We start from the raw sequence: 72,089 nt of genomic DNA on the forward strand, positions 1-72,089 counted from the left end.
TTACTTGATCATCTGCTGTTTTAATGGTGTTCAGAGACTTCCACTGTCTGCTGAGATAGGACTTGGCTGCTTGCTTGTTGGGAGGCTTCCTGTCCTGAACTGTGCTCCCCTTTTGTTCTAATGAGAAAAACCTTTTCTGCCAAGCTTCCAAGTTTCTTGGGCTAGATTATTGTTTCATCCCATCTTTTGTTGGTCCTGCCATACCAGAATTTGTTTTGGGGTGCTATTTTAGCATTGTTTGGAGGTGAATATGAAACAGAGGATTTCTTGCTTCTTCTGATATCTTGGCTTCCGGAAGTCCAGGTAAGATTTATGCCAGAAGTGCAGGGCTGGTTCAATATTAGGAAAACTATCAGTCTAATAGATCATATAAATAAAACCAACTGAAACATATGATTATTTCAACAGAGGCAGGAAAGGCTTTTGACAAAATACAACACTCATTCCTAGTTAAAAAAAACACTAAAGAGCATAGAAAGAATAGAGCTTACTTTAAAATGATGAATAATATTTATCTAAAATCATCAGGAATCATTATCAGTAATCTCTATTACAGAAGTTAGAAGCCTTCCCAATAACATAAGGGATGGATCAAGGATGCCAGAAATGCTAGCTATAGCAATAAGGGAAGAAAAAGAAATTAAAGGAATTAGAACAGGCAGGAAAGAAAACTATCACTCCTTGTAGGATATGTTGGAATACTCAGAGTCCTAAAGAATCAATTAAAAAACTACTTGAAATAATTAACAACTTTAACACAGTTATAAAATAAGCCTACATAAGTCATCAGCATTTTTATATATTACCAATAAAGCCCAGCAGCAAGACATAAAGAGAAATTCCATTCATAGTAACAGTAGACAATACTTGGGAGTCTACCTGCCAAGCCAATATAATAAAAATAACAGTTCTGTGTAAATTATTCTACTTATTCAGTGCCATACAAACTAAAAATTATTCTTTAGAGCTAGAAAAAATAATATTACTCTGGAAGAACTAAAGGGCAAGAATATCAAGGGAATCAATAATAATAATAAAAGATAAAGTAAGGTAGCCTTGACATACCAGATATCAAACTGTATTATAAAGCAGTAATTATCAAAACTATCTGGTACTGGTTAAAAAATAAAGTGCAGAATCAGTGGAATAGATTAGGCACACAATACATTACAGTAAAGAACCATGGTAATCTATTATTTGATAAATCCAAAGATCAAAGCTTTTGGAACAAAACCTATTTGTATGTGTGTGTGGTGTGTGTGTGTGTGTGTGTGTGTGTGTGTGTGTATACACACACATACATACAAACATACATCCATATACAGTAGCTCTTTTTTGTACTTTTTTTCCTTTCTTCCTTCCTTCTTTCCTTTCTTCCTAACCCTAACCCTAAATGCCCGACTCTAACCCTCCCTCCTTTGGTCTTCTGGGACAAAATTACTAACACAGAAATGTTTTACATGATTGCACATGTATAACCCACATCAGATTGCTTATGTCTCAGGAAGACAGGAGGGATAGATTTTGGAAGTCAAAACTTAAAAAAAAGAAAAAAGAAAGAAATGTTTATATATATATATATATATATATATATATATATATTTATATATCATGGAGTCAGAGTAAATATTACATACGGCTTAGCAGCTTCCACATTAAAGGATTTAAAGGTTTGGAATATGATATCCTGGAAAACAAAGGAGCAAAAATTTAAAATCAAGAATAATCTAATTGGGGAAGATGGGGAAGTAGATCTGAAACTTCCAAGCTCTCTAGATCTCCCCACAAACAAAACAAAATAGCACTTCAGGGCAAACAGAGAGCAGTAAAATATGATCAAGAGTTGGGACAGAACAGTGGTCCTCCTGGGACAACTGGAGATCCAAAAAAAGATGCCAGCATGGAGGTTTGGCTGGTGTGAAATGTAAACACTTCTAGGCTAGCTCTGCAGAAACAGCAAACAGAGAGCCTTGTGGCAGGCCTGGCCACTAGCCTTTTCACCTCCTAGGCAGAATGGGGAGTTGAGTGAGAGTCAAGGAGGACTCTCTGAAGGAATTTTTGCTGATAAGGAACACCAGGCCCAGCTGTGCTCTGAAATGTGGCCCTGAATGAAAAAGGACCAGCACATGCCCAGTGACTACAGAAGCAGTGGGATAGGGCTGTGGGCATTTACAAAAAGGCAGAGTTCTTAGTTTTCAGTTCCAGGCCAAAGATGAGAACTGAAGGAGGATCTAATGCCAGAGGTGCCATCCCCCTCACCCCAGGACTGTAAAGCTGCTATAAATAAATTTTAAAAAGAGCAGGCAAAGGAGAAGGAATCTAATTACTGAAAGTTACTATGGAAATAGAGAAGATGAGTGTTAATCTTCAAAGGAATTTACTGAAGTGACAAACTTCTACCACAAAGAATAATATCAAAAGGTCACCTGCCCAAAAAGAATTCATACAAAAACTCAAAAAAGACTTTAAAAATCAAATGAAAGAGATTTCAGGGGGAAAAAAAAAATAAGAACAATTCAAGAAAAACCAAGAAGATAATGAAAAGAAAGCCAATTAACTGGAAAAGGAGATCCAGAATCTTAAGAAAATGACTCCTAGAAAATCAGAACTGGGCAAGAGGAAGCCAGTGAAGTTATAAGAGACCAAGAAATAATAAAACAAAATACAAAGAATGAAAAAAATTGAAGAGAATATAAACTTCTCATAAGAGAAACAGCTGGTCTGGAGAACAGATCTAGAAGAGAAAATATAAGAATAATCAGACTACCTGAAAGCTACGATCAAACAAGAATCCTGATATAAGAAATAAAGAAAATTGCCCTGAAGTTTTAAAACAAGAGGGGAAAGTAGGAAAAAAAAAAACAAAAAACAAAAAAACCCAACTCTCACCATCTAAAAGAAGTCCTACAAGGAAAACCTACAGGAATATCATAGCCAAATTTCCAAACCTCCAGGTCAAGGAGAAAATATTATAATCAACAAGAAAAAAAAATCTTCAGCAAATGCAGCAAAGCCACAATTAGCATCACCTAAGCTCTACCAATGACTACATTAAAAGACCACAGGTCCTGGAACACTATGGAAGAACGAAAGAACTAGAGCTGCAGGTGAAAATATCATATCCAACAAAATTAAGCATAATCTTAAACAACAGAAAAACAGATATTCAACAAACTGCCAGACTTCCAGGATTTGATTGTAAAAAGACTTGAAATTAATAGAAAATTTGACATACAAGTTCCTAGAGAAATATAAGACTAATTATAAGGTACTCACTAAGGACAAACTTGTTTATACATGGAAATGCAAACTATATGTCTAAGACTGTCATTAGTAATTGGGTAGTTAGAAAAAAAGATTTGGGTAGGACTGAATATGGTGTGATTTTAAAAGGCAAAACTATGTAGGAAAAGGTAAAAAGTAATGGAACAAATGAGGCACAAGAAGAAGTAACACAGAAGACATCAATGGGAGAGTAGGCTTGAAAATTATGAAACCATACTCTCACCAGGAATGGGTTAAAGAGAGAACAATACACACACACACACACACACACACACACACACACACACATATAAAATATGGGTATGTCTTCTAATATATATATATGCGTGTGTGTGTGTGTATATCTAGAAGGGTATAAGTCTTCTAAATCCAGAAAGAAATAAGAGGATAAGGGGATAGGGAGGGGGAAAGGATAAGGGAGGGATTTTTAGAGGGAACCCTACTCACATCAGATCCAGATTAAAGGGAGAACAACACATACATTTGAAAGTCTTCTAAATTTATAAAGGAGAGTGAAGGAATAGGATAAGGCGGTATATAGAATGGTGTGTAGATTAATGAGAATGACATAAAGAGGGAAGACTTGGAAGGTTATGAAAATTTTCTAAATTCATGTAAATTCAAGAGGGCAAGGGGAAAGAGTATAGGGAGAGGATAAGGGAGGGATCCTTGTAGGGGGGGGGGGGTAGGTTAAATAATAGGAGAGCAAGGTAGAGGGTAGAACTAAAGTAGAGGAGTCAGGAGAGACAGGAAATAAAAGTTACATGCAAACAAAATAAAGATCACAACATTTTATATTAAAAAAGCAGGGATAGTAATCATGATCTCAGACAAAGTTAAAGCTAAAACAGATTTAATCAAAGGAGAAAAACAGAAAAACTACACTATATGCCAACCATATTAATCAATATGTTTTAGACTATTTAAAACATCTGCATAATATAGGGTTGGAATATTGCTGTGCTGTTGGAAATGAGTTGGTACTTAGAAAAATACACTGTCTCTCAGAACTAGATGAATATAACCACAAAATAAAGAAAAAAGAAGTTAAGGAGATGAATAGAATTTGAGAAAAAGGTAGATATGACAGAGAGGAATGGAAATAGGATGAAGAATAACTTTTTCTGAGATGTATATGGTACCGTCACAAAAATCGACCACAAATTAGGGCATAAAAAACTCACCACTAAATGCAGAAACATTAAATGCATCCTTTTTAGATTACAACACAATAAAATTATATTTTAGATGCACTGAAGCTTATTTTATTTTATTTTTTTTAAAGACAACAATAATTTATATCATTACACAAACCAGAAAGCTTATGAACTTCTTCCCAAACCCCAAAGCTGAGCTCAGGTATTAGCTGAAAAGATGGTCCATGGCTCCAAACCACTCTCCTCACCTGGTTTGGGGATTGTTACAGACCCCATCATTCAGTGAAGCTGCTTAGAAGCTTCTGCCTGAGGAGTGAGTTCCAGTCATCTCTTTCCAGAAGAGGTAAAAAAGAGTAGGGAGCCACCTCTTTTCCATCCTCCCTTCTGGTCTAATCTTCTCCTAAGCCTGGGAGCAATTCTGTTTCTATTATGTAAAGATCCATCTGGGACCTAGTACCTCTGACACACTAGCAGCATCACTGCTTGCACAAGGGAGCAAGAGTCTCTTTTTATTAGGAAAAGGTAAACAGACACAATGAAAACCTTAAAAATATAGAAATAATCCAATGAACATAGCCACCTCAAAGTCACACAAGCACAAGTGAGAAAACCCCTCTTTTAACTCCAGTTTTCATTCTGACTTTCCCAGGCTCCCTATCGCTCCCCCTATGTTGATCCTATACTTGGTTGATTTTTTTAAATATATTTTTTTAAATGTTCCATAAAAATACTATTGTTATTAGTCAAACACAGATATTGCAACATGAAGAACTACTTTTTTCTCACACTATAAAATGTGAAAAGGTTATCATACTAGTTAACAGACAAAAATGCCAGAATCTCTAAGTATCACAAAAGCTGGTACCAAATGAGCAAGGTGGAAACTTTGTTGAATGCCAGATGTTAGGAGGGAGTTTTAGGAAAACATTCTTCCCTTTCAGGTCTTCAGTTAAATTTCTCTTTCAGCCTCTCTCATCTCTCCACTCCCCTCAAGTCTAACATGTCTGGATCAACAATAATGGAGTCAGGGCTCTCCAAACTGTTTTCAGAAGCATGAAGCCAAAGTACTACTTAGAAGAAGGGGGGGGGGGGGGAACAACTCGATGCTCCAATTTTCCAGAGCCAAACATTCTCCCTCCACTCAGCTGCCCTCTAGGGATTGTCATATGGGTCTCCAAACACCAAACAAATCAACTTTACCCAAAAGAGAGGTAAAAGTCCTCTTTGAACTGGTAAAAGGTTCATCAATCTTTTCTCACTCACAGAAGGGCTCTGAGAACTGGCCCTTGGGGTTAGCCGGCTCTCTGAGTGCAGGGAATTCTTTACTTTAAAAGGTACAATTCAAATAAAGGTGACACAGAAGCATAACTACTAGGGAATGCTGAAGAGTGAGCAAGCCTCTTGCCCCTCTCTATGGAAAAGGTGACCTCTGACCACAGATAAGGGTTTGGGCCCAGCCAGGGCTGCCTTCAGTTCTCAGAGAGGGATAGCTCCAGGGCGGCCTGAAAAGCAGCTTCTTCAACGATGTTGTAGTCCACAAAGGTGTCATAGGAGAATTTATGGCGATGGAGGAGGTGCTGCAGGAAGTTGGCACTCTTGTAGCTGGGGTCACCCCAGGGCATGGCTGAACAGATGGGGCAGACCACGCGGTTGGGGTCATTGCGGTGATTCTCCATGCAGTGCTTCACCAGCTCCTGCTGATCCAGATTACGAACTCCACAGTATGGACAAGCAAAGGTGGATCTGTTTGGGATATTTCTGGGAATGGGTTGGGACGTTGGCACTACTGGGACAAACTTGGGACAGCTGGCCATCTGCTCCTGGATCTTCATGCAGGAAGAAATGTGTGACCTCATCTTTGCAAGAGTCACCTTCTTGCTGCAGCCCCGGCATGGAGCCTTGTAGGATGACAGCTGCTTTTCCATACTGGAAGCTCTGTCCACTTTCTTAGAATCAAAAGGCACTCGGCAGAGTGGGCAAAGTGGAGATGGCACCTGGAGACATGGCTGCAAACACTCTCCACAGAATACGTGTCCGCAGTTGCCGATGGCCACGGGCCGGTGGTAGACCTCCAGGCAGATAGGGCAGCTGTACTGGGTCTCCAGGTCACTCTCACTGGCACTGGGCTCAGCCGGGGGCTGTGGGGAACTAGCAGGGGCCCCAGCTGTTGGTGGTTGCTGCCGCTGCTGTGTCGAGGACACCAGACTCCGGAACATTGCCATTGCTGGGCCTGCTGGCCCAGGAACACTGGCTCCGCTTGCTCCCAGTCCGGGGCTTGTACTCGGGCTCCGTCTTGGTCCTAGTCCGGGTCTCTGGCCTAAAATTATATTTAAAAAAGGTCCATGAAAACATAAATCAGAAGTTAATTGGCACAGCAGCTAGAGCATTGGGCTTGGACTCAGACTCATCTTCCCGACTTCAAATTTGGCCCAGGACAAAGCTATATGACCCTGAGCAAATCACTTAATGTTGCTTGCCTTTGTTCCTCATCTATAAATGAGCTAGAAAAGGAAATGGCAAACAGAAAAGGAATAACCTTTAAATCAGTTAGTTCTGATTACTTTGATTTATTTCTAGTTTGATTATAGGGTTAAGCCCCTCTCTAGGTTATCTCCATTAAATGAATGGAAAGATTTAAAAGACCATCATTTAGTAGCGGATAATTTAGAATAAGAATAAAATAATCATAGGATTATAACTTTTTAAAGGGCAAGCAGCTGGAGAAAGAGGGGTGGAAGAAAGGCTAAGTTCTTTCTAGTCTTAATGGATAAGTTCCTCTATTGCCTTGAGCTAGAGACTAAGTACAAATTGAGTAGGGTAATCTAAGGTTGGGTTTCCCTTGCTGGCAGGAGGATGACTGGGGGCAACCGCTCATTTACCAACTATAAACCACAAGTTCCTCTTTCCTAGTCAAGCTCAAATTACAAACGCTTTGAAAGGTAGCTTTCCAATTGCTTTTTCAAATGTTACAAATGCAGTTCTGTCTGTTCTTCATTCTTGAAGAGGGCCATGACATCAAAAGTGATGCCATGACTTGCAGGTGAATCAGATTTCAGTGCAGTCACCAGCCTCATTTTATCCTCTGAGATCCCAAAGGCAATCTCACTTCGTCAGAAAGGCTGACCGACAGAGGCCTTCACCCAATAGAATATCAAATGTAACAGGTATTTCAGTCTAGAAACTCCTTCTCCCTTATGCCCCCCAAACGCCCAGCACCTCAATATTGCAAACTGGCCTACTTCCCCATTCTTATTATCTTTTTCTAGTCCTGTAACTCTTATCCCTATTTTCTGTTATAAAATGAACCTCTGTAAATCACTCTTCCATCACTAATTACTGAGGGATTAGTTGAGCTGATTTAGAAATAACCTGTTAACCCTTATTATTACATCTTTATTTACTCAGAAACTCCATATTTCAGAAATACATGGCTTGTGAATGGAATAGAATACTACTGTTACCCTGTAAGAAATGATGGGTGTGATGGATACAGAGAAGTATAGAAAGATTGGTGTTTACTGATGCAAAGGGAAGCAGAGTCAAGAAAAAAGTAGAAATGGTCATTATAACAATTTAAATGGAAAGAACAACACACCCAAAACTTAAGAGTACGTGGAACAAGATGGTAAAGAGCAAGTGGGGGTAAAGAGCAAGTGGGCCTCAAAAGCAGATGCAGAAGACACCTTCAACTTACCCCTTTCTGGAGGTGAGAGGTTCCCAGGTGTTGCACATGGAACACGTTTTCCAAACGCATCCATCAGTTGTACTTTTTTTTCCTCCCTAAAAGAAAAAAAATATTCTTTGTAATGAGATGACTCTAGAAAGGGAAAGGAAAAGGTTACATGGGAAGAAACAGAAAATTTCAATAAAAAGCTTTTTAAAAGAAGTCAAGAATATTAAGAGTAACAATGGAGGAGGGAAGAAAGAGGTTTGTGTTGGTATTTAGAAGTATCAGATCTCAAAACTATTACAAACCTGTGATTATGAAAACAGGTGGTACTTGTTAAAAACACAGGTTGATCAATGCAGTGGATAGAGCACTGGCCATGAAGTCAGGAGTATCAGAGTTCAATTCTGGACTCAGGACACTTAAACACTTACTAGCTGTGTGACCTTATGCAAGTCACAAACTCAATTGCCTTAAAAAACAAACAACTCCTCCCCCCCCACACACCAATAATTAAAAATAAAAATACAGAAGCAAACAAACACAGTAACATGGTGTTTAACAAATCCAAAGAATGCATTTAGGCAAGGACAGGAAAAAACATGTTTTGGATTAAAAAAAAAAAAAAAAAAACAGATGGAGTAAGTAAAAAGCAGTTAGGAAGAAGTTTGATAAGTCATGAAGACCTTACACCACATATTAACTTAAATTATAAACAGAAACTCTGGGGTCAGTCAGCTGATGGGAGGGGGATAAAGGATGGGAGTTATGTGCTGTGGGCGGAAGGGTGAAGGGTAAGAGGACCTTGAACTTCCCTTTCCTTCTTTCTAGGCTCAGAGCACTGAAACTCAAAGCTTCTTCCTCTACAGAGACAGAGAAGATTGACTTGGCAGATAGCTGAGATATGGTAATGTCAAAGCAGAGGGTGGGGCTGATTTCAACCAATGGGAGTCAGGAATTGGGTTAGGATAAGAGTCAGAGACCACCAAGAGAGTTGGCTGGCCTCCTAGAGCAGAGGGAATAGGATTGTAGGAGAGAGGGGAGGGGACTCTAAGACTTCATGCATTGAGGATTTGGGAATGCGCCCCCCCCCCATTTTCTTCTGATGGGAAATTCTTACTGTAATTTTACCTTTTGAGTTTTCAATTATTTACCTAACAGCTCAGTTTATACGAAATATCCAGATTATAAAAAACAAACAAACAAACAAACAAAAAAAACTATCATTTCAGAACCAAAGACAATGGAAAGCTCTACAAGTGACTTCTCAATAAACATCTAATCCAGTCACAGTCACATATACATGCATCAGAAAGACATGGCACATAGTAGCACAACTACTTTGTGGTTTTTCAAAAACATTGATCAATTTTCAGATGAAGAAATTGAAACCATCTTTAGCCATATGAAAAGGTGCTCTAAATTACAACAGGTCAGAGAAATGCAAATTAAGACAATTCTGAGGTACCCCTACACACCTGTCAGATTGGCTAAGATGATGGAAAAAGATAATGATGAAAGTTAGAGGGGATGTGGGAAAACTGGGACACTGATACATTGTTGGTGGAACTGTGAACGGATCCAGCCATTCTGGAGAGCAGTTTGGAACTATGTTCAAAAAAATTATCAAACTGCACATACCCTTTGACCCAGCAGCGTTTTTACTGAGCTTATATCCCAAAGAGATCATTAAAAAAGGAAAAGAACTCACATGTGCAAAAATGTTTGTGGCAGCCCTTTTCATAGTGGCAAGAAACTGGAAACAGAATGGATGCCCATCAGTTGGGGAATAGATGAATAAGTTATGGTATATGAATGTTATGGAATATTATTGTTCTGTAATAAATAATCAACAGGATGATTTCAGAAAGGCCTGGAGAGACTTATGTGAACTGATGCTGAGTGAAATGAACAGAACCAGGAGATCATTGTACACGGCAATAAGATTATACGATGATCAATTCTAATGGAAGTGGCTGTTCTCGACAATGAGGTGATTTAGGCCAGTTCCACCAGACTTGTGATGGAGAGAGCCATCTGCATCCAAGAAGAGAACTATGGGGGCTGAATGTGGATCACAATATAGCATTTTCACCTTTTTGTTGTTTGCTTGTTTGTTTTTTCCTTTCTCATTTTCCCCCCTGTTTGATCTGATTTTTCTTGTGCAGCATGATAAATGTGAAAATATGTTTAGAAGAAGTGCACATGTTTAACCTATATTAGATTACTTGCTGTCCAGGGGATGGAGTGGGGAAAGGGAGGGAGAAAAATCTGGAACACAAGATTTTACAAGGGTAAATGCTGAAAACTATCTTTGTATGTATTCTGAAACTAAAAGGCTATTATTAAAAAAGATAAAATAAAATCCCACTTCTATATGAAGGTTCTTCAACTACTTAAAGGTAATGTTTAGTTTTTGGTTAGTATGGAAATAAATATAACTTTTTAAAGGAGATTTTAAAGAAAAAAATATATTCCTCACTGACATTATCAAAGGTAACGAGATATAATCTAATGAAAAGTGCTCAGAGGAGAACAGTAAATTCAAAAGGGGAAGGAGGGATTGGAGTGTGCCCCAAATCAAACTCACAGGAAATAGCATGCTAGATTTAAAGTCACATCCTTTGGTCCTAGTCTTTAAAAAGGAAAAAAAAAACCCCTAAAAATCAACTCCCCAAACCCTTTTAAGTTATGATTCCTGAATGAGGATTTAAAACAAACTCATTGTGAAGTCAGTGCTACAGCCTAATAGCTGCCAAAAGAACTGACTCCCTTGAATTGGAGAAAGGAGTTTTTGGATATGATTAGTATATAATTTCTATGGATACCTCTCTTTTGTAAATTAGGATGTACAATGTCACAGGCCAAGGGTGATCTAAACTCCCCTACTCATGCCTCCTCCTATAAAGTAAAACTAAATTATGTTGAGAATTTAAAATGATATTTTGGTGTCTATGCAACCAACTCTCCCAAATCGGTATCTGCTCAATCCCAGACCTCCTGAATGGGAGGGATTCCTCTAACACTGTAGACATGCTTTTCCCTTTGACATTAGTTGGAAAGTAAGGTTTCTATCCTGGCAAGAATCTGATAAAAATCTATCTCCAGGTTGTCATAGACCACTCACATTTGTCCCTAACAAGGATTTGTTCCCTCATAGGGTTGATAGGCCATTTGATATACACAAAGAACCTTTGAAGAGCAAAAACACTCACACAGCATGTAAATGTAAGAGAAAACTTTTAATGGGGGGAGGTGGTTTGAGAAACTTTGATTCCATGGAATCATCAGGATTTTTCTATCACAGATAAGGGCGTATGAGGTAGAATACATTATGGACTATCATAGCATTTATAAAGAGTGAAACCTGTAAAGTCACACATATCCAGGAAAGAAATACTCACTTCCTGGCATTGTTAGATCAACACATTATTCTAGGTTATTTGCTAAAGGAGGCATCTGTGCCATAGTCAATACGTTATATTGCTTTTTGTAGTTTTAGCCTGAAAAGTCCCCCTGCATTTGTGTTCTCTTCCTCCTGCGTTATCAGTCTTCTGAGACCTCTTTCCCTGAAATATGGCTCTTCAGTCGAGGACAAATCTTCCTTGAGCAAATTCCTTCCAGGTCTGCCATTTTGTTTTTAGATGCAAGCCAGCCCAATTCCAGTCTCCTTCCTTCCGGCTGTGTTTCTAACTTTCTGGACTTTGACTTCATGCTTCAGCTGCAGACTTAACTTAGAACTACCCTCATCCTTATTCATTCTGGAACATAAATGATTCCCTGACTTCTTTTCACCCTGGACCACCTTTCCTCTAAACCAGTCCTTTATTCCATCATGTGATATGCTAAGAACTTTCTTTTTTAGAGCTCCACAGAGGGTTAACCTTCCTTCCACTCTCAGGGATGCTTCTGACTCTTCTTCCTTCAAAATCATACCTCAGGTGTCCCATCCCTCTGGAACTTTCCTTTGAGCTACAGTCTCTCAAACTATGAACATCTATGATTCATGCTCTGTATCCTGGAACTTCATTCATGCCCCCTCTCCTGCAATTGTTAAGAGTGTTCTGGGACCATTTTTGGGCAAGGCATCTTTCTTCCCCTTGATTCTTTGCAGCTTTCTGGATGTCATGACCATGCTTCAGATGCAGTCTCAACATCAAATGTACCTCAGAGCTTAGAAGCTTCTCAGTATGCAATACCCATGTTTCCCTGTAAACTTCTCAACCTGGGACATCCTTTAATATGCTGTTTTCAAAGTCACTTATATTTGCTTCAGAGATTTTTCTGGTGCATACATAACCCTTAGTATTTATGAAATTTGTTTCACTCAGGAACATCCTTCTACTCTAGGGCCTTCTTGTCCTGGAATGTACATCTGCCTTCTAATATAACAACATCGCTCTGACATGCCTGCAGATTTTATACCACTGGTGAATTCCTTCTGAGGACTAGATTTTAGCAAGGACTCAGGCTAGCAATTTGGATTCCCTTCCCACCTGTATTTATAACTTTTTGGTCTTCAATAACATATCGTAGTTTTAGTCTCTTCTCTCCTCCTCTCTTAGCACCTGGGGCTTCCTCGTCAAGGAATATCCCTGGGTAATCCTAGCCTCTTTCTTGCCTGAGCAAATTTCTTCTGCGACTTCCATCAGGTTAGTTCCAAGTCTGCCAAACTTCCTTTCTTTCTTAGCTTTCCTTCCATTTATATCAGCATGTTTTGTGGTAATAAAGACATGGAGAGAAAGTGAGTCCTCATGGATTGGGGAATGGTTAAACAAATTATGGCACATGAATATGAGAGACCATTATTGCAATGTAAGAAATGTTGAGTATGATGAATATAGGAAATCATGGAAAGACATGAAAAGATACAGTCCAGGAAATAGTCTACTTTATGACTAAAGCAATGTAAATGGAAGAGAAAAGAACCACCCAAAGGGAATGTTGCAAAATTACAAGAAAAAGCATATTCTAAAAGAACAAATATAAGGAGATATCTTCCCTTATGGATTTGCAGAAAGGAAAAGTCCCTGCCTTTTGAACTCTGGCTATTTTTTAGACTTTTTGATGTATTATTCTGTTTTGCTGATTTTAAAATGCCTCTATTTCTTTAAAAATTACTAGCTATGAAGGGGAAAATGTTGAGGTGATAAGGAAAAACTGGGACACTAATCCATTGTCGATAGAACTTTGAACTGATCCAACCACTTTGGAAAGCAATCTGGAATTATGGCCAAGAGTTATAAAGCTTTGACCCAGAAATATCCCAATTAGGCCTGTTTCCCAAGGAGAGCAGAGAAAAATGAAAAGAACTTATAGCAGCTCTCTTTGTGAGGGCAAAGACCTGGAAATTTAAAGGATACCCATCAATTAGGAAATGGCTAAACAAGTTGTGGTATATAATTGTGATGGAATACTACTGTGCTATAAGAAATGATGTGCAGGCTGATTTTAGCAAAAACATGGAAACACTTGAATGAAATAATGAAGAGTTAAATGAAGAGAACCAAGAGTATGCTGTATATAGTAACAGCAATATTGTTTGTAGAACAACTGTGAGCAACTAAGTTATTTTGAGAATTGTAAACAATCAAATCAACTACAAAGGTCTTAAGAAGGAAGATGCTATCCACCTCCAGATAAAGATTGGATAAATATTAGGATGTATAGTATGATTTTATACACACACACACACACACACACACACACACACACACACACACATATCTGTGTCTAAAAACAGTGCATAGAAAAGAAGAAAACTCAAAAGGAAGCATAAAAAAACAGGGAAGTTTTGAAAAAGGAAATCGTGTAAAATGGAGAATCATGGTTTCATACTGAATCCTCTTTTTGCATTGTTCTGTGTACATGAAAATAATGGGTTTTTTCCTCTTTTTATATTTAAGTTCAAAATAAATAAAAAGTTAAAAAGAAATACTTTGGACAGTGATCAGTATCAAACAACATTTATCAAAATCATTTTAAAAATTGAAAAAAATTTAAAAGAAATAATATCACTGGGCCAACTATAGATTTATCACAAAACCTCAACAGGGCCTTCAATAGCAGAACAATCATTTCACATTTCCCTAATCGATTTGCTCTCCCATTCCCCACCACAATTATTCCACATCTTTTCATCATTCTTCCCGTCATCCACAGCTCCCTTCCCTCCCCACTCCAGCTGAGGATCTCATCTCATCCTTCACTTAATGACCAAAAAGGAGTTCTTCTCCCCCTTGTCCTCTTTCTCACCCTTTCCTCCTCATCCTCATGCCACATCATGAGGAAATTTCTTACCTCACTATCTCACTATCTACTTCACTTTTGTGTTATATAAAGTCTTTTCCAAGGCAAATCCTTATACCCTTGAGTCTACTACAATCCTGTCTTTTCTGGCACACTGTCCCTTCTCTCATCATCATTCCCTAATGTTCAATGTCTCCTTCTCTACTGCTATCTACAACATGCCCGTGTTTCCCTCATCCTTAAAATGCCTTCATTTAATGTTCCCATCCCTTCTCCCTAACAATCCATAACACTTCACCTTTTCCTAGTTATACTCCTTGAAGAAAAAATTTATGCTTCTGCTGCTTCTCGTCACACTTGATTCTAAATCCACTGCAATCTCACTTTCAACCTCACTATTCAACTAAATCTGTTCTTTCTAAAGTCACCTTTGTCACCTCTTAATTGTCAAATCCAATGATCCTTTCCCAATCCTCAAGTAGAAGATGCATATTAGTTGCTGGTATATCCTGTGTTCCTGTCCAGATGGAGCAAGCAGGGAAGCATGAATCTTAAGAGTTTCTGCTACACTTCCCCAGGGGTGACTTTGATTCTTCCCAAGAGGTAAACAAGAGGTTAGGACCATAGATTGGCCAATCTGTCCTCCTCAGAGTGGGAGTATTGGGCTAGAATTACATTGATCAGCCTCCCCAGATAGAGGAGTTTGCCTAGGGGGAATAATTATTAGGTTCAGACTATTCCCCTGATCTCTCTTTTGATGGTGAAGGAATGACCCAAATTATATAGTCAAAAACTTAACGAAATGCCAGTTACAAAAAGAACACATGTAGTTAACAGCAAATAATCCCATTTATCCAACCTAATAGCCAACAGAAACTAGCCAACGTAAGACAGATTAGGTTATATCAAACAATATATAGAATTTATGAACTCTCTCACTTAGGACAACCCCAAATTAATGAGGGAAGCTCATATATGTAGTACTTAACATTTCTGACTAGAGTTGAGGCATTCATGGACTTGTACTTCAACTCTTTCTCTGCCGTCCCTATGAGCTTTTCAGATGAACCTTTTGCTTATGTCCTGTCTGGTAGTGTGTGTAGTTTCTGTTATCTTGGAAGATTTCTAAGGAAAAAAACAGTCAGTCATAAAGACTTGTTCTGTTAAAAAAAAAATTGCAGCTAGGGAAGATTAATAAAGTTTCATCCTTGAAACAGTTTTACCAGTTTTCTACAATCTGATGCTAACCTCTCTGTTCTGATAAGCAGGAACTTATTCCTACTTGAGATTTTCAGTGAGATAAGGTTTTAGGAAAAGGAAAAAAAAACCCCTGCAAGATCGTTTTTCTGACCTTTCGATCCTGGCTAGGTTGGGGTTACAAAGATAAATTTGGAGAAACAAGAAGGAAAACTTTTTTCTAAGTTTGTAGAGATTTATAATGTCATAAAATAATAAGAGGGCAGCTAGGTGGCTCAGTGGATAGAGGGCCAGGCTTCAAGTTAGGAAGGTCTGAGTTTAAATATGGCCTCAGACACTTGCTAGCTAAGTGATTCTAGGCAAGTCATTTCACCCTGTTTGCCTCACTGCATCTGTAAAATGAGTTGGAAAAGGAAATGGCAAACTCGTTCAATATCTTTGCCAAGAAAATCCAAACAGGGTCACAAAGATTCGGCCATGACTGAAACTACCAAATGACAACAAAAACAGAGACTAAATTTGTTACCAAAATGCAGAATCTTGGCTGTAAATTTCCAAATTATGGTTAGAAGATTTTTGCAGCAAATGCTAAAATATTTTAAAAGAGAAGAGGATAATGTAAGAATGTGTCCCATAAACTTCTGGAATGAAGCTAACTGAAAACAGTGTCTTACATAATTTGTGGTACAAATTGGAATTAGGGTTTTGAATGATCTCGTGACTGACTGAAAATTCAGCTTTATGCTCACTGAATTTGTCCTAAAACTGAATTATAGTGTGGTCTCATTTAATAAATAATTGTGATGATTGAACTTCCGTAAGTGGATCAGACCTAAATGAAAAATATATAACATTTGGCATCAAAGACTACATAAATAAGAAATAAAAGTTACTTTATACTGTTTTTAAATATGCTTAGTATAAAATAGCCAACTGATAGATGGATGTAGCAATTTACTATGTAAAGTGATGGTGTTACCTGACTAATAAAAAATTTTACCTTATGTCTTAAAATTCCATAATACAACATATTATTGTTAGGTTTGTAATTTTTCTTGTACTATGATTTGGGGGAAATGATGTATAAGAAATGCTATTATTTGTGAAATTCATACCCAGAAGATGATACAATTAAACCACTGGAAAATTAACTCCTCTTTTGATAGAAATTGTTGTCATCATAGTTTTAAAAAAACTGTCAAGTACCAGTTGGTACATTGTGCTTTAAAATGAGTAACAGTAACAACTGATGAGTTTGTGAAGTGACAAAAATGTGTAAGTTTTACATTTTAATGGAGTAATAAACTTCACTCTGAGAAAAGCAGTAAGATTAAATGATTTTTCTTTAAAAACTAAGATGTGTGTATACACAGAATCTATCTATAATTAACTTTCAATGGAACCAACAAGAAGGCCAACAGGCGTGAAGGTTTCCTTGGAAACAAACCAGTCACTATGGTAACTGATGACTGAGACTAGCTGATACCATGTTCATGGAAACTTAATTCTTCCTCAGCAGGGACTCCTAAGTCTGAAGGGCAGGGTCCCTACCTAAAGGTCATACTGGGACCTTCATACTGGGTCATACTGGTCTCCTTCAAAGACTGTCCCAAATGAATGTAAATTGTTTGCATTTTTGTTTTTCTTCCCGGGTTATTTTTACCTTCTGAATCCAATTCTTCCTGTGCAACAAGAGAACTGTTCGGTTCTGCACACGTATATTGTATCTAGGATATACTGTGACATATTCAACATGTATAGGACTGCTTGCCATCTGGGGGAGGGGGTGGAGGGAGGGAGGGGAAAAATCGGAACAGAAGTGAGTGCAAGGGATAATGTAAAAAAATTACCCTGGCATAGGTTCTGTCAATAAAAAGTTATAATAAAAAATAAATAAATAAACAATATATTGTTAGGGGGGGAAAAAAAAAAAGACTGTCCCAATCCCCCACCCCTCCTTTCAAGATAAAAGAGATAATCCAGGTAAGGTAAAAAATATATGATTTGAAAGGAGAGGAACATGGTAGTTAGTTGTTATTTTTTTTTTTAAACTAATTTTGAACTTAAATACATAAAGACCAAACAAAGAGAACATTTCCCTATACACAGCGCAACATAAAATGAGGATTCACTATAAAACCATGAATTTATATTTCATATTTCCTTTTTTGTAATTGCATAAGTACTACACATTATTTTTAAAGCTACTTTGTGTTCTAATATTTCCTTCTAAATTTTCTTTTATTCTCTACAATACATTTTGTATATTTTCCCCTCCTTCCCCATCCCACCTTAGAGATGGCTCTATTATACACATATATTCACATATATGTAAAATCATACTATATATACTTCTATTTATCAGGGTTTTTTTTTTTTCTGAAAGCAATAGCCTATTCCTTTATAGATCTATTGTAGCTGATTTGAGTATTTATAATACTCAAAATGACTTAGTTATTCGGAGCTGTTCTTAAAACAATATTGCTGTTACTATATATAATATTTTCTTGTTTTGCTTGTTTCAATATTTCATCAAGTCTTTCCATGGTTTTTTCCTAAAATCATTGGGCTTATCATTACTTAGAGCAAAACAGAATTCCATCACCATCATATATCACAACTTGTTTAGCCATTCCCCAATTGATGGGCATCCCTGCATTTTCCAATTCTTTGTCACCACAAAGAGATGTGCTCTAAATATTTTAGAACATACAGGTTTCTTTTCCTTTTTCCCTGAACATCTTGAGAAAGACAGCTAATAGTAGTATTGCTGGGTCAAAGGTATATAACTCTTTGGGTACAATTCCAGATTGTCTCCCAGTTTTCCCATATTCCTTCCAACATTTGTTACTTTCCCCTTGTATCATTTCAGCCACTCTGAAAGATGTAAATCTGTATCTCAACATTGTTTTAATTTTCACTTCTCTAATAAATACAGATTTAGAGCATTTTCTTTCCATATGTCTATAAATTGCTTTGATGTCTTCACTAGCAAAAGTGCTTATTCACATCTTTTGACCATTTATCAATTGGGGATTGAGTCATATTTGTCATAGATTTGACAAAGTTTTTTGCATACTTGAGATATGAGACTTTTATCTGAAAAACTGTTCATAAATTTCCCCCTTCCAATTTTCTGCTTTACTTATGGCTACATTGGTTTTATTTCTACAAACAATTTTAAATTTAATTTAATTGAAATTATCCACTTTATACTCTCTATCTCTTGTTTGTTCATAAATTATTCACCTATCCATAAGTTTGATACATAAATATCTTCCATGTTCTAATTTTCTTATGATGTCTCCCTACATATCTAGGTCATGTATCCATTCTGACCTTATTTTAGTAAATGCTATAAAATATTGGTCTATGCCTAAATGCCAGGCTGCTTGCCAGCTTTCCCAACAATTTTTTTAAATTAAATAACGAATTCTTATCCCCAAAACTTAAGTTTTTACATGAGTCAAACATAAGGTTATTATAGTTATTTGCTGCTGTATACTCTATTTCTTAGCTAGTATCAGATAGTTTTGATAATTACTGCCTTATAACATAGTTTAATTAATATCTTTCCTTTACATTCTTTTTTCATTAGTTTCTTTAACATTCTTGATCTTATGTTCTTCCAAATGACTTTTGTTATTATTTTATTTTTCTAACTCAGTAAAATAAAACTGTGGTAATTTAATTGGGATGGCATTGAATAGATTAGGTTAAATTGTCATTTTTATTATATTGGCCCTGCCTACCCATGAACTATTAATATTCATTCAATTATTTAAATTTGAATTTATTTGTATATAAAGTTTTTTATGATTTTATTCATAAAATTCCTGGGTTTCCTTTGGTCACTGTATTCCCACGTATTTCCTACTATCTACAATTATTTTAAATTAAAATTACTAACTCATCTTGCAGGGTTTTGTTGGTGATATATAGAAATGCTGATAATTTATGTGGTTTTGCTTTATATCCTGCTACTTTGTTAAAATTACTGTTTCACAATAAACTGGGAAAACATTTTTACAGTCAAAGGTTCTGATAAAGGCCTCATTTCCAAAATATACAGAGAATTAACTCTAATTTATAAAAAATCAAGCCATTCTCCAATTGATAAATGGTCAAAGGATATGAACAGACAATTTTCAGATGATGAAATTGAAACTATTACCACTCATATGAAAGAGTGTTCCAAATCACTATTGATCAGAGAAATGCAAATTAAGACAACTCTGAGATACCACTACACACCTGTCAGATTGGCTAAGATGACAGGAAAAAATAATGATGATTGTTGGAGGGGATGTGGGAAAACAGGGACACTGATACATTGTTGGTGGAATTGTGAATACATCCAGCCATTCTGGAGAGCAATTTGGAACTATGCCCAAAAAGTTATCAAACTGTGCATACCCTTTGATCCAGCAGTGTCTCTACTGGGCTTATACCCCAAGGAGATACTAAAGAAGGGAAAGGGACCTGTCTGTGCCAAAATGTTTGTGGCAGCCCTGTTTGTAGTGGCCAGAAGCTGGAAAATGAATGGATGCCCATCAATTGGAGAATGGTTGAGTAAACTGTGGTATATGAATGTTATGGAATATTATTGTTCTGTAAGAAATGACCAGCAGGACGAATACAGAGAGGATTGGCGAGACTTACAGGAACTGATGCTGAGTGAAATGAGCAGAACCAGGAGATCATTATATACCTCAACAGCGATACTGTATGAGGATGTATTCTGATGGAAATGGATTTCTTCAACAAAGAGAAGATCTAACTTAGTTTCAATTGATCAAGGATGGACAGAAGCAGCTACACCCAAAGAAAGAACACTGGGAAATGAATGTAAACTGCTTGCATTTTTGTTTTTCTTCCCGGGTTATTTTTACCTTCTAAATCCAATTTTCCCTGAGCAACAAGAAAACTGTTTGGTTCTGCACACATATATTGTATCTAGGATATACTATGACATATTTAACATATATGGGACTGCTTGCCATCTGGGGGAGAGGGTGGAGGGAGGGAGGGGAAAAATCGTAACAGAAGTGAGTGCAAGGGATAATGTTGTAAAAAATTACCCTGGCATGGGCTCTGTCAATAAAAAATTATTTAATAATAAATAAATAAAATAAAATTACTCTTTCAACTAACTTTTTAGTTGTCTTTAGGATTTTCCAAGTATATCATCATATTCTCTACACAAACAGTTTTACAACCTCACTACCTATTCTGACATCTTCTATTTCTTTTTCTTCTCTTATTGTTTTTGCTAGTATTTCCAATACAACAAAATAATTCTGATGACGAAGAGCATCCTTGGTTCACTCCAGATCTAACTAAGAAGGCTTTTAGTTTATTCCCATTACAAATAATGCTTGTTGATGGTTTTAGGTAAATACTTCTTATCAATTTAAGGAGAAAAAAAAATTTATACCTTATACTGTCAAGTATTTTTAGTAGGAATGAGTGTTGTGGCTTTTCTGCATCTAATGAAATAATCATGATTTTTGTTACTTTTATTTTGGATACAATCAATTATCTTAATACTTTTCCTTAAGCTAAACTATCTCTGTATTATTGGTATAACTCTCACCTGATCACAATGTATAATCTTTGTTATATTTGCTGACGTCTCCTAGGTATTTTATTTAGAATTTTTGTATCCATATTCATTAATGGAAAAGAGTCTATATTTTTTTGTTTTGGCTCTTCCTGGTTTGGATACCAATACCATATTTATTTCATAAAAGTAGTTTGATAGGACCTATTTTTTTGCCTATTATTCCAAATAATTTACTTAATATTGGAATTAGTTGGCGTTTAAATGTTTAGTAGAATGTAAATCTGTGTAGTCCTGATGCTTTTCTTTTTCTCAGAAAGCTCATTTATGGCATTTGACTTTTTCTTTCCAAAATAGGTTTATTTAGACATTCTACTGTGTCTTCTGCCAAATCTAGGCAATTTACATTTGTGTAAATATTTTTCCATTTAAACAGTTCAATTTATTAGCATATAACTGGGCAAAATAATTTTTATATTGCTTTGATTTTATCTTCATTAGTGGGATATTTACTCTTTGCATTTTTAATATTTATCTTAGTATTTAGTTTTATTTTTAAAAATCACATTAACTAATTATTTACCTACTTTACTATTTTTCCCATAAAACTAACTCCTAGTCTTGTTTATTACTTCAATTCTTACTTTCAATTTTATTAATTTTGCCTTTAGTTTTAAGGAATTCCAGTTCAGTATTTAACTAGAGTTTTTAATTTGTTCTTTTTCTAGTTTTTTTTTTTTAATTGCATATCCAGTCCACTGGTCTGCTCATTGTCTAATTTATTAATATAAATATGTAAAGTGATAAATTTTCCTCTGGTTACTGCTTTTGCTATATCTCATAGCATTATCATGAACTTACTATTTCTACAATTTGTCCTTTAATTCACTCATTATTTAAAATTAGGTTACTTATAGTCTCCAATTAGTTTTTATCCTGTGTTTCCATGATCCCTTATTAAAAAGGGGACCTTAAAAAAAAAGGGAAAAAAATATTTAAAACAAATTATTTATTGCATTGTGATCTGAAAAGGATGCATTAACTATTTCTGCTTTTCTGCTCACTTAACTATAAAATTTTTATTTCATAATATATGATTGATCTTTGTAAAGTTACTATGTGCTGCTGAGGAAAAAGGTGTATTCTTTTCTATTCCCATCCAGTTCTCTCCAGATATCTATGACATCTGGCCTATCTAAAACTCTATTCACCTCTTTGACTTCTTCCTTATTTATTTTTTGGTTAGATTCATCTACTTTTGAGAGGGGAAGAGTAAAGTCCCCACTATTATAATACTATCTATTTCTACCTGTAATTCATTTAACTTTTCCTTAGATACTATCCAAATTCCTAGAGAAGTTATGAGAGCTGCAAGAAGAAACTATACCAGTGGGGGATCTCAACCTTGCTCTCTCAGAACTAGATAAATCGAACCACAAAATAAATAAGAAAGAAGTTAAGGAGGTAAACCAAATTTTAGAAAAGTTAGATATGATAGACCTCTGTAGAAAACTGAATGGACACAGAAAGGAATATATCTTTTTCTCCATGATACATGGAACCTACACAAAAATTGACCCTGTATTAGGGCATAAAAACCTCAAAATCAAATGCAGATAGGCAGAAATACTAAATGCATCTTTTTCAGATAACAATGCAACAAAAATTACATGCAATAAAGGGCCAGGGAAAAATAGACAAAAAATGAATTGCAAACTAAATAATCTTATCCTTTTTTATATAAAGCTTTTTATTTTCATGGTAATTTGGGTACTTTAACAACAATGACCCTTGCAAAGCTTTGTGTCTTAAGATTTTATCCTCCTTCCTCCCACCCCCTCGCCTAGATGGCAAGCAATTCAATATATGTTAAACATGTTAAACATACATATGTTAAATCTAATATATATAAACATATTAGATTTAACATATGTATTTTAACATGTTTAATATGTTTATACATATTTATACAATTCTCTTGTTGTACAAGGAAAATCAGATGAAAAAAAGAAAGTAAATGGATAAGAAAACAAAATGCAAGTGAACAATAACAAAAAGAGTGAGAATGTTATATTGTGATCCACATTCAGTTCCCACAGTTCTCTCTCTGGGTGTAGATGGTTCTCTTCATCACAAGATCATTGGAACTAGCATTAATCATCCCATTGTTGGAAAGAGCCACGTTCATCAGAATTGATCATCATATAATATCGATGCTGTTGTATACAATGATCCCCTGGTACTGTTCATTTCACTCAGCATCAATTCATTTAAGTCTCTCCAGGCCTTTCTGAAATCATCCTGCTGGTCATTTCTTACAGAACAATAATATTCCATAATATTCATATACCACAATTTATTCAGCCATTCTCCAACTGATGGGCATCCATTCAGTTTCCAGTTTCTGGTCACTACAAAGAGGGCTGCCACAAACATTCGTGCACATACAGGTCCCTTTCCCTTCTTTATAATCTCTTTGGGGTATAAGCCCAGTAGAGACACTGCTGGATCAAAGGGTATGCACAGTTTGATAACTTTTTGAGCATAGTTCCAAATTGCTCTCCAGAATGGTTGGATGCATTCACAATTGCACCAACAATGTATCAGTGTCCCAATTTTCCCACATCCCCTCTCACATTCATCGTTATTTTTTCCTGTCATCTCAGCCAATTTGACAAGTGTGTAGTGGTATCTCAGAGTTGTCTTAATTTGCATTTCTCTGATCAACAGTGATTTGGAACACTTTCATATGATTAGAAATAGTTTTAAAATTGTCTGTTCATATCCTTTAACTATCAATTGGAGAATGGCTTGAATTCTTATAAATTTGAGGCCTTTATCAGGACACTTAAATGTATTTTATTGCTTCCCTTCTGATCTTGTCTACATTAGTTTTATTTGTACTAAAACTTTTAAACTTATAATCAAAATTATCTATCAGATGTCCAATTATGAGTTCCATTTATTCTTTGGACACAGATTCCCTCCTTCTCCACAGATCTGAGAGGTAAGCTATCCTATGTTCTTCTAATTTATTTATAATCTCACTCTTTATGCCTAAATCATGAACCCATTTCAACCTTATCTTGGTATATGGTATTAGGTGTGGTTCAATGTCTAGTTTCTGCCTTACTAGTTTCCAATTTTCCCTGCAGTTTTTGTCAAATAGTGAATTCTTATCCCAAAAGCTGGGGTCTTTGGGTTTGTCAAACACTAGATTGCTATAGTCATTAACTAGATTATTATAGTCATTGACTATTTTCTCCTATAAACCTAACCTATTCCACTGATTGACTACTCTATTTCTTAGCCAGTACCAAATGATTTTGATGATTGCTGCTTTATAATACAGTTTTAAGGTCTGGCACAGCTGGGCCACCTTCATCAGCTAAATAATCTAATCCTAAAGAATGAATGGATAAAACAACAAATCAAAGACACAATCAATAATTTTATCCAAGAGAATGACAATTATGAGACAGCATACCAAAATTTATGGGATACAGCCAAAGCAATTCTTGGGGGAACTTTTATATCTCTAGATGCTTACTTGCATAAAATAGAGAAAGAGAAGATCAATGAATTGGGTACATGACTAAAAAAGCTATTAAAAAAATTAAAAACCACCCACAATTAAATACCAAATTTGAAATTCTGAAAATAAAAAGGGAGATTAATAAAATTATAAGAGAAAACTATTGAACAAATAAACACAATTAAGAGTTGGTGTTATGTATGCCTCAGTTTCCCTGAATTATTACGCCCTGAATAAAATTATTATAGCCCCACTCCTTTGTTCCTTGCCATTAAGACTGAAGGTCCTGACAGACCATTGAGTCATAAAACTCTAGGTACCTTATCTCAAATGCTTGCTGGAATAATTCCTTTTGAGTATTGCCCCTTGCCTCACTGTCTCCTGCCCTAGACCTTCTTAGTGTGACACACATAAGTGTGACTTATGATCCTTTCCTGGAAGTAAGGCTTGTCTGCCCACCCAGTGTCTAAAAAAATAAATAAATAAAAATAAAAGGTCTCTGCCTCAATTGCTTAGGGGTCAAGTGATTTTTGGACATGAGTCCCATTTGATTAGCTAGTCTAAACTCTCCACAACTAAAATGATTAAAAACCAGTATCTGTCTTGCCTCCGTTTCTCTGGCATTACATTGGTTTTATGGAAAAAACAAAACATACTTCTTTAGTTAATTTGATTAGAAAAAGACAAGAAAATCAACTGTTAGTATCAAAAATGAAAAGGGTGAACTCTCACCAATGAAGAGGAAATTAGAGTAATAATTAGGAGTTATTTTGCCCAAATGTATGTCAATAAATTTGATAACCTAAGTGAAATGGAGTAATACCTATAAAAATATAGGCTGCCCAGATTAACAGAGGAGGAAGTAAATTGCTTGAATAGTCCCATTTTAGAAAAAGAAAGTGAACAAGCTATTAACCGACTCCCTAAGAAAAAATCCCCAGGACCAGATGGATTTACATGTGAATTCTACCAAACATTTAAAGAACAATTACTTCCAATACTATGCAAACTATTTAGAAAAATAGGGAATGAAGGAGTCCTACCAACTTCCTTTTATGACACAGATATGATGCTGATACCTAAAGGGTCAGAACAGAGAAAGAAAATTACAGACCAATTTCCCTAATGAATATTGATGCAAAAATCTTAAATAAAATATTAGCAAAGAGATTACAGCAAGTCATCCCCATGATGACCAAGTAGGATCTATACCAGGAAGGCTGGTTCACTATTAGGAAAACTTAGCATAATTGACTATCAATAACCAAACTAACAGAAATCATATGATTACCTTAATAGATGCAGAAAAGTCATTTGATCAAAACTAACATCTATTCCTATTAAAAACACTAGAGAATGTAGGATTTAATGGAGTTTTCCTTAAAATAACCAGTAGCAAAAAATTAGATGCTACATTATTTGGGAAAAGTTTAATATTGATATTACTTCACTTTCTATGGTGCCTTTTATTATAAAATAGTTTCTCTGTTTATCTCTCTTAATTAAATCTATTTTAGCTTTAACTTTGTCTGAGATCATGATTGTTACAACTGTTTTTGTTTTTTGCAAAAGCTCAAATAGAATAAATTTTGCTCCAGGCCTTTAACTCTGTGTGTAGCTCTCATTTTTAAATGTGTTTCTTGTAAACAACATACTATTAGAGTCGCCAATATTTCTTAATGCCCGCACTCAGAACTCCTCCTAAACCAGCCTCCATATTCCCACTAAGGATTCAGAAACTGGTCTGTGAATTCTTTACTGTAGTCCATGTTGCGATTCTCTCCTGCTTCGTAAATTTTGTTGCAAACCATCTCCCCCCCTTCCCTCATCTCCCTTCAATAAGCCTCAGACACAAACCAGTTATTTTAGAAAAAAGGGAGTAGAGTTGAAAGGTATTCAAAGTATACTGCATTCTGCCTGAGGTCAGTCCTAGATCAGGGATTCCCAAATAGGTAGAGACTCTGCCCAGGTTACCTTCTTCAGCCTCTTCTCACACTGCAACAAATGTTTGATACTTATTTAGCTAAGACAACGAAAGGAGATCCAAGAAAGGAACTAGACAGAGAGCCAGGCTTGCTGGTTCCAAATCCCAAACCAGAGGCCTTTCCAACTACATTGTAGTGAACAAGCAGAATTTAATGTCAGTGGTAGAGAGACTTAAGGATGACAAAGTGAGCACTTCATGTGTCTCTAAAATTGTCCTTTCTAAACAGACAGCTAGTCCGCCTACATCAAACGTCAGTTTTTTGGACAAGTTTCACGGATTACTATGTCAGGAGCCCTCCAGTGTCAAAGCACTTAGTTTCTTAAGGAATTAACAGCTCATTAATTGACTCCACCCCCAACCAGCCGGTGGGAACAACACACTAGGCCCGAAAATATATGGGAGTCTTCTGATACAGGAAGAGTCCATGGGCTCTGCCTTGTGGAAACCTGCAGAGATGGGCTGCACTGAGCCACTCCCACTTGCATCCCAGGCCCTGCTATCAAACTTCCTCAGGTACACAAACAGTATGTATTAGATTTTGTGAACAGGGGTCATTTTATTTCGTTTATTATATGTCTATTCCCAAAGCCCAGAACAATGCCTGAGACCAGTTAAGTGATTAGTTAATGGGGACTGCAAATGCACAGGGGAAAGATGAGGTAGAACAAGAGCAGAGGCAAAAGCAATAACTAAAAACGTTCTCACTATGCAAGCAAAATATACTGATTTCCAAGATAGGCTGTGTAGAGATAATATATGAATCACAAGTCTCCAAAAAGACTAGGAGAAGACAAAAAACATGAAAACCATAATGTAAGAAGTAATATAAGAGAATTGCCCAGAATTTCTGGACACAAAAATGGAAATATCAATTGAAAGAATTCATGTATCACCTCCAGGAAAAGGAAAAACAAAACAAAAACAAAGCTGCAAATTCTAAAACATGTAGTCATTAACTTTAAAAATTGACTTCAGGGGGGCAGCTAGGTGGCACAGTGGATAGAGCACCAGCCCTAAAATCAGGAGGACCTGAGTTCAAATTTGATCTCAGACACTTAATACTTCCTGGCTGTATGACCCGGGGCAAGTCACTTACCCCCAATTGCCTCAGGGAAAAAAAATATATATTTTGACTCCAGGGGCAGCTAGATGGCTCAGTGGATAGAGTGCTGACCCTGAAGTCAGGAGGGCCTGAGTTCAAATCCTGCCCCAGACACTTAATACTTCCTAGCTGTGTGACCCTAGGCAAGTCACTTAACCCCAACTACCTCAGCCAAAAAAAAAAAATTAAATTGACTTCAGAAAAACAAAACATTACTAACGGAAAAAGTCCAAGTTCTGCAAGTGATAAGGTGAAATACCTTCAAATACAGAGGAAAGGAAATCTGAATACTATTGTATTATTATCATTACACTTATCAGAACTGGTATGAGGCAATGGTGTAATGTGTTCCAAAAAGCAAAAGATGCAGACCTATCCTGCAAATCTAAGCTTAGCCATAAATGCAAAAGATGGATGTTCAATAATAAAGAGGTGTTTGAAGCATTCTTAGACTGAAAATCAGATCTGAAGTGATTATTTGCTTCTCATACCTCAGACAAGAGAAATACAGGAGGGGTGAATATAAAGGCAGCAAAAAACAACAGAGGGACAGGAAAGTGGTCTCTGCTGTAAGAAGAAAGGCTTTAAGTAAGGCTTCTTTCTAAATGTACACAAGGAGACACAGGTGAAGATCAAAATTTGGTAGAGGGAGCAGTGATAAGGCAGGTTTGGGACATCATGGATAGACTGGGGTAACACTACCTACATGAATCAAAGTTGGAGTTTTTAAAAACATGTAGAAATATATGTTAAATCCAATATATGCACACATATTTATACAATTATCATGCTGTATAAGAAAAATCAAATAAAACCAGTAAAATAAAAAAAAAAATAAAACAGAGAGAGAGAGAAGCAAAATAAAATGCAAGCAAACAACAAAAAGAGTGAAAATGCTATTTTGTGGTCCACACTCAGCTCCCACAGTCCTCTCGCTGGGTGTAGATGGCTCTCTTCATCACTGAACAATTGGAACTGGTTTGAATCATCTCATTATTTGAAGATAGCCACATCCATCAGAATTGATTATCATATAGTCTTGTTGTTGCTGTGTACAATGTTCTCCTGGTTCTGCTCATTTCACAGCATCAGTTCCTGTCAGTCTCTCCAGGCCTCTCTGTATTCATCCTGCTGGTCATTTCTTACAGAACAATAATTGAATCAAAGTTTTTTATGAGACTCTATTGCAAAATGGGAAGGTGTATGAAGGAGGAATTATTAGGGAATAGAGTAGAATATGGTATGTCTTAAGTCAAATTGAATTCCAGCTCTGAGGGAAAGTGACATCTGCAGTCTCAAGAAGAGTTTGAAGAGGAATGGGTGAGAAAGAGGAAAAGGACTGAAAAGGTGGGGAAGGAAAGAGACCTTGCTTTGCTGGTGGGAGGGAGTTCAATGAATAAATGTTCCTATGGGTAAAGAGATAGTCTGTGAAGGAAAATAGAGCCCTTGCATTGGGTGTGGTCTGGGGGAACTGGTACTTGGAAAGGACACACGTCCTACTTTGGAAGAAGGGAGTTGGAGCTTTTAGGGTCAATTAGCAGTGGGATAGCATGAATCCAATATTTTGAGGCAAATGGGAAAAAGTAAATAGGGGAAAGGTATAGCTATATGATGAGATGAATAATCATGGATGTCATGAAGCAGAAATTGACATTGTTCTGAGGGATAGTGCTAAAGGAGAATCTAGGAATGAGTCTCTACAAGGTGGAGACTGAAATTCCTCAGAGGTCAGAATAGACATCTTGAAAGTTCTGACAGCAGATGATTTCAGAAAGGCCTGGAGAGACTTACATGAACTGATGCTGAGTGAAATGAGCAGAGCCAGGAGTTAATTATACACTTCAACAACAAAACTATATGATGATCAATTCTGATGGATGTGGCTCTCATCAACAATGAGATGATTCAGGCCAGTTCCAATTGTTCAGTGATGAACAGAGTCATCTATACCCAGAGAGAGCACTGTGGGAACTCAGTGTGGTTCACAACATAACATTTTCACTTTTTGTTATTGCTTGATTGCAAAATAATCAAAATAATACTTTTTTTTACTGGTTTGATTTTTCTTGTGCAGCACAATAATTGTATAAATATATATTCATACATTAGATTTAACATATATTTCTACCATGTTTAACATATATTGGACTACTTGCCATCTAGGGGAGGGAATGGGGAAAGGGAGGGAAAATTGGAACACAAGATTTTGCAAGGGTTAATGTTGAAGAATTGTATTTGTAATTGTATTGCATGTATTTTGAAAAATAAAAAGCTTTAAAAAAAGGAAAAAAAAAACACAAAGTTCTGACAGCATGAGAAACACAAAAAACAGAGAGGGGGGAGAAGAGAAGAAGGAGAGAGACAGAGAGAAAGAGGCAGGTAGACAGACATTAGATAATTATGGGGATCATGAACCAAATAATGAGGGTCTATATTAGAAAGAGAAAGTAGACAATAGAGAAGAACCCTCTCTGGAAAGGGGCACAAAACATTAAAAATTTAAAAATGATAAACAAGACTAGCTGAAGTAGTAGAGGAAGGGTAAATCTGCTTGACTGAGGGGGGGGGGGGAAAGGACAGAAAAACTATATAATCAGATAATCATAGGAAAGAAAAAGGAACAAATACAGAAATAACAAATGAGGGCAGGGGAAATTAGGGATATAGGTAAGAGAACCAATGGCAGTATGATCACCTTTAAAAAAAAACTAAGCTAAAGTTAACGGAAAGAACACAATACTGTGTTTAAAAACAGACAAGGGAAAATAATACTAGTTTTTAAAACACTCAATGTTAAAGACAAAAAGAGGAAATTATAAACCTAACTTCTCATAACTATAAGTGAACAAATTTAAAAATTCAGCAAAATGAAAAAGTGATACTGAATTTTAGAAAACCCTACAATCTTTTTCTTACAAGAAATTCATTAAAAATGAAGACATAAACAAAATAAAAGTAGGGGCTGGAAAAAAATTTCTCATTTTTAAAGTGAATCCAAAAAAGTAGTAGTCACAATCGTGGCACATAGCAAAGCAAAAAGAAACATTCGAAAGCTAAAAAAGTATAAACAAGTAAACTATGTCTCTGTGAAACTACATCATAGACAACAAATCAATGTGATTAGCAAACTTTTATGCTCCAAATGCCTTAGTGTCCAAATTTATAAAACAAATATCACTAAGCTGCTACACAGAGATATAGAGAGTAATGCAACAATGACCAGAGATTTCAATATCCTTTTCTAAGTTTTGGCTAAGTCTAGCGGAAACATAAATGGAAAAATAAGCTGAACAAAGTGCTAGAGAAACTAGAGTTAAAAGACTTCTGGAGTCTTCTAAATAGGTCTGCAAAAGAGAATGGATTGTACATTTAAATAACTAGAAACAGAGTAAACTTTCAGAGAAGAATATCTGAATTTTAAAAGAAAATGCAGAAGGAATTGATCAATGATGAACAGAATCAGCTACACCCAGAGAAGGAACACTGGGAAATAAATGTGGACTACTTGCATTTTTGTTTTTCTTCCCAGGTTATTTTTACCTTCTGAATCCAATTTTTCTTGTGCAACAAGAGAATTGTACGGATCCACACACATATATTGTATCTAAGATATACTTATAACATATTTAACCTGTATGAGACTGCCTGCCACCTAGGGGAGGGGGTGGAGGGAGGAAAGGAAAAAGTTGGAACAGAAATGAGCACATAGGACAATGTTGCAAAAATTGCCCATGCATATGTTCTGTCAATAAAAAGCTATTTAAAAAAAAAAAAAAAGAAAGAAAGAAAATGCAGGGGGAAATAGCCCCAAAGAATGCTAAGTGCAAAACATTAAATCCTGAGGAAGAAGCTACCAAAGTTACAAAGGCTGCATAGGACCCATCCTGGTGTACTTTTCCAGAAATGATGAAAGTGGTTTTACCATTGTATCAGATCTAATATCATTTATACTAGTATTTTAAAGACTTAGCATCACTTTCACCACAATTTTACATAAACTAGCCCCAACTATGACATTCTAGCTGATGTAAGAAACCTATTTTTGGACCCATTCACTCATACCAAAATTGTGCCTTGAGGGTTACACTAGTACAGGTTCTGAGCCAAGATCGCATCGGGTACTGAATATGGAAGGAGGCTGATTCAAGGAAACATACTTTAATGACCATTATTTAAGACTTCACATAATTAGAATCATTTTCTGAATGAGTGGCAGCATCCTAGTGCCATAAGAGATCCTGGTGTCTGCCAAAAAAACATAACAAGAAGCTGTCCTCCAACTAGGATCTACATCTTCATATATCAATTTAGAACCTATTGGGAAACATAGTGTAACCTGTTAATCTAAGCCTAATTTCTACTCAATTATTTTCTAGTTATCCTGGCAGGTTTTTGTCTTGTTTTTAACAAGAAAGGCATTCATTCCTAAGTGTTTTATATTTTGATGTTTATCAAGCACAGAGTTATAAAGTGCCATTGTTTCTAGTTCTCATTTTCTAGTCTACTCTAGTCGTCTTTTTTTTCCAGCCAATACCAAATATTTTTGATAATTACTGCTTTATAATAGAGTTTGAGCTTTGACCACCCAATTCTCCCTTCTTTCCATTTTTCCTTATTTCCTTTGATATCCTATATCTTTTTGTTTCTACAAAGCATCCCTTTACTTGTGTCACTGTTATAGCCATCAAAAGCTAATTAACCCTGGCAGTAATTTCATTTTGATTACCTCACTATGGCCCAATCATAAACAATAAATAATCCTCCAAGTAGTTAATGGTTTTTTGTTTGTTTGTTTCTCTAATAGCATTTTTTAATTGAATCCAAGCATATACTCTGTAGTTTAGAGAGCTACCAGCTCTAAACCATGTTCTTCACCCATCCTTTTTGGTTCCCATTACATGCAGGCAATGTCTTGCTTGCTTATATTTTTAGGCTCAGTTCTAAATTCAATACCTGGCACTTAATAAATATGCTTAATAAATATTCTATCCATTTTCCTACCTCTTTATCCATCTATCATCTATCCATCACCTATTAACCAAATGCCATTCATCTCTCTCTCTCAAGTCTCTTTATTCCTTATACCATTCCCTCTCCCCCAAGGGCAATCAGATAAAATGAAACCTTGATCTTCCTCAGACTACATCTCTCAATTCTGAGCATTTTCATATCCTATCTCCGAACTGCTGGAATAGTCTCCCTCTTCATCTCTACCTCTTAGATTTCTTAACTTCTTTCAAATCTCAGCTAAAATCCTACTTTCTTTTTTTAAAATAGCTTTTTGTTTCCAAATACACATATAGTTTTCAACATTCATCTTGGCAAAAACTTGTGTTCCAAATTTTTCTCCCACCCTTCCCTCATGCTCTCTAAAGACAGCAAGCAATCTAATATAAGTTAAACATATCAAATTCTTCTAAACATATTTCCATATTCATCATACTGCAGAAGAAAAAATCAGAACAAAAGACAAAAAAAAAAAAACAAGCAAATAAAAAGCAACAACAACAAAAAGTAAAAATACTATGATTTGATCCACATTCAGTCCCCATAATCCTCTCTCCATATGTAGATGGCTCTTTCCATCACAAGTAGTTTGAATTGGTCTGAAAAAATCTCACTGTTGGAAAGAGCCACATCCCTCAAAATTGATCATCATATAATCTTGTTATTGCTGTGTACAATGATCTCCTGGTTCTTCTCACTTACAGTTCCTGTAAGTCTCTCCAGGCCTCTCTAAAATCATCCTCCTGATCGTTTCTTATAGAACAATAATATTCCATAACATTCATATACCACCACTTATTCAACCATTTTCCATTCAGTTTCCAGTTTCTAGCCACTACAAACAGGGCTGCCACAAATCTCCGTGCACATACAGGTCCCTTTCCCTTCTTTATGATCTCTTTGGGGTATAAGCCCAGGAGTAACACTGCTGGATCAAAGGGTATGCACAGTTTGATAACTTTTTAAGCATAGTTTCAAATTGCTCTCCAGAATGGCTGGATGTATTCACAATTCCACCAACAATGCATCAGTGTCCCAGTTTCCACATCCCCTCCAACAATTGTCATTATCTTTTCCTGTCACCTTAACCAATCTGAGAGGTGTATAGTGGTATTTCAGAGTTATCTTAATTTGCATTTCTCTGATCAAGAGTGATTTAGAGCACTTTTTCATATGACCAGAAATGGCTTTCATTTCTTCGTCTGAAAACTGTTCATATCCTCTGACCATTTATCAATTGGAGAATGGCTTGCAGTCATAAATTTGAGTCGATTCTCTATATATTTTTAAAATGAGGCCTTTATCAGAACCCTTAGATGTAAGTAAACATTTTCCCCAGCTTTCTGCTTCTCTTCTAATCTTGGTTGCACTGGGGTTTTGTTTGTACCAAAACTTTTTAATTTAATATAATCAAAATTATTCATTTGCATTTCATAATGCTCTCTAGTTCTTCTTTGGACACAAATTCCTTCAGTCTCCACAGATCTGGAAGGTAGACTATCCCTTGTTCTCCTAATTAGCTTATAAATACCACCTTTTATATCTAAATCATGAACCCATTTCGAGCTTATCTCAGTATAGGATATTAGGTGTTATTCAATGCCAAGTTTCTACCATAATGTTTTCCAATTGTTCCAGCAATTTTTGTCAAAAAGTGAATTCTTATCCCAGAGGCTAGAGTCTTTAAGTTTATCAAACACTAGATTGCTATAATCATTGACTATCATGTCTTGTGAACCTAAACTATCCCATTGATCCACTACTCCATTTCTAAGCCAGTACCAAATGGTTTCAATGACTGCTGTAAAGTTCTACTTTTTTCTATAGGCCTTTGCTGATGCCCCCAAATGCTAGTACTACTTCTTTGCTAATTATCTCCAATTTTTCTTACATAAATTTCTTTTTGTACATAGTTGAATATGTTGCTTATAAGATTAGATTGTAAGCTTTCTGAGACCTGAAACTGTCACTGCCTGGTACATTGCAGAAAATTAATCAATTCTTATTGACTATTGCCTGTCTATCTAGTTAGCTATCTAGCTATGATCCTCAGCATTTCTCAGCTCCAATATCTAATTAGTTCCCAAGGTTTGTCACAATTAACATATAACATTAAAACCTATCTGTTGTTCACCCCCTTTTCTCTACTTCTCTTTTAAAGAACATGTTCTTTGCAGTAAGATGGCAGGAACTTTTGTCTTAATCTCTCCAGCCCTGATATACAGTAGGTACTGAAGAACTGCTTACTAAACATTTGTTTCGGAGGGAAATACCATGGTGCTTTGGTCACTTCTGGTGTCAAAAATGAAGTTGCAGCTCATTGAGAAATCTGAGGCATGTTCTCCCTGCTGCTGGCCAATACAGCAGATAGTCTTAGGATATGGTTTTAGGATCCCATCATGTGTCCAAATCCTAGTATCGTATGCTGGCTCATTCCCAAACCTGTTTTTATTGGAATTTAGGACCTATGACAACTTATTCCCCATTAAAGGAGGAAGAAGAGAGTTAAATTAAATCTTTGATTTATGAAGTGAAGCAAGAAATGAATGCCTTCCATGTAAATAGGAATTCAGATAAAATACTCCCCCAAATGACCTGTGTACACTCTTAATCACATCACAAGAGACAGGATGAAGGTTAAGACTAGGGACCAATGGAGACAGTATTGTTTCACCCTACAGTGGTATTTTCTTCAATGGCAATGAAGAAAGGATAGCTTTTATAATGAAGTATAGCAGTGGCAGCACAGTGCCCAGAGTACCAGACCTGGAGTCAGGAAGACTCCTCTTTGAGAGTTCAAATCCTGTCTCAGATACTTACTGTGTGATCCTAGCCAAGTCACTTATCCTTGTTTGCCTCAGTGTCCTCATCTACAACATAGCTTCTTAAACTGTGGGTCATGACCATAGTGGGGATCTTGCAAGTGAATGTGGGAGTTGTGAAATTATAATTTTTTTTTAGTAAACGTTTGATCTGTGTAGCTAATTTTGTATACTTACATAGCCAGGGTCACATAATTTCTTGGGAGAAAAAGGGTCACAAGTGGGAAAAGTTTAAGAGGCCCTGATCTATAAAATGAGCTGGAGAAGAAATAACAGATCACTCCAGTATCTTTGCCAAGAAAACCTTAAATGGAGTCACAAAGAGTCCAAAATGCCCGAAAAAAACTGAATAACAACAACAACAAAATCACTTCAAAAGATTTACTCACACTAATGGAGCCCTAGTTGCACTATCAAATTAATTTAAACTTTTAATGCTATTCTGATCAAGATATCAAAAAATATCTATCACAAAACTTGAAAAAATAATAAAATTCTTTTGGAAAAAGTGAAGATGTAGAATATCAAGAGAAGTTTGAAAAGGGTAGCGAAACAGAGGGAATAACAATTATAGACCTTAAACTATATTATGAAGCAGAAATTCTCAAAACTGTTTGGTATTGGCTAAAAATTGGGTAGGTCAATGGAACAGACTAGACAAAGCAGAGTCAGAAGCAAAGGAACTCAATAAACCAGTGCTGGGTAAATCAGAAAACATAAATTAATTAGGAAAGAACTCCCTATTTGACTATAAATTTCTGGGAAAACTGCAAGGCAATCTGACAGAAATTAGACAATCCACAATATGTTTTAACCAGATACATGAACTTAATGTTATAGATTGTACTATTAAAAATAAAATTTGAAAAAAAAAAAAAAAAAAAAGGAAGAGAAATGGATCGTGTACCTCGCATAACTCTGGATTGGAAATGGATTATTAACAAAAGCAGGGAGAGGGGTGATTACAAAAGATATAACCGATAACCCTGATGAAATGAAACTGAAAAGCTTCTCTAACAAAAAATTAATTTATATTGAATGAGAAGGGAGGCAGTTGAAACAGAAAAAAAATTTTTGCTATCAAATTTCTTTGAAAAGCATTTGGTATCCAGGAGATCAATATATACTTCAACAACAATACTATATGATGACCAGTTCTGATGGACCTGGCCATCCTCAGCAAAGAGATGAACCAAATCGGTTCCAATAGAGCAGTAATAAACTGAACCAGCTACGCCCAGGGAAAGAACTCTGGGAGATGAGTAGGAACCACCACACAGAATTCCCAATTCCTCTGTTTTTGTCCGCCTGCATTTTGGATTTCCTTCACAGACTAGTTGTACATTATTTCAAAGTCTGATTTTTTTTGTACAGCAGAATAATTGTATGGACATGTATACTTGTATTGCATTTAACTTATTCTTTAACATATTTAACATGTTTTGGTCCATCTGCCATCTGGGGGAGGGGCTGAGGGGAAGGAGGGGAAAAATTGGAACAAAGGGTTTTGCAATTGTCAATGCTGAAAAATTACCCATGCATACATCTTGTAAATAAAAAAACTATAATAAAAAATTGTTTAAAAAAAAAAAGAAAGAAAAAAGAATTTGCTATCAAGGCAGCCAGGTGGTGCAGTGAATAGAGCAGCAGCCCTGAAGTCAGAAGGATCTGAGTACAAATCTGGCCTCAGACACTAATACTTCCTAGCTGTATGACCCTGGGCAAGTCACTTAACCCTAATTGCTTAATTACAAAAAAAAAAAAAATTTGGTATCTAAGCTATATAATCAATTACCACATCTACATATACATATATATGTAAATTTATAAATATATGTGTGTATGTATATACATAAATACATTTCACATATGGCAATACAACAGTTGACACCAGAAGCTATTCCCCAAAAGAAAAGTAGTAAAAGGATATGAAAAACAAAATGTTTTCAAAAGAATTGTACATTATCAACAACTCCAATAACACTACAAATCACTGTGGCTAAAACGGCGGCAGAAATAAAGTAGAACAAGAACCAGACATTTACAAATCAAGGAGGGTCTACCGTACTGTCCCAGGTTTCAATTTGGGCAGAAGGTGAATTGGGGATAGGGTATCTCAGGATTGGACCAGGCTTATTGATAGGGGGTTGCAGGGTAGGAATACGATATCTCTTAATGGGGACTATGGTGAGGCTAGTAACAGAAAAGGCTCATGTTTCTATCTCTTGTAACCCCATCCTAATAGACAGGACTGTGCCTACTGTCTCAGTAGAAGACGGGGTTGGACCCAGGTAGGGCAACAATACTAACAGGTTCAGGGGTAAGACAGAACTACAGACAGAAAAAAAAGGTTCAATTTTCTCTGCTACCCACATCACTAATAGGAAGAAAACTGAAAATCAAAACCACCCTGAATTTTCATCTCACACTCTGCAAACTAGCAAAGATGACAACAGAGAAATCTGAGGCGTGTTCTCCCTACTGCTGTAAGTAAAGTATTGCACTCTTGGTAGAACTGTGAATCACAATAACCATTCTGGAAACAGAGACAAAATGTTTATAGCCTCTAGCCCTGAGATTCTCTTAGAAGAAGCCTTCTTAAACTTTTTCCGTTCATGACCCCTTGTTTGCCAAGAAATTTTTATGTGACCCTGGGTACATAAGTATAAAAAATAGGTAAACATTTACTGAAAATAAATCATAAAGAAATTTATTTTAAAACAATTCCTTGGTACACATATAATTTTACTATTAAAGATGAAAGGGAAATTGGATACTAATGAAATAGATGGGCTTCTTTATTTTTACATAAACAATTCAATCTTGCAATATTTGATACCTTCTACTGTTGCCAAGTTTTTTGTGACCTCTACAATGAGTTATGGGACCCCCATATGGGGTCACAACCCACAGTTTAAGAAGCTTTGTTTTAGAAGTCTAATGCCTCAAAAAGGTACCTGAAAACAAGAAAGTCTCTACATATACCAGAATCTTATAGCAGCATTTTTCGTGATGGCAAAGACTTGGAAACAAAGTGGATATCCGTGGATTGGGGAATGGGCAAACACTGTGGTCCATGTGTAATGGAATATGAGTATACTGTAAAAAGAAAAAAAAATGATGTCTGTTATGAATACAGAGATCCATGGAAAGATTCACATGAACCGATTGTGAAGAATGAAGCAAAAACAGCCAAGAAAACAATATATACAAAGATTACAACAATGTCAATTGAAATCAAAAGGGAATGCTGAGCTAATATTATAAAGAACAAGAATAGATTGAATAAAAAATTGAGAAGGCATCCCCAGCACACTTGTTTGTAGGTATTCAAATGTTGCACATGGTAACTTTCAGACTTGGGTCTGAAGGCAGCTATGCTGACTTCTTTTGCTTTTTAATCTTTTAAAAATGTTATATGAGATGGTTCTTTGGGAGAAGCAGGGTGGAAACTGGAAAATTATGATGATGTTAAAATGATTATTTTTAAATAAATGATTTCCTTTAAAGGTGTCAAAACTAACAAGAGACATAAAACTCCTTCAGGAAATTAAAGGCTCTGACTGTGGACATTACTTTCTGCTGAACTAAGTAGAAAATAACCTCTCTCTGGGGCTTGGTTGGCAGACCTTGATGGGCAATTAGTAAAGCAAGAGAGCTTTACTAGGCTGAATCAATGTGCAGTTTATCCAACGTCAGCCATTCTTTAATGTCATTTCTCTTTTCCGGATCATGAGATCCCCTCTCCTTAAATGCCGAATGACCCATCTCGGGGTGTCCCGTTTTGCATTCGCTCCCAAGAACTGGCCTGGCTCAGGACATTCAGCCTCACTTGTCTCCCCTCTCTAATCTATCTTTTGCACAAGTACCAGTGATTCTCCGAAATGCAGCTCTGACCACATCACTGCCCCAGTTCAATAAACTCCAGTGGCTCCCTGCTGCTGCTGGGTTAAAATCCAAGTTCCTGGGATTGGCACTTACGGTCCCACACAATGAAGCCCAAATCTATCTTTTGTAGCTTTATGATATTACCGAGAGGCCTGGAGAGGAAAGCCCGGGAGATCCACTGCTATTCCGATAGCCCGGGTGAAGACTGGAGGCAGGGAGACCCACTAGGAGGCTATTCCGATATTCCTGGTGAAAAGGGATGATGTTGGATGACTGGAGAGCTGCGGAGATAGGCCAGAGACGTTGTGTGGATGACAACGACAGGGCTCGGCAACTGATTGAACATGGGGGCTGAGGGTGTGGGGGGGAGAAAGTGAAATGGAGCAGGATGGGGGGGGGGAAGATGAGGAAGTAAGACAGGGAAGGAGAGAAACTGCAAAAGGGGGACAAGAAATGGAGAGACAGAGAGAGACAGACAGACAAAGAAACAGATGAGAAATGAGATAGAGACAAGCGCGGGGGCAGATGAGGGAGAGACAGGGAGGGAGGGAGATGAGAAAGGAGACAGACAGACAGAGACAGAGACAAGAAGCACGGAGAAGAGACGGGGAAAACCTGTAAGGAGCACCGAGTAGGGCGGGGCAGTCCCCGGCCTCCGACAGCGGAGCCTCTAGTGGGGGAAGGGCAAGCATCAAGGGAAGCTGGAAGGGAGGGGGCCGCGGCGGGGCGGGAGGGGCGGGGGAGGCCTGGTTCCCGGGGAGGTTGCGGGGGCTTCACCTCTCGGAAACGACGGAGGGGCTGGAAGCGGGCGTGACTGGGGGCTTTGGGGCTGGGGACCAGATCCCGAGTTCGGCTGCGGTCAGGCTGAGCGCGGCCTTCCTTCCCTTCGGTAATCAAAACGCAAACGACGGCCCGCCAGCCATTTTCCCCCGGATTAGCGGCCCTCCCCCTCCGCGCGGACTCCAGGAAGGGCGCCCCCCACGGAGCCGTCGCGCTCGGCCGCGTCGATGACTATCCGGGAAATCCGGGGTTTTAAGCGGCTCAGCGCGAATACCGGGGTCGGATAGAAAAATCTATTACCTGGCTAGGCCAAAAGGCAAGGCTGATGCCCTCCTTGTCTGTTCTCACTCTGGACGCTAGATGTCGCCAGAGGGCCGTGACATAATTTTAAATGCTCAAAGCATTTCTGAAGCTCGAGCTAAGCAGGGGACACCGCGACCAAAATGACAAAGTCTTTAGCCTGAAAGACGCCCTGCAAGAGCTGACATGCAATTTTATATCAACATATACCAGATATTAAGAAAATGCGAGTTAATTGAGGCCTTGTGTGACGTCACACAGGGAGGTGGGGCTTACCTCCTTCTGTCCGTAATGGGACAGCAGGTGGTGACGACGGAGGAGGGGTCGGGGGGCAGGGCCCTGTGACGTCAAGCGATGAGGGGTGGGAGACGACAGCCCTTAGGTCTCAGCCCCGGGGGGATGGCTTCCCCCTACTCAGCCCGGAGTGGAACGAAGACGAGGAGGAGAAGGCCTGGATGGATGCAGCCCTGGCCCCTGCGAATGTCAGGAAGCCCCGGAACTAGAACCCGGTGACCTCAGCGAAGAGCCCGGAAGTTATATCTGGAGGGGGGGCGCTGACCTGGAGCAGTGGCCGGGCTGGGCCAGACGCCAAGGGGAGGAACCGGGAGCCGTCACGAAAGGCGGGGCCTCGGCCCTGAAGGACTGCCCCGAGCCCCGGCGCTGACCGAAACTGCTGGGAGGTGGTAGACTCCGGAACAGGATCTAGCCGTAAATGAACCGGAGTCTCCTCCTCTTTGCGTCCCATGCGTGTTCTTCTTCCTCCGCCTCCTTTCCTTGGAGGCAGGCGGGTCCGCCCCTCCTGAGGCTCGTGGGGAGGAGGGAGCCGAGGCACTTCCCAGGTGTGGGGGGAAGGTAGACGGAGTAGGTAGAGTGACGAGGGCCAATCATAGAAATGAGATCATTTCCTCAGACAAAGGAACAAAAATGAGGCAACATACCAAATGGATGGGGATACGGGCAAAGGAATCCCAAGGGCAAAAGATATAAATATTGTCATCAATAAGATAGGCGGCCCTGGAGTCAGGAGGGCCCGAGTTCGAATCCAGCCTCAGACACTTAACGCTTCCTAGCTGCGGGACCCTGGGCAGGTCACTTAACTCCCATTGCCTCACAAAACCCCAAAATCACTAGATAAAAGATCGGAAAGGTCACAAAGCCAAGACTTTGAAAACCCCTGTTGGTTATGACTGGCAAGGTGAGGTGTCACGGGGACGTCAGCCCCCCAGCCTGGTAGCTGGCAGCAGCTCCCCCGGGGTGGAGAGAGGAGCACTGGCGATGATCAGTGGTTCCCTTCATGGCAGGGAACGTCCAGCAGCTGCCTTGGTCAGGTCTTGTTTTACAAATGGCCCAGCAGAAGGGGCAGCCGGGTGATGCAGTGGTTAGAGCGCCAGCCCTGAAGTCAGGAGGATCTGAGTTCAAATGTGATCTCAGACACTTAACACCGCCTACTGTGTGACCCTGGGCAAGTCACTTAACCCCAACTGCCTCAGGGAAAAAAATAAAAATAAAAAATCATGAACACAAATGTCACAGGCCAAACGTGGTCACTCCTGCCTCCTCCTCAGAGGGGAGTCAGGGTCAGAATTAACCACTGTCCCTCTGGCTGCTCAACCAAACCCTCCCAACTATATGACTTCTCAGTCCCAGACTTCCCAAACAAGGAATTAAATCTCATTCTGATGAAATGTTAGGTGTAATTAGCAAAGGAATCGAGAAAGAACTTGTCCCTGAGGGACAAGGGACAAAGTTCTGCTTAGAGATCAGTTCAGCTACACGGTCCACTCCGGTCTGAAATCCAAGTTATGTCAAACCCAGAAACCCACCCTATGTAGAAATCCCTGTCATGCCTCTGGGGTTAGATTTCCCCTAGAAAATCTACTTAGGGGCCATCCCCTGGTTCTGCCTTCTTTTGGGTGACTCTTCCAGGACTCTCTTTCCCCTTCCCCCATGCCATGTGGTATCTCCCCCAACTCCACTAGGCTCTCCAACCCCACTTCCCCCCACAGCTAACTGAATCTTTTAGGGTGCTAGGTCCCTTTTAGGATTTGGCCTGCCAGCTGGGGTGTGCCCCAACCTCATGGAGTCCTCCCTTTCTACTGGGTAATTGTGAGTTCCGGTGAGGAGCTTGTCTTTCCTGTGCTCTTCCCCTCTATTTCATATTTCTTATTCCCGGTGTCTGTTGTGGCCCTTCATTTTATCTGTAACCTATTCCCCTAAATAAATCTACCTTTTGCCAAAAAGAACGGCCAGTGTGGATTCTTCATATGACTGAACTCCAGTTTGGGGGGCCTGCCATCATTTGGGTGCCCAAACCCACACCATAGCTCGCACGTCACTTGGTGCTCAAAACCCTTGGCCTTCTTGACAAATAAGACAGGCGAACTCGAATGTTTTCCTATTTCTCATCCAAAGAGGGGGTGTCACAGCTGGGAACCAATCTGCTCACTGGGTCTGGAGTAATGAACCTGAAAATAGAGGAGTAAAATGCATATCTCCTCTATGCGTAAGAGTAGGGTTTTGAGTTTTTAGAGCTATTTGCGTCCCCAATGTTGCAGAGGGAACTAGTGTAATATCTGTCCATCTAAGATTTAAAAAGCACACTTTTCTCTGGACTGTTCCTATCTCTTTGCTTGCATTTTTTGCCTGTCCCAGACAGTTGGTCTTTGTGATTCAAATTAACGGGAACCTTTCCTTAGTTAAGCTTCTCTAAACTTCTCTCCTTAGAGGAGAGATTAGAGGTCAAAGATCTTGATAAAAAGATAAAGGCCTTGATTAAAGACCTCTAACTTGTGATTAGGTCCAGCCTCTCTGATGCACTTTAAGTTCCCCAAAACCCTCTCCCCATGTCCTGGAGTCAATCTGGGGATCCCAAGTAAATAGAAGGGTATGGCTCTTTCAGCTTCTCTTCAAGAGATATTTCCCCGCCCCCTCTCTAGACAGACTTCCTCCAGGTGGCTTGGAGAAATCTGGGAATCTTGGACCTTAAGATCTTTTCCCTTTCCCTCCAAATAAATAGGCCACGGAATATGAGATTCCTCAAATTGAGGAAATTGAGGCAAAATTGTATCCAACTAATAATCTATTCATCACTGTAAAACTGGTGGTTCTTGCATAAACTTTTGCAACTCAAGTAGTTCATGTTGAATGAGGAAAGATAGAAAAAGTCTTTTGTATATTTTATAAATATTTTGCCACTGATATACATCTCTGCCATAAAAACATTATAAATATTTTTCCTTTCACATTAATTCTGAAAAAGATCTCATTCCAGTTAGAGTGAATATTTCAAATTGATTTTCCATCATTCTGCTTAAATTCATTTAGAACTATCCCTAAGTAAGCTGTGGATTTGAGATCCTCGATGCAAAGTCAACTATAATTTATCAGCTCATCATTTTAGCTTTGAATGGCTATTTCACTTTGGGGCTACAGAAATAGTTATAAAATTAGGAAACTGCTAAACATTTGAGTAGCCTCCAGGGTCTTTGAGACTAATCTTTAAGTTTTGTGGCACTAATTGTTTTGTACATCTGCTGTCAAACTTACTCAATACTAATTGATAAGTAATGGTTATTTCTGGAGTTGCAGAACTGAAATTTGGCTTCTAACTAAAAGCCTTCTATGAAAGGCTTGCAGAAAGAAAAAGCTCCCTTGATAGGGTACAGCTTCAGGGGGGGGAAATAGAGCAGTAATCCCGAGGCCCCCGACCTTAGAGGGCTTTTGTTCTAACATTCTATCTGTCAATGATTCGAAAATCTCCTGGCCTTAGGAATCCTATAGCAAAGTCCTATAAACATTGCGACTGCCAGATAATCTAGGCAGTCATAACCAAGACACTCCTCAATTCTACCCGTGGGCCATAAAATTAGCCTATCCATGACACGAAGCACTGGAAAAATTTGGCTCCTTGCTCCTGGTTCTTTGCTAAATCCCTTTGGAACTTGGCCCGCTTGGCGTTCCAATTACAGTAAACGTTGCCCCTTGACTAGGAGATGGCTTCAAGCCTGCAAATTCTTTTGAGATACTTTGTCACACTGGTCTGTGCCCCCAACCTCATGAACCTCAACACCCTCTCTGTGTGATGTTCCATGCTTCTCTCCCTTAGGCTTGTGGGATCTGGCTGTGTCTGTGGGTAAATGGGTATGGCTTATCAGCTCAGCCATCCTGCACCCTCTTTCCCTTCCACCCTAACTTCAGAAGGGTTGAATCTGATAGATGGACTTGAAAGGGCAGTTTTTTTCCATCTTAAATTTGGGGCTGTGTGTATGTAAATTGGAATTCTGATCCTGAAACTCCATGAGATTTACTATTTACTAGTGTGGGCTAAAACTGTGAATTTGTTTATTCCCATATAAGATCTTAGAAACCCATATGCAAGTATTGAAGTACTCCTACTAGAAATTTAAAAATCTGTATTTGATTTGATTGTAAGCAAAAACGGAGGCACATATTTGTATTTCCTAATTGAACGAACTGTGTTTAGGGTGTTCTGTTGCTTTCTGAATTGTAGATTGTGCAAATGTCAAATGTTATGAAGCTGCATTTTAAAATTCCATCAGCCCCATCGGACATGTATTTACTTTGTGAAGCTTTTGCTCACAATTATTTAGTTATCACTTTTGTTTTGATTTTAGAATTGCCTTTTTTTTTTAAACAATAAACTATTAGCTGAATCCTCTCAGTAGATATTAACTGCATTCGTGGTTTCTTTCTGAGATGGTCGTACTAGGATAAATTATTATCTTGTGTTAATTGATACAGTGAAGACTTTAGATGGATTCTATTCTTGGATCTGTAAGCCCATTCTTTCTAGCAGCTGGCAAGTTCACAAGCCATTAGAAATGAGCTTGGTATGAAATGTAAAATTCCCATACAAGAAAGAAAATACAGGTGTAATCTCAAATTTAGGATTGAAAATTGTAAGTTTTATTTTAGATCAGTTGGCATAATTGCATATGAAGGCAAGCCCACCTTCCACAGGGAGGTTGTTGCTAGCCTGGTCGGCCCCTTCCCTTTCCTAATTTTGGGGAGGTAAAGAATCCTACCTTGCTAGCCCCTACTGTGACTCCCACTGGTTTATTTTTTTTTAAACTTTAAACATTTCCCCAACAGGGCAGCTGCTCATTCCTCAATCCATTTTGTGGAAGTTAGCACTAGCCTCCCACCAAACTACCCATCTGGGAAAAGGAGGCCTTGGAACACTTTTAAAAACCCCTCTTCAGCCTATGTTTACAAGGTGTTAATAACTGAATATTTGTTTTTATGGTTCAAGTCTGTGGTGGCCGTTTTCAGAGCAAAATCATTTCTTTAATGCTAAAGATGGCTTAGAGAAGATGCTGTATCAAAGTTCTACTGCTTCGTAATACAAGGAACGTCTAAGAGAAGTTTGCTAGATTTCTGGTTAACCACAACTTCTCTGAAAATGGTTATTTCAAAACCCATTCAGCAAATGATTTAGCATTTATTTAGTGCGTCATGGTCTTGTTGCTTAACCAAAGTGCTCTACAGCTTTCTGATCTACAGAACACTGAAGGGTCGCTGCTCTCTGCACAGTGCTGGGGACAGGAAATCTCCCAGTCTACACGTTCATCTGCATGTGAAAAGAATGGATGCCATGAGAATACCTCACTGAGGCCTTCTTTCAGACCTGAAGATCCTGACTTGGGATTGGGCCATTTCTGAGAAAATTTACGGGAACTATAACTCACATTATTTCTGGTGTTTGAATCTAGGTACGGATGAGGATCAATAAGTCAGAAAGCCGCCATCCCAGAGAAATGCCACAAAACTTCAGAAGGTGGAGGGTTGTTCCTCTGGGTAAAAGCAGTGGGAAGGATGACTTTTTGAGCTCTGCTTGAAGTCAGACCCTTCTAACTTGATCCCCCAAATCCCATTCCTTTCTACTCGAATGATTCTTACCTATTTCTGAGTCGGGGCTGGAGGTGGAATTCATGTGTGCTTCTCATACGTGAAGTCAAACGGCTGAGGAAGCTTTGTCCTGTCCCTGCTTTTTCTCTTATGGCAAATCTCTATATTCAGAGCAAGTGAACGTTAAGCTTGAAGCTTACCATGACCATTAAAAGCTATAAGCAAATGCAAGTATAAAATCTTCCCATTTTCTATCTGAAAATGTGTAGTCATTAGATGAATGATGGTTTTCCATCATTGAATAGGTGAGTATTTAGCCCAGTCATATGCCTGTTACAAGAAATCTATATTATTCGAAATATGTCTGTATAAGGTCTCTAAACCTTTCAAACTGTAAGAACATTTTGCTACTGATGCATTTGTAAGACCCAGAGGCTATTTTCATGCAGTGATTTAGAGAATTTTATTGAAGTTTTTTTTTTTTTTTTTTAATGTAACGAGTTTTTGTTACATCCGTGGCAAAAAGTGCATTCTGTTTTAGTTCATGGGGAATAACATCTGTTTGTCCGGTGCGTCTGTGCCACAAGCATGGTTGTATTTTTATAACTTATTTGACATGCACAGACCAAGGTATAGGAAATGGGTTTGTTGATGCAGCCACAAAAGAGACTGCTATGATTTTGGCCTTCTCACTCCCCCAGTTCTCCAGGCAATGGACTCTTCTGGTTTGTTTTTGCTTTGAAGCTCTGAGCACTGATGACAGTTTTCCATTTGTTTTTACTGACTTCTACACAAGATGCCTTTTCACTTGGTATTTGGTGCTTTTTTCTGGTTGAGAGCAATGGACTTTTGAGTAGAGTCCCATCCCAAGTGGGGAGATCTGAAAACCCCACCTTCTGCATCCAACAGAAGGCCGTGTGATGATGTCCAAGGCTAAGGTTCTTTCTCTGCTGGGGTCATGTCTCCCCAGGTAAGCCTGCTTCTACTCTGGTGCGGAGAAAATTCCTCAGGAGGAACAGCCAGGCCAGCACAAGAACAGCCAAGTCCCTCCTCAGAGATCCCACTCCGCTTAGGCCTGCCCAGCTCTCTGCAGGGTCACCCAAACTGTGGCTCGGGCTTTAAAATTGATTATTATCTTCACTCTGGCAGACTCTCTGTCTTCAGAGAAGGTGGAGAAGATTCTGTTCCCTTTCAACCCTCCTCCCAGGGAGGAGAACTCTGCTCTTGGGGCTCTCTCAAGCCAGCCCTGCCCCTCCCTGGGCGCTCCTGACAGCTCCGGAGGGGAGAGCTTCTGGTCAGACTAGGACAAAGCCCCATCTCAGTCTGTTATCCCTCTACCCAAAGCCAAAGTCCTTTGGAACACTTTGGCCCAGGTGTCCTTGGCCACCCAGGTGACCCCTTTGCTGTTTTCACGCTACTGACCAGGCTTCTCAGGTTGTTTTAGCCTGTGGTCACCTTCAAATGACCAGCACTGACAGCTGTATGGACCAGCTTCGGGGATCTGGCTCAGTTCACTGGGTTACTCATTTCAATCACCTCCTAGCCTACTCCCCCCAAATGAGCTCCACCTCCATCCCCAGCAGATGAGATTATTGCCCCAAATCCCAAAGGACTTTGGGCCCCATTTGTTTGGAGGGAAACGGACTGTTGGGGTGAATGGACCCCAGCAAAATACCATCCAGTGTCTGAGTGGGCCCCCAGTAAGGGGCAAACTGACCCCGTGCTAATCTCTGCTATTGTGCCCTGGTAACTAACTTTGCACCCCCGTGATATCACCACACTTTGCTTCGGTTCATCTCTGTAACACTCCACAACCCCAGAGACCCCTGCAATTCACTCCCGTTTTTGACACAAGTGTGGATTTGGCCCCTAAAACTTGGCTTCGGTCTAATAGACCCCCTTCTGTTTAGGGACCCCCGAGCCACTCTTCAAAAGATTTTGATAATAAATTAAAAGAGTGGGGAATGGTGAGGTCCTGGATGTGGTTTTGAACCAAGAGAAACAAAAATTGATCCCCGAGGCAGGCAGCAGGCAGGCAGGCAGGAGGCTCTGAGAGAGGTCAGTTTAGCTTTGTGGCCCCAGCCCCTGGAGAGGTTCTCCAGTCTGAAATCCTGAGGCTCACCCGACTCTGTAGAAATCTCAGTCATGTCCCTGACGGTAAGTTTTCCTTATAAAATCTACTTAGGCCCATGCCATACTCACTTACCCCTCCCCCATGCCACATGGTATCTCCTAACTCCACTCTGCTTGCCAGCCCCACTTCTCTTCCCTACAACTAAGGCTTTTGGGGCGCTAAGCCCCCTTCACCCTGCCAGCTAAGGGCAAGCCCCAATCTCATGGGGGGCTCCCCTTCTGCTGGGTACTTGTGAGTCCCACTGAGGAACTTCTCTTTCATAGGCTCTGCCACTCTCTTTCATATCTACCATTTCCAGTGCCTATTGTATCCCTTCATTTTGTCCATAATCTATTTCCCTAAATCAATCTACTTTTTGTCAAAGAGAATGGCCAGGGTGAATTCTTCACATGATGGAACCCCAACTTTTGGTGTCTGTCAACATTTGGTGACAGACCCCACATCACAGACCACATCAATTCGAGTTCTCTCTCTTGGCAAGTGCCCAGTGGAATCATGCACCTCTGTGACAACATAACCACCCCCACACTAGACACTAATGCGGGTTGCACCCTAGACAGGATGGCCGTGCCGCTGACTGACTGTACAAAAAGCTCCCTAAATCCCAGATACTTTGGCCTATGTGGGGTCTATAAGGACAGTCTTTGAGAGGATATCAGATACCTCAGCTTCCCCAGATTTGTCAGTGTCTACCTACCTTGAAAAGGGGCACAATACATAACTTATCAGCCACCATGGCACTTGTAGCTGATGCAACCAATAAGGTCACAGATGACCAGGAAAGAAACCTTCGCTCATGCTTTTGGAACACTGAATTTTACTGAGTGACTTGTACTCTAGACAACATTTCCTGTTGTTTTGAGGAAAATACTGATGAAGAAGTTTCGGAAACAGGCCACCTGCTCCATAAAGTGTGGCAGATACAGAGCTATAGGATTGGCTACCAGGCTGGACTCTTAGGGAAGCTAGTTCTACAATCTACAATCTACAATCTACAATCTACAATCTACAATCACCTTTACTAACACTCATCTTAACTGTCATTATATCCACATTGGTCCAATGTGTCCTGAGAGATACTAACGGATAGTACCCTAGTCCTTTGAGATCGGATGAGTTGAGGTGTCACAACTGAAATGAAGGTAAACTGAGGCACAAATTTTTGAACACATTATTTTATTGATAATGTTTATATGAACCGATAAAATGGTTCCTTTCCCTCCTCAGATAGCCAAAGGACCATGAGATAGAGTTTATTTGCCTTCATATAGGTTTAGGAAATACAAAAGAAGAAAGAATAGAAAGAACAGAGAACAAAGAATAGCATCACAGGTGGAAAACAACAGGATTGTTTACAAAGTCTGAAATGTCATAGGTGGTGGGAAATAATATGATTGGGTGGAAATCTGAAATGTAGGGCTACCAACAGCCACTCCTTTCATTTCTTTGCTATGAAAACTGGATTAGTATTACACCCCTGCATGGTTAGTGTCACGGTGAAAACAGACCAGACTTTTTTGAAATCTGCCAGTGTTTTCAGATTTCCTGGTGTCCTGCATTTTGCAAGGTTTGTTAGCTGGAAAAGGGATCTCCTTAAATTGGCATGCAAAGCTCATTAGTAAGAAAATACATTTCTTTTAGTTAAAGTGACAATGAGTTTTAAACTAACTCAGAGAGGAAAACTGAACCTCTGGACTCAAACTGAACTTAACTCAAAAACAAAGAAAAATGGTTCAGGCCATTACATAATGGAATGAAATACAGCAAATCAGTATTTGATTTTCTCAGAGATGAAACTCTGCCTGGTAAATCTTTATTATTATTATTATTAAAGCTTTTTATTTTCAAAACATATGCATGGATAATTTTTCAACATTGACCTTTGCAAAACTTTGTATTCCAACTTTCCCTTTCTTTCCCCCATCCCCTTCCCTACATGGCAAGTAATCCAATATATGTTAAACATGGTAAAAAGATATGTTCAATCCAATATTTGTATACATATTTATACAATTCTCTTGCTGCACAGGAAAAATCAGATCAAAAAGGAAAATAAATGGGAAAGAAAACAAAATGCAAACAAATAACAAAAAGAGTGAAAATTCTATGTTGTGGTCCACACTCTGTTCCCACAGTTCTCTCTCTGGGTATAGATGGCTCTCTTCATCACTGAACAAGTGGTACTGGCCTGAATCACCTCATTCTTGAAGAGAGCCACGTCCATCAGAATTGATCATTGTATAGTCTTCTTCTTGTTGCTGTATATAATGCTGTCCTGGTTCTGCTCATTTCACTCAGCATCAGTTCGTGTAAGTCTCTCTGGGCCTTTCTGAAATCCTCCTGTTGGTCATTTCTTACAGAACAATAATATTCCATAACATTCATATACCACAATTTATTCAGCCATTCTCCAGTTGATGGGCATCCTCTCAGTTTCCAGTTTCTGGCTGCCACAAACATTCGTGCACATACAGGTCCCTTTCCCTTCTTTATGATCTCTTTGGGGTATAAGTCCAGTAGTAGCACTGCTGGATCAAAGGGTATGCACAGTTTGATAACTTTTTGAGCATAATTCCAAATCGCTCTCCAGAATGGTTGGATGTATTCACAGTTCCACCAACAATGTATCAGTGTCCCTGTTTTCCCACATCCCTTCCAACATTCTGCATTATCTTTCCCTGTCATTCTAGCCAGTCTGACAAGTGTGTGTCTCAGAGTTGTCTTAATTTGCATTTCTCTGATTAATAATGACTTAGAGCATCTTTTCCTATGGCTAGAAATAGTTTCAATTTCTTCATGTGAAAATTGTCTGTTCATATCCTTTGACCATTTACCAATTGGAGAATTCTGCCTGGTAAATCTTATGGGTCCATATTTAGAGTTAGGGTTAGGGCTGGGTTGAGGGGATGGATCCCATAGTCAGACTAGTGTATGGACCTGCATACCTTTTGTCAAAAAGGCCACAAAAGGCTTGCCACCTGTTGAAGGCCTGTATCCATGCAGCTGTGCTGCCTCTAGGACTGTAACCCTGTTGGTAGAACAAATAGGTGAATTTGAGGTAGAACAGTAGTGGTGCAGTGAATAGAGTTCCAGGCCTGAAGTCAGGAATACTCATCTTCCTGAATTCAAATCTGGCCTCAGACACATACTAGCTATGTGACCCTGGACAAGTCACTTCATCCTGTTTGCCTCAGTTTCCTCATCTGTAAAATGAGCTGGAGTAGGATCTCTGCCAATAAAACCTCAATAGAGTGACAAAGAGACAGACAACTGAAAAGACTGAATACACGAGCAAGGTACAAGAAAATGATCTATCTAAAGATCATTTGTTTATAAAAAGTTCCATACACCTGGGAATCATGGGTAGCTACAGCATTAGGGACCTGCCAATTTTAGAGCTAAACATATAAGTGTAATGCCAGAGAAACTGAGCAAGACCGAGATTAGAGAACAATTTAATAGTTTATTAAATGGAGAGATTTACTGGGACCAAATGGGTCTTGGGAGCAAGACCGAGATTAGAGAACAATTTAATAGTTTATTAAATGGAGAGATTTACTGGGACCAAATGGGTCTTGGTCCCAAGACTGGACAAGCTATCATCTCAAAGAATCCAGCCCTGAGTATCAGGGCAGCAAGACTCTTTTATAGGATAACAAGAACAATGACATAATGGGCATAACCTAATGGGGGGAGGCACTTAGGATGACCCAGTGGAAGGAGGTACTGGAGAGGTTACTGATATTCTAATGATGTCTAACATGCAAACGCCTTTATCCTGTCAGACATTAAGAAGGAATGATGGTAGCCTAAAGATATAAAACCTTCAGGTCATCAACAGTAAGAGGGAAAGGTCATAACCCGAGGCAGAGTAACTAAATAGGATAATTAGAGAAACTGGGTCAGGACATTAAAAGGGAACTGTGGCACAATACAAGGACAAAGAAGGCACTTGGAAAAGCAAAAGCTAAAACCTAGTAAGCAGTGGTTGAAAAAAGCCGTTGAATGGAATGGAGTAAAGAATGCCATTGACATTTTGGAGGCCTGGCTTAGCTGAAAGCTGAGGATGGGGTAAACTGCAAGATTTGGGAAGACCAGCAAATGAAATGCAAAAAGGCCTTTCAGCTGCCTGCCCCACCTCCATCCCTTTCTATTTGAACATGGGGCCCAAGATAGGAGATGAATAGGAAAAAAAAAAACAAACCCAAAACAAACAGGGATATCTTTAGTGTTGGTTCCTCTGGGCAGAAAGCAGGTCTGGGAAAAAGGTTTCTACCTCTTCCATTCTCTTGATCTTTAGTAAGAAGTCAATTAAGCAAAATGTGGCTAGCTTTGGCTGATTTAATTCCTTGATTCATTCAGGAGTAGCGGCAGTGATGGGGGAACCCTGAAACTGTCCTGACCTGGGGGGGGGGGAGATGCCATGAGGTAAAGGCTTGAGAAACTCCTTGAATTCTGGAGAAACTCCTCTGGGAGAGGTCCACCTAAGGGAATCAAGACAAAGTGGTTTCATTCTGTTATCTTGGTGGGTTATCCACCTCTATTGTGCTGCAAATTGGTTCAGGACCACCCCCAGTAAATGGTCCCATTCTACTGAAATCTAGGCCTGGGGGCAGTGACAGCATTGAGGGAATCTTGTTCAGTTGAAACTTCAGTCTCAAGATTTCCTTATAAAAATGGCAATTTTAAACTCATTGCTTTGCAAATGAAAGCAGCTTGCTAGAACCCTGCCTGCTGAGAAGACATTCTACTCTCAGTGTCAGCCTCCATTTCCCTAATAGGACTTTGCAGAAGGTCCAAAGCTGCTTGCTCTGCTTCTAGGACCCTGCCCTCTGAGAAGGTCTTCTCTTCTCAGTGTCAGCCTCCATTTCCCTAATAGGACTTTGCCACTAAAGAAGTCAGTCTCTTAGCAAAACTAGCTTCCTGTCCAACAATAAACTTTCACTTTTGCCAATAATATTTCAGGTTCATGAATTCCTTCACGAAGAACCTCTGCACCTATCAAAAGGGGATTTTTAACAACTCTCTTATTGCCACTAACCTCATCAGTGGTACAGAGGTGGGCACAGTGCTGAGAAAAGAATGGCTTTAACTCATGTTAAATGTGTCCATCCTGACTGAGAGGGTTTGTAAGGATCTTGGACTTGGCAATGAATCCAAAAAAATGGAAACAGGTCTTCAAGGTTCTCTGGCACAAACTTAAATCCTTGACAAATGGTCATCCAATAACAGGAAACTCATTATTTACATCAAGATCACATGATCCATTGCTCAATCACTTAGATCATTTGAAACATCTTAATATTGAGCAGAAATGTGCACTCCTAAAACTCCCACTCACTCATTATAGTTCAAAGAACTTAAAGCCCAAAGGAGAACTATAGAATAGAAATCATTTAATTTAACTCCCTAATTATACAAAGAAGGAATTTATATTTAACAAATCTAATTTTTCTTCCTCATGTTGGACCTTCAGAAACTGAAAAATTATCATTCTTGCATCCCTCCTTACACTCCACCCCTATACAATGTCTTCCCTACTTCAAGCTAAGTGTTCCCAATTTCTTCAACTGACCCTTGTATTAGATTTCTAGAGTCCATTTCAACTGAGATGTGTCCAGAAGTTGTGTCTTGGGTTAATCACTACACAAATTAAATGTTACCTTGCTTCCATCATCAAATCCCTCATATTTATATCATGACTGAAAAATTACTGGTGATTGCTAAATTTCATTCATTGTAATGTACCCTTTTATTCTTTTGGCTATCTCCAGTTACCCCAAGTGCAGCTTGTAGGGCACCATTTGAAGGCCCAGTGGTGGTGCAGTGGATGAGGTACCTTGGCCTAGAATCAGAAAGATGACTTCTGTGGAGGTTTTTCCTGGAGACAGCCTTAGTCTCAGTTGAAATAAATAATTACTCCAAAATCGTAGAGCTGGTAAAAATGCAAACGTTTATTTCTCCTTCCAAATTAGCCCGGTTAGTTGAAGCCTATCTCTCTGCCTGGCTCTGAGAGCTCCTGCCGCTAGTCCTTGGCTTCTGCCTCTGCTTTCTTCAGCCTCCAGCCAGCACCAAGTTGGAAGATGTAATGAATCTCTTGCCTCGAAGATAGGGCTTCTGGGTTCCAAGAGCTCTCTCTGACTCCAAGTAAAACTCTCTCCAGCTCCCAGAGTTTCTAGTAACTCCTCAAGTAACTAACTCCAGTCAGTTCCACCTGAAGAAGTAAGTTCAAGCTTCAAAAGCTCCCTCTATTTATGTGATCTCCCAAAGGTTAACTCCGCCTTCTGGAGGGAGAGGGATTCTGGGTTATCTCCCAGAGTGCTCTCTGGTCCTAAGGAAGGTGTGAATTCAGATCTCATACTAGCCCTGCACTCTCCCAAAGGTGTGAACTCCATTGAGTACTTAGATACATATGAGCTCTCTAAAGGTGTGAACACAAGCATTGTTTCCATCAGTTGTACTTAGTACCTAGTTCAAGTTCTGGCCCAAAACTCTTTCTAAGATTAAATTAACTCCAATGTCTTAACATTTTGTAAAGATTCCAACAGACTTCAAATTTGGCCTCAGTACTCACTAGCTGTATCACCTTGGACAAGTTATTTAACCTGTTTTCCTCAGTTTCCTCAACTATAAAATGGTGATAATAAAAGTAGCCATTTCCCAGGGTTATGATGAGGATCAAATAAGATAATATTTGTAAAATGGTTAGCACAGTAGCTGCTATAAACATGTTTCTTCCCTTCCCTCCCTTTCCATTCCCATTCCCTCACTGATTATACTTTCCCAGACACACTATGGCTTTGCCAATGTCTTTCCTATAATGTGGTGCTGAAATCTGAATCTGAAGTCAGAATCTGTCTGATTGAGTTGAGTTCAGTGTAACTTCCTATTAGAGGTATGGCATCTGGTGTAGGGGACTTAGTTCCAGACGCAGTCTTATAAGAAGGATATTGCAGTATGTCCAGAGGTATGCAAGTGGCTCCACGCCACATAAAGATAGATTTAAAAGATGAGGATTCCCATATCTGGAATGGTAAAGGATGAAAAGGACATGATCAAGCACAGAAAATCATGAAATGGGCCAGTTAGTTGGAGCAGTGGATAGAGCACCAGGCCTGAAGTCATGAGGACCTGAGTTCAAATCTGGCCTCAGACACTTAACACTTCCTAGCTGTGTGACCCTGGGCAAGAAACTTAATGCCAATCGCCTCAGCAATAAATCCATAAATAGAACAGGAAACATATGGTCAAAATAAATATAGACTTGCTTGCCAAATCCCTTAGCTGAGAATACCCTTTGAGCCTTAAACAAGGTAAGAAGAAGTACTATTTTCCATAATAAATAAATAGCTCAAAGAATTTGTTTCTTCAATTTGGCTCATTTTAAAAAATGAATAGGCTCTCAAGAAATGCTGGAATTAACTTAATCATTGACATTGTCAAGAGGGACAAATGTCCTACAAAACATCAAAGACTCTGATGTCCATAGAACACATGGATAGATAAACGACATCTGTCCCCCTATGGCAATTTTCTGTTTTCTTAACTACCTGTGCAACTTCCGATTTCCATAGTACCTAATTAGAGGGCTGGAAAGAAGAGAATTGAACAAAGAAATGAAATGAGGGCAGGACCCCAAGCTATGGTGCTGAAGAACAGTTGCTCCAGCCTTGAATGTTCTGCCATAAACACATCAGTGGAATGCCCTACAACATTTGCAATAAATACAGCCACTTGAATACTTCCAGTAATCCATGACATTATTTCTGAACTCACCGACCTGTACAAAAATATTTATAGCACCTCTTTTTGTGCTGACAAAGAATTGGAAATTAAAGGGATGCCTCCCAATTAAGAAATGGCTGAATAAGCTGTGGCATATGATTATAATGGAATAATACTGTGCCATGAGACATGAAGAACGGGATGCTTTCAGAAAATCTTGGAAAGACTTACGTATACTGATGTTAAGTAAAATGAGCAGAACCAGGAGAACATTGTACACAATAAGCAACATTGTATGGTATTCGACTATGAATGAATGACTTGGGTATTCTTGGCAATACAACAATCTGTGGCCATTTCAAAGGACTTATGATAAAAAATACTATACACTTTCAGAGAATGAACTAATATAATATGAATGCAGATTGAAATATACTTTTTCAGTTCTTTATTATTCTTGGAACTGTTTTGGTCGACATTTTCTTTTGCAATCTGGGTAATATGGAATATTTTACATGACTGCACGTGTATAATATATATCAAATTTTTGCCCTTTCAAGACTATGGAGGGGAGGGAGAAAGGAAAGAATCTGGAATTCAAGATTTGAAAAATCAAATGTTAAAATTTTTTGTTTACATGTAATTAAGAAAAGTAAAATAAAAACCTAATGTTAAAAAAAGAAATAAAGTGAAAAATGGGAGAGAAGGAAGAAATAGAACATAAAGCCTTTTGTTATCATGGTATGGCTGTTATTTATCAGAACTCCTTTCTTCCCTTCTCTCTTTCCTTCTATTATTCCAATTAAACTCTTTCTCTTCCTACTATCTTTTTGATCCATTCTATGTTCTTTCTTTTTGTTGTTATTAAGTCATTTTTCAGTTGTGTCCAATTCTCCATGACCCTATTTGGAGTTTTCTTGGCAGAAGTCCTGAAGGATTTGCCACTTTGTTCTCTAGATTATTTTACAGATGAGGAAACTGAGGCAAACAGGGTGAAGTGACTTGCCCAGGGTTGCACAGCTAGTAAGTGTCTGAGGACAGATTTGGCCTCTTGAAGAAAAAGAGTCTTCTTAACTCTAGGTCCAGCTCTTTACACTGTACTCACTACCTAGCTGTCCCTTCTCTCTTAAAAAAATGTCCTTTTACCCAAAAGACAGAAATGAGAATGTTTTTGGTATCACTTTGCTAGCAACTGCTATCTTCACTGCTTTTCCTCACTTGAAGTGTCAGAGCTAAGTGCTTTCTCCAGAGTTACTAATGCTCTCTTAGTTATCATATAAATTGTTTTTTTTTCCTCAAGCCTAACCCCGACCCTAACCCTAACCCTCTTTGAGGTTTTTAACACTGTTGATTCCCCTTTCCTTTTTGAGACTCTCGGCTCTCTAGGTTTTTGGGTTATCAGTCTCTGGGTTGTCTTCCTACCTATGTGACCACTTTTTCCCTTTTCCCTTTGCAGAAACCTCCTCCAGCTCATTGCCTCTGACCACAGGTATCCCTCAGAGTTCTGTCCTGGGTTTCCTTTCACTTTTCCCTCTATACACTGTACTTGATGATTTCAACAGTTCTCATGGATTTAATGACCATGCCTAAGCTGATGATTCTCAGTCTAGCTTTTCTAGCTAAAGCTCCCATCATCAGGTCTTTTTTCTAGCCTTCCCCTTTCTGCTGCCCTCTACTCTCACATTTTTATCTGCCCTTCAGACATCTTGAACTAAATATCTAGCAGACATCTTAAACCTGATATGTCTAAAATGGAATTCATAATCTTTCACCCTAAACTTTCTCCATCACTATTGCCATAGAGGGCAATGCTATTCTCTCAGTCCCTCAGTCTTGTAACCTAAGAGTCATGCTGGACCCTTGACTGTCTTTTATCCCTCCATCCCAATACTCACCCTGTTGCCAAGGCCTGGCGATCTCATGCCACCTCTGCTCATTTCTCCCCTTTGAGCCCAACTTATCCTAGTACAACACTATCGACTTGTGCCTGAACTATGACAAACCCTCATGTAACCTCTACTCGATGAACTCCAGTGGCTCCTATTGCCTCCTAGAGCAAATCTAAAATGTGGTGTTTGCCCTTCAAAATTTAGTTCCCTCCTACCTGTTCAGTCCTCTTATACCTTATCTCCTGACATGTACTCTTCAATCTAGTGATCCTGGCCTTTTGGCTGGTCTACGAGCCTGGCCCTCCATCTCTCAGCTTTGAGCGTTTTCTCTGGCAAGAAACAAGTATATCTATCCAGAGACAGGAGAGCTAAGAGAGATGGAGAGCATAATTCAGATACACTAGCACCCAATATGCATAGGCTGCTTAAAAAGGCATATGAGCAAAGTGTCATCATAACTATTATATTTAGATGAGGCATGCCATTTAGAACAACATTTAAAGAAATTTGTAAACCTATGTACAACTAAGACTAACTCCAAATAGTTTTTTTGTTGTTGGTGTGCGTGTGTGTGTGTGTGTGTGTGTGTGTGTGCGTGTGCACTGTATGTTCATATCACCATCTTCTCACTCCTCTAAGGATCACTTGCTGAACCAACTTGGTTCTTAAGACCACAGATGTGGCTTAAAACTTCCTAGAGTTCCCAGCAGCCAAAGGAACTCAAGGGAGGTAGGTCCAAATGTAGCCTCTGTGGCTTGACTTTATGGGTCTGTTTCTTCAATTATAAATGAAAAGAGTTGGACCAGATGGCTTGAGGTCTGTTCCAGCCATAAATCATAATCCTATGGCCTCTAAAGAAGTGCATTCTACTTTTCTTTTCTTATCTTTTTTTAATATAGCTTTTTATTTACAAATATATGCATAGGTAATTTTTCAGCATTGACAAGTTGCAAATCCTTTTGTTCCAACTATTTCCCTCCTTCCCCCAGATGGCAGGTTGACCAATACATGATGTTAAAGTATAAGTTAAATACAATGTATGTATACATGTCCAAACAGCTATTTTGCTGTATAAAAAGAGTCGGATTTTGACGTGGTGTACAATTAACCTGTGAAAATAATCAAAAATGCAGGCAGAGTGCATTCTACTTTTCAATAGTTCTAATTGTTAGCAAGTTTTTCTGGATACTAAACCTTAACTTGACTATTTGCAACTTGCACTTCCTATCACTGGTTCTATTTTCAAGAGCTAAATTGATTCCTATGTCTCATGTCCACAAAATCCTCTTGTCCAGGAACAGAACCTCCTCTTGAAGAGGGGACCCCAAAACTCTCAAAATCCTTAAGGGAGAAAATCTCCAACTCTGCCTCAGTGAGGGACCCCGCCCTGAGGGACAAACAGTTTCATCCTTGTTATCTGGGTGGGGTCGGCTCAGTCCTGAAACTCAGTGAATTCAATTCAAATTCCAGCTCAAACTGAAACCCAGGGAGGAGCCAGCTTGGGACTCCATCCACGAGTTCCCTTCAGCTAAAGCTCCCATTATAAAAGAGCCAAAGTAAATCCCTTTCTTTGCAGAGGTTCCAAACATGCCAGCTATGGTATGCCAAGGAGTCTCCGTGTATGGGAATACTCTTTCCAGTGTTAGACTCTCTTTACCCTCACCTGTTTCCTAACCAGACTATGCCTCTCTGTCAGGATTTCTAACCTTACTTCCAATTCCCCATAATCAACCTCTTATCAATCTAGGTTTTTGGGTCTATAAATTCTTTTACAGAGAACCTCTGCACCCCCAGAAGGGAGTCCCCAAAACTCCCTACCCTTGTGCCAAATCCCAAGGGGTTGTAGGGGAGCTCCATTTGGTTCCCTGAACCCCGAACCTGCCACTGGAGCTTATTATTTAACTCCCTGACCACCAGAAACCCGAATTTCATTTTGGTTTCTTTAAATCTAGACCTTATCATTGTAATAATGGACTCAAATCACTCCTCTACCCTGTCTGCCTCGATCTCCTCTAGACACTCTCCAGCTTGTTAATGTGGCACTCCGAATGGAACACATTAACCCAGATGTGGTCTCGCCACACCAGAAGACAAAGGGATCATAATCCTGTCCCTTGTAAGACTACAAATTTAAGATTGGAAGGGACATGACTGGAAGCTGTGATTCTTCTGTGACCCAAGGTAACATTCATTAGCTTTTCTGACTACCACATCATACTGCTCAAATTGAAGTTGAAATCTCTTAAAAATCCAAGCTCCTTTTTAATCCTGGTATTAATGAGGTCTAGATATGGAGTACCTAAATGAAATTAGGGTTTAATTGAGGTCTAGTGGCTGATTTGGGGTACAGGGAGTCAAATAGAGGTCCTCTGCAACCCCTTTGGATTCAGTGCAAGGGTCGAAAATTAAATGAGGTCTAGTAGCGGTGTGAGTCCCCTGTAAAGGAGTTTACAGGCCCCCAAACCTAGATTGATAAAAGAGGCTTATTATGGGGTTTGGAAGTAAGGTTAAAGGCTAGTTAAGGAAATAGGTGAAGGTAGAGAGAGGAGGGCACCGGAAACAGGATTCCAGTGGACAGAGATCCCTGGTATGCCAGGCGTAAGGCTGGCATGTTTCAACCCTCTGCAAAGAAAGGGCTCTAGCTTGGCTCTTTTATAATGGGAGATTTAGCTAGAGGGGCCTCCTCTGGGTGTAGCCCTAAGTTGGCTCAGGTCCGGGTGGGGCTGGGACAGGTCCAGATCTTCCATTGGAATTCAAAGGGATGCTTTTGACCAGGATTTGTGACTCAAAAGTCCTAGCTACCTGAATTGATATTATGGGGTTGGGAATCAGAAAGGAATAAATCAATCTAGTTTCTTAAAGGGACCACAACCCACATCAGTATCTGTGAGTCTCTCATTTTGTTGAGGTTGGGAAAGGGGACCCCCAAAGGTCTCAGACTGGTGTTTCAAGGTGTCTCAAAAAAATTTGCAGGCTTGAACCCATCTCCTAGTCAAGGGACAAAGTTTATTGTAAATAAGGCCATTACAAAGTGGGCTTGAATTTCTAAAAAAAAGAAATTTGAAAAGAAATGGAAGCAAGGAGACACTTTTATCCAGCTTCTCTCATTGATGTGCTAATTTAGGGTTAGGGTTAGGGTTAGGGTTAGTCTCCAGAATTTGGTTCTCACTGACAAGATTACCAGTCAGTAATGAATTGAGAAGTCTCTCTGGAATCAGGGAGCTTATCAGAACAATAGCATTCCTAGGTTGGGGGTGGGGAAAGCCAGAGGACTTTGGAATCAGATAGATTGTCAGAACAGAAGCCCCATAGACAGGGAACCCCAAAACCACTGCTATGTTTCCCTAGAAGCTATACCATATCAATTTTATATTTATGAAGTTGGCTTTTTAAATTCGAGTTGTAAAAGCGTACATTTATCCCTTCTGAACTTCATCTCATTCAATTTAGCCCAATGTTCCAATCAAAGAATTTGATTGGATCATTTCTTATTTCAGGTGTCAATTATCTCAGCTGGCCTTTAATAACTCTGTTTTCAAAAGTATTATCCAGGTCACTGACACAAATATTCAGCAGTGCAGATCCCAGTGGTACAACTCTGAAGACCTTCTGTCAAGCAGAGAACCATTAATGACTATTCAGAGTCCAACCATTCAATACATTCTAAATGTCGCCTTGTGCTACTGTCTACTTCCCATCTCTCCATCATTCCCCACAAAGATAATATGGCTAAAATCTAGGTTAACTAGATTTAAAACTAGATTTAATCAAAACATTCTTTGACTTGCCACTTTAGTAACAGTCACAAAAGATGATAAGGCTAGTCTGTCATGATTGGTTCTCCATAAAGCTCTGCTGGTTCTTTGTGATCATCATTTCTTTTTCTGTATAGTCACCATCCCTCTCTTTAACTCTCTTCCCTTTCTCTTATCTCTCCTGTTCTCTAGGATCTTTTACAGATCACAGGCAAATCACTTAACATTCACAATGACTGTTTTTCCAATGATGCAACCCAAAGATGCAGTTCATCTGGGCCAACTGACTAGGATTCATTCTGGAACTGAAAGCACTCTTACTCTTACTATCTCCTCATTTATCTTAGGCTTCCCCCTTCAATTGGTCAGTATTATGAGCCAGAACTTGAAACAAGGTGTTAAGTCACTGGAATTGATAGAAACAATGCTTATGCTTACACCTTTGAGAGTTCACACATTAGTTCAGAAGTTTGGGAGATTTACAAGCCAGGATTCAATATGAGATTCACAAGTTTACACCTCCCACAATCCCACTCTCTCAGAGGAGGAGTCAACCTTTGGGTTCACACCTTTAGGAGATCATATATAAGAAGCTCTCAGTCTCAGCGAGGGCCAGTTGGAAATATTGGGAACCTTAGAAACAGGAGGGTGGGGCCCCTCTCAGAGGCCGGGAGGGTTTGAGACTCAGGATCACCCTTCCCAAAAGATGAAAGGGGACACAGTTTACATCAAAATGATACCGCACCCATTCTTTTTACCTATCCTATTTCTTTTGAATAAGCTATTCAATATGAGCCAGAGCCATAATGCAAGTATATGTTTCACCCCACTAAGTCTCAGTGCTACCCACAAAGCTAAATTTGCCTCTTTGAATTAGAATTGTTGATTTAATACTTGATGTCTGAAGTTGGGGGCATTAGTGAGTAGACACATGAGTCCGCGTGATGAGGTGCTAGTGGTAGTCAAGAGGTGTGAGAATTGGGATGGGGAATCCCCTCTGGTCGGGTACAGGTCCAATGTGGAAAGAATTGGAAAAACCCAAAAAGTCTGTGAGGCAAAAGAGATTTATCGTTGGTACTGAGAAGCCAGCTTTGCTAGGAAGACAAAACTTCTTAGTGGGTAAAATCCTGTCAGGGAAACAACAAGGGTTAACACTGGGAAGAGAATATCTTCACAGTAGGCAAGAGTCCCGGCAGGCAAAGAGAGCTTCATTGGCAAGCATAATCCTGTTTCAGACTTCTGCAAAGATTCGGGGTTCAGAATTGTCTTTTCTTAGTTGTCTGAGGCTCGGACTTGCATTCAAAATTGAATGAGATCCCTTCGATGTTGTCAATGCCTGGGGATTAGACCTCCAATAGAAAATAGATCGCTTATCTTAGGAGTTGAGCAACTGAGGGTGGTCCCACACTCATCTTCAACTGAATGAGACCACTCAACCCGGGAAGGAGGGCATTGTCTCGGAAAGGCATGCTTTTCCCAGGGGAGAGCTTGAGATCTAGAGTCACTCCTCTTCCACAGATTGAAGGAGACACAGTTTCAGGGTTCACCCCCATTCCATGGATCTTATTACTTGGTCCTTTTTATTGGTCCTTTCTTGGATTATTTTTTCTTCTATGAACTTCTAAATATCTCAACTACTGTTTTTCCTTCATTATAGCTACTCTCTGTCAGATGTAGTTCAGGGAATATCTATAGGCAAATTTATTTCTCCCTTATTCTTTTCAGTTCCAAATTCTCTCCATCCCTTCACTTCTCTCCCACTCACTGAGAAGGCAAGAAATAGAATGCCCATTATACATATGAAGTCAGGTAAGACCTATTTCTGCTTTAACAACGTTAAGATTGTTTTGATTAGATTTACTAGAGACCTAGCTCACAAGTCACTTAACCAAAGGCCAGAGAGGTCTCCTCATCTCTAAAATGAGAGGATTTGATTCAACTTATTAGATCCCTTTCAGCTCAAAATTTAAATCTAGTTCCATGAGCCATATCCATGCTTGATAAGCCTGTGTCAGACACCTCTATAAACTGGTGCCCCAAGATAAGTAGGCCTTTCCACTTGTATATTCCAAAGTACTGTTTATATCACTACCTTAGTCTTTTCTCTCTTCTATTGCTCTTTCTCATCACATTTCCAAGGCTGGAGAGGACTACTTGGAGTAAGTGTTGTAAGGGAAGGACTAAGCGCTCCCCATCACGAAGAATTTTCTACTTTCCCCCTAACTCATGCTTTACTTTCTACTTGAAGACAAAAACTCTTGAGCTTTTGCATATGTTGCAGAAGTGGGTCTATCGAGCCTGAAAGTACACAGGGAAGTGAGGAAGGACATTAAGGTAATATGGTTTCAAAACCTTGTAGTAACTGAATTAGGACTTGCACTAGCCTTATAGGAAAATAAATGGAAGAAGAGAAGGAAAATAGTCATTAACCTCTTCCTTAGCTCAAGAAAGTCTAAAGTTCTAAGATCTTACATACATCCTGAAATTTTACAAAAATGCCTAAATTTTACTAGTTGCTTTATTAGAAGTAAGTTTTATAGATTCAACTTCACTGAAAAATGGACCATTCAATTTCCAAAACTGAGTATTGATAAGAAACTCTTCTTTTTAAATATGTGGCTATATTTTTGTCTTCAAAGAGAGCCTATTTAAAAAGGGATGGCCTATAACCAAAGGGGAATTCATATGTAAACCAATAGGTTCAATGTTTTTATTCTGTGTTTAATATAACCATGGTTTTTCTCCAGGCTTGACAATTCTTCTCACCACAAGTCTTTTTATTTTAGAGCCTCAGCCTTCCTGGGAGCATGTGTCTATTTACAGTTTGCTTTGAGACCAGAAATCACACAAAGCAGTATCTACAGACATGTTCAAAATGCTGTAGTTTTCTTAGCTCACAGAGGACATGGGACACTAACACTTCCCATATGAACTTTCTTTCAAAGGAACAGAAAAATAAGCCAAGTGTATCTTGGAAGTTTTAGCCTTCTCTATTCACCTCTTTCTTGAAAATAGATTGACGAGACATCATTTAGTAATTATTAGATAAATTTATTTAATGTTTTCCCCCAATTACATTTACAACATTTTTTACATTTGTTTTTAAAACTTTTGAGTTCCTTGATCTTTCCCTTATCTCCACTCCCAATTAAGAAACCACATGTGAAGTTATGTAAAATATTTCCATAAAAGTCATGTGGTGAAAGAAAACATTGATTTCCCTCCCTAATAAAAAATAAACCCTCAAGAAAAATAAATGTTGAGAGACTGAGAGAGACAGACAGACAGAGTCAGAGAGAATGCTTCAATCTGTATTTAGACATAACCAGTTTCTTCTCTGGGCATGAATAGGATTTTTCATCATAAGCCCTTCAGAGGAGTCATGGATCACTGTACTCCTGAGAATAGCAAACTTATTTATAGCTGGTCAGCCCAGAACATTGCTATAACTTTATTACAGTACATTTCATTTGCTTGAGTTCATGGAAGGCTTTCCAGGTTTTTTTTCTAAGAGTATCTTGCTCATCATTTCCCATAGAACAATAATATTCTATGACAATCACATACCGCAATTTATTCAGCCATTCCTGAGTTGATGGGCAGATTCTCAATTTCCATTTTTTTTTTTGCCCTGAGAAGAGAACAAACATTTTTGTACATATAGGTCTTTTTTCCTTTTTGAAAATTTTCTTTTTGGTTTTCATTCCAAGTAATATATTGTTAGGTCAAAGGATATGCAAAATTAGAAATTTAAAAATAAAACTACCCAGTTATCATAGAACCAGAAGGCAAAATAGAAACTGAAAAAAAATCTACAAATCACCTCTTGAAAGAGTTCCTGAAATGAAAACTTTAAGGAATATTATAGCCAATTTTCAGAGTTCCTAAGTCAAAGAGAAATTACTGCAACAGTTCAAATATCCTGGAGTCACAGGCAGTATGACATAAGATTTAGAATCTTTCATTATAAAAGAGCATATAAAAGAGGAATATGATGTTCTGGAAAGCAAAGAAGTTAGTGTTACATTCATGAATTCAGCAAAACTAACATAATCCTACAGGAGAAAAAAATAATGAAATAGAGAGCCTCCAGGCGTTTCTGATAAAAAGGCTAGAGAATAAAAATTTGACATTCAAACACAAGACTCAAGAGAATCATAAAAAGGTAAACATGAGTAAGAAAATATGAGGAACTTAAACTGTTTATATTCCTATATGGAAAGAGGATACAAGAAATTGATTATTAGGGCATTTAGGCTTCTTACTTAGCCAGCTGGCATAGGTATAAGTCTATTATGTTGGGAGGATCTCAAAAGAAATTTGGAAGGCTGAAAAAGAGAAATTCTAATTGAAAGGAGAAGAGAGATGATTTCTTCATAGGAGAAATTATGTCACATAACAGAGACATGTAAGAAAGTTTTAATAATCAAGCAAAAAATGAATGAGGGAGTGGCCAATGCTTAAGGCTCTCATCTGAACTGGAAAGGAGAGAGAAAAGAAAAAAAATATGTATATACATAAACATTTGTATGCATATGTGTATATATGCACAGAGAGTCAGTCAGTTGGTTATAAAAATCCATCTGTAAAAATCTAAGTATCTGATGCCAGATTCGAACTTAGGACTGCAAGCCCAGCACTCTATCTACTGTGCTACCTAACAGACTGTATCAGAAATCAGAATCCCACATTGTGTTTTTACAAAAGACACAATTGAAACAGAAACACACACACCAAGTTAACATAAAGAACTGGAGCAGAATATATTCTTTTCAAATGAAATTAAAATGTCGGGGGTAGCAATCTATCTCAGACAAAGCAAAAGTAAAAATAGACCTAATTAAAAGAGATAAGGAAGGAAACTACATTTTGCTAAAAGGTATTATAGACACCGAAGTAATATTATACTAAATATATGTACTCCAAATGAGAGAGAATATAAATTCTGAAAGGAAAAAAATGTATTATTGGGAAAAAGAGATAATAAAACTATATCAGTGGGGAAACTACATTTACTTTTCTTAGAACAAGATATATCTAAAAATAAAGGAAAAAGATATTAAGGAGATAAATAAAATTTTAGAAATGTTGGATATGTGAGATGTGGAGAAAACTGAATGGGAATAGAAAGGAGTATACGGTTTCCTCAAATGTACATGGCAACATCACAGAAATTAATCATATTGAAGAAAGCCATCTGAATCCAGAGAGAAGACTATGGGGATTAAATGTGGATCACAACATTGTATTTTCATATTTTGTTGTTGTTGTTGTTTTCTTGCTTGTTTTTTTTCTCCCATTTCCCCCCCTTTTAATCTTATTTTTCTTGTGCAGAATGATAAATGTGGAAATATATTTAGAAGAATTGCACATGTTTAATTTGTATTGGATTACTTGCTCTCTAGGGAGGGAGAAAAATATGGAACATGAGGTTTTGCAAAGGTGAATGTTGAAAACTATCTTTGTATGTACTTTGAAAAAAAAAAAAAAAAGCTAGGGGCAGCTAGGTGGCACAGTGGATAGAGTACTAACCCTGAAGTCAGAAGGACCTGAGTTCAAATGTGATCTCAGACACTTAACACTTCCTAGCTGTGTGATCCTTGGGCAAGTCATTTAACCCCAATTGCCTCAGCATAAAAGAAAAAACTATTTAAGAAATTAATCATGTATTAGGTCATAAAACCTTAAAAGCAAATGCAGAAAAGCAAAAATATTAAATATACAAGACCATAATTTTTTAGAATGATGATAAATAAAGGGATTTGGCAAAATAGATGGAAAATTAGTTGATTAATTTAATTGAAAATTAAATAATTAATTCTAAAGAATGAATAAGTCAGGAGAGGATTCTGGGAAGATGGTGGAGTAGGTCAGAAAATTTCAAGTTTTCCAGATTTCTCCCACAAACAGAACAAATTTGCACCTCAAGGGGGACATGGACTAGTGAAAAACAAAGAATTGGGGCAGAACAGGGGCCCTCCTGGGATGATTGGGGAATAACTAAAGAAAGACCCAGGAAAAGGTTTGGCCTGTGTGAAGTGTAAACACATCCAGGCTAGCTCCACAGAAGCAGCAAGCAGGGAGCCCTGGAATTAGCTAAGTTTGGCTGGAGCCTCAGTCCAAACCACAGAAACTTTCATATCCCAGACAGCATGGAAAGTTGGGGATCTGAATCTGGGAAGACTGAGGGAACCTTGGCTGATTAGGAATTCCAGGTCTAGAAGCAGACTTAACCTTGGATGAGAAGGAACCAGTACACCTGGTGAGTGCAAAAGCAGTGGGGACACTGCTAACTGCAAGCACTTACAAGGAAGGGAAGTTTTTGGTGTGGAATTCCAGGTCAGAGGGGAGAACTGAAGGGAAGCTAAAGGCACCAAGGGATGTACAGTAATCGTTCTCATTTTTTTCTTTTTAATTACCAAAGCAGAAAGAATCCAGTCATAGAAACTTACTAGGAGAATAGAGAATACTGGGGCTCATCTTCAGAGGAGGACAGTGAATAAAATAAAAGCTTCTTTAGAACTTCTTTAGAAGTTAGAAGTTAACTTCAAAAAGTAATATTAAATGGCTACCTGCTCACAAAGAATTTATAGAACAATTCAAAAAAGTCTTTAAAAAATCAAATGAGATTTGCATCCAAAAGTTCTGATAAAGGCCTCATTTCTAAAATATATAGAGAATTGACTCAAATTTATAAGAATTCAAGCCATTCTCCAATTGATAAATGGTCAAAGGATATGAACAGACAATTTCCAGATGATGAAATTGAAATTAATACCACTCATATGAAAGAGGGCTCCAAATCACTATTGATCAGAGAAATGCAAATTAAGACAACTCTGAGATACCACTCCACACCTGTCAGATTGGCTAAAATGACAGGAAAAAATAATGATGAATGTTGGGGATGTGGGAAAACTGGGACACTGATACATTGTTGGTGGAGTAATCCAACCATTCTGAAGAGCAATCTGGAATTATGCCCCAAAAGTTATCAAACTGTGCATATCCTTTGATCCAGCAGTGCTACGACTGGGCTTATACCCCAAAGAGATACTAAAGAAGGGAAAGGGACCTGTCTGTGCCAAAATGTTTGTGGCAGCCCTCTTTGTAGTGGCTAGAAACTGGAAACTGAGTGGATGCCCATCAATTGGAGAATGGCTGAATAAATTGTGCTATATGAATGTTATGGAATATTATTGTTCTATAAGAAACAAGCAGCAGGAAGATCTCACAAAGGCCTGGAGAGACTTACACGAACTGATGCTGAGTGAAATGAGCAGAACCAGGAGATCATTGTACACAGCAACAAGAGTATGCGATGATTAATTCTGATGGACATGGCTCTCTTCAAGAATGAGGTGATTCAGACCAGTTCCAATGGACTAGTGATGGAGAGAGCCATCTGCACTCAGACAGAGGGTTGTGGAGACATTTTTGTTGTTGTTTGCTTGCTTTATTTTTTCTTTCCCATCCCCTCCCCCCTTTTGATCCTATTTTTCTTGTGCATCATGATAAATGTGGAAATATATGTGGAGGAACTGCACATGTTTGGTATATATTGGATTGCTTGCTGTATGGGGGAGTCAGTGGGGGGAATGGAGGGAGAAAAATTGTGAACATGGGGTTTTGCAAGGGTGGCTTTTGTGGGCTGTCTTTGTGTGTATTTTGAAAGTAAAAATGCTATTATTTATTTTAAAAAATAAAGGTAAAAAATCAAATATGAAAGACTGAGAAAAAACTAAAACTAAAAAAAAAATCCAATAAAAACAAGATTATGAAAAAAAACTAGAAAAGGTGATACAAAGACTTAAAAAAGAAAATGATTCTTTGAACATTAGAATTGGTCAAGGAGAAAGCACTGAAGTTATAAAAGACAAAGCAATAACAAAACAGAATATAAAAAATGAAAAATAAGACAGAATGTGAAGCATCTTATAAGAAAAATGCCAGATCTAGAGAACAGATTAAGAAGAGAAAATATAAGAATAATTGGACTACCTGAAAGTTGTGACCAAAAAAAGAACCTTGACACAATAATGCAAGAAATAATCAAAGAAAATTGTACTGCATGACGTAACATGAGGGGAAAGTAGAAATAGGAAAAATACACCATTCACCATCTCAAAAGAGATCCTATGTGGAAAATACATTTTTATTTATTTAAAATTTATGGCTGTGGGAGAAGCTTTGTAGATTAATGGGAATGGAATAGAGGGAATGCAAAGATAGGAAGAGAAGATAAAGAAGGGATCCATGGGTAGGGGGGAGGTTAAGTAATAGCTTAAGGCAAGTAAAAGCCCAATTAAGGAGAACAATTAGAAGAATTAGAAGGGATAGTAGAAGAATTAGAAGGGATAGGAATACTACAAGAACAAGGAACAGAATTTATTAGAAAAAAAAAAGGACAGATCTCTCAGACAAAATAAAATATAACAATTAAATTCAGAGAGAAATCTAAATTGTCAGCCATATTAATGTTGCTTTAGATGCATATTTACATATATATAAATGCATATGTGTGTATGTATGTAGCTGTGTGTGTATATATACACATATATGTATGTGTGTAAGTCTGTGAGTTGGGGTGAAAATAATCTCTTCTATCATTATATATTCTTTCTTGAAGTGGAAATTCATAATTATATACTTTGAATCCTCCCAGAGGTCCTGCTGGTCACATGACAATGCTTTGCTTTTTTTTTTTTAATTTTTCTTTTTTGTATTTCTTTTTCTATTTTTCTCATATTTTGTATTAAATAAAAAAGAAAAAAATAATAAAATAAAATCTTTTTTTTAAAAAAAAGAATGAATAGGTCAAAGGACAACTTATAGAAACAATAATTTCACTAAAGATAATAACAATGAGACAACATACCAAAATTTGTGGAATACAGTTAGTTATATTTAAGGAGAATACTTAAATCTCTTAAAACATCAATACAAGAGAAAAAAGAGCAGATCGACGAATTGGGCACATAATAAAAAAAAATTTAACACATTGAAATTCTGAAATTAAAGTAGAAATTCATAAATTTGGAAGAAAAAATTGAATTATTAAATGAAATTATGAGCTGATTATATTTAAAAATTTAAAATAGATAAGCCACCAGTTAATTTGATTAAATGAAAGAAAAAAACTAAATTACCAGAATAAAAAATGAATAGGGTGAATGCACGGTCAAGATGAAATTAAAGCCATTATTAGGATGCATTTTGTTCAATAATATGCTAATAACAGTGACAATCTAAATTAAATATATGACTAAAAAATGTAAAATGTCCAGATTAACAGAAAAAGAAATAGAGTACTTAAATAATTCTATTTTAGGAAAAAAAAATTGAATAAAACATAGATGAGATCCCCAAGAAAAAAACCCACGACCAGATGAATTTACAAGCAAATTCTACCACACTTAAAGAATAATTAATTCCAATCTTTTCTAAGCTATTTTGAAAAAGAGGTAAAGGAGTTACAAAATTCCTTCTGTGACTCAAATATGATTTTATTACCTAAACCAAGGAGAAAAACAACAGAGAAAGAAAACTTCAAATCAATTTCTCTAATGAACATTGATGTGAAAAGTTTTTATAAAATACTAATAAGGAGACTACAAAAATATATCACAAAGCTCATGTTCCATGACCAGGTGGGATTTATCCCAGGAATGCAGGGCTGGTTCCATATTAGGAAAGTTTTAAGTCTAATTGACTGTTTTAACAACAACAATAAAAACCAACTATCTAAATCATCTGATTATAGCAATTATTACTGAGTTCATGTCAATTGGATCTGACTCTTCATGACCCCATTTGGGATTTTCTTGGTAAAGGTACAAAGGGGGGTTTTTTTCCATTTCCTTCTCCAGATCATTTTATAGATGAGGAAACTGAGGCAAACGGGGTTAAATGACTTGACAAAACTGCACAGCTAGTATCTGAGGCCTGATTTAAACTCAGGTCTTTTAGCACTCTAACCACTGCACCATCTAGCTGCCCATGATTATATCAATAGATGCAGGAAAAGCTTTCAAGAAAATACAATAACCATTCCTATTGGAAATACTTTCTAGTGTTTAGCATGGGAATAAATGGGACTTTTCTTTATTTTTTGTTACATTTTGAATTCCAACTTATTTCCCTCTTTTCCTGCCTCCCAAAACACACTAGAGAGCCAAT

General features: G+C 38.3%; 1 protein-coding gene across 5 annotated transcripts; it reads right to left on the reverse strand.

Annotated features, from left to right (window-relative positions):
- Positions 1-4,539: 4,539 nt before the first annotated feature.
- On the reverse strand, positions 4,540-41,123 carry LOC100921739 (E3 ubiquitin-protein ligase RNF166-like). Of its 5 annotated transcripts, none has more exons than XM_031945213.1 (4): positions 40,816-41,123; positions 39,604-39,740; positions 8,137-8,222; positions 4,540-6,759 (listed from the first exon to the last, which is right to left on the reverse strand). In XM_031945213.1, exons 3-4 carry the CDS (start codon positions 8,198-8,200, stop codon positions 5,912-5,914), a joined length of 912 nt encoding a protein of 303 aa, XP_031801073.1. In that variant the 5' UTR covers positions 8,201-8,222; positions 39,604-39,740; positions 40,816-41,123; the 3' UTR covers positions 4,540-5,911. The 5 variants fall into 5 exon arrangements, with proteins under 5 accessions (XP_031801073.1, XP_031801074.1, XP_031801076.1 ...); XM_031945214.1 differs by lacking the exon at positions 40,816-41,123 and adding an exon at positions 40,540-40,781; XM_031945216.1 differs by lacking the exon at positions 40,816-41,123 and adding an exon at positions 40,237-40,522 and having other exon boundaries at positions 39,604-39,705.
- Between the last annotated feature and the right edge of the window lie 30,966 nt (positions 41,124-72,089).

This window comes from Sarcophilus harrisii, chromosome X (genome assembly GCF_902635505.1).
Source record: "Sarcophilus harrisii chromosome X, mSarHar1.11, whole genome shotgun sequence".
In the NCBI taxonomy this organism is placed as follows: domain Eukaryota; kingdom Metazoa; phylum Chordata; class Mammalia; order Dasyuromorphia; family Dasyuridae; genus Sarcophilus; species Sarcophilus harrisii.

Bases quoted from the DNA above. Each gene is read 5' to 3' on its own strand.
- LOC100921739 (XM_031945217.1), bottom strand. From the start codon at position 8,200: ATGGATGCGTTTGGAAAACGTGTTCCATGTGCAACACCTGGGAACCTC. The intron at 6,760-8,136 runs GTAAGTTGAAGG...ATATAATTTTAG, and splicing joins CCTCTCACCTCCAGAAAGGG to GCCAGAGACCCGGACTAGGA.